General features: G+C 41.0%; 1 protein-coding gene across 2 annotated transcripts; it reads right to left on the bottom strand.

Moving 5' to 3' along the window:
• Positions 1–52,472: 52,472 nt before the first annotated feature.
• On the bottom strand, positions 52,473–65,602 carry LOC145989243 (uncharacterized). 2 transcript variants are annotated; one of them, XM_083124559.1, is made up of 3 exons: positions 65,408–65,602; positions 61,011–61,106; positions 52,473–52,704 (listed from the first exon to the last, which is right to left on the bottom strand). In XM_083124559.1, exons 1-3 carry the CDS (start codon positions 65,588–65,590, stop codon positions 52,618–52,620), a joined length of 366 nt encoding a protein of 121 aa, XP_082980685.1. In that variant the 5' UTR covers positions 65,591–65,602; the 3' UTR covers positions 52,473–52,617. The 2 variants fall into 2 exon arrangements, 1 of the variants encoding a protein (XP_082980685.1); XR_014441815.1 differs by lacking the exons at positions 61,011–61,106; positions 65,408–65,602 and adding an exon at positions 54,608–54,803 and having other exon boundaries at positions 52,587–52,704.
• Positions 65,603–72,089: the final 6,487 nt, after the last annotated feature.

Here is a 72,089-nt window from a genome sequence, read left to right as displayed (position 1 = left end):
GGAAGGATGAGAGAGAGAGAGAGAGAGAGAGAGAGAGAGAGTGAGAGTTACGGTGACTACGATAATGAAGAATTGAAAGTAGCAGAACGGCTAAGCTATTCTTTTGTCAATATTGGAATCGTTAATGAATGTTACAAGTATGAATGTCAGTTCAAATTGAAAAAAATAAACTACTTGTAAAACATTTCCAGAGTGCCGTTACAAATCGTTAATTTTTCTCTTTCCACACATTACTTTGCTACTATGTAGATATTTGCATGCTAAGATGTAGAAAGTGCTGCATTTTCAGTGTTTGGAATTGCGATTTATTTCTGAGAATGGAGTGAGTAGTGGGAAAAGGATCACCTCACATGTTTGGATTATACCTCCCCGCCAAAAAAAAAGACACAAAATATATATCGGCTGTTGTTCTTATAAGGAAATATAACATGTATGAATTGTCTCAAGAAATATTGGAGCCTATTCACATTCCTGCGAAACTTGGAAGAAAGCCCACGTAGAGATTGGGAAGTTTTGGGATGTATAGTAAATTAAAAAGCAAAGTCCTACCTTGTGCTTTGCACCAAGCCATGAAGGCGTATAGGGGGTGTGGAGTTAGTGGAGTTAGGGCCCCACGCTTTCTTCATCAGGCGGAAGGTGGGAATGATGTGATCAGCACCACGCCCCTGGCCGCCATACCCCCCCCTTCCCCAGAGTTTCCTCCAGGTACCGACTTTATACGACGCTGGGTGGGCACCGAAGCAGCTTGAACAGGTGGACAAAATCCCGATTATCCCCCGTCGAGGATCGAACCCAGATCTCTCGCATGGTAATAAAACGCCCTAACGACTGTGCTACTGCGGCACATACAGTAATTAAGGCAAGAATTGTTTTAGCGTTTCGTTCAACGTTTTTAGGGGAATCATTTTCGGAGATATAACGGGTAGCTCTTGTCGGTCCTGCGACCTGGGTTGAGAAAAGGCGATTTTCTGACGAACAACATTCCACCTGACAAGTCACGTGACTTTCCTACATTTCCTGTGCCTGTTGGCTTTTGCATGAAAGACGAGTTGATCTTGAGACAGACAGAATCACCCGATCACCTAATGGTGCAATGTGTGTTGCCTACCCTTCCGGCATTATTTACTGCCATTAAAGTCTTATGGGGAAGAACTTTTTTCCACCACTGTACATCCGGATTTTCTGTTTTTACATAAATACATTTTATTTCTTTATTTTTTAGAATTTATGGCTATTTTAAAAACAGATAATTCCGAAACATATAAAGCCCCTAGGCATCACTTTGGATTCATTTGGAATGTGATGGAACGGAAAATCAGAATCTTGTAATTTGAAAGTAGCAAACAAACATGCATCTATCTATTCATTTTAAAGCAGGGTGCGATAAGAAGGGGCGACAGGTGGGATTCTCATCCCCCTCCCTTTCCTGCTTTGAAACATCAAATCTCTGGTTATGAATGACACATCTCATCCGGGGATCATTATTTCGAGTCCGTGTCGCTTGGGCCGAGGGTTCTTATTGACATATGTCAAGACCTTCCTTGGTGGGTTTTCCCACAATCCAGAGTGTCATTACCGCCACGCGCACCTGTGTTTATGACGTTGCACAGCTGCAGCTGTGTTTATCTTCGATTGAAAAGGAAGTTGATTGGTAAATGAATGTAAGATGAAAGTATATATGAAGGATCTACATTGGGAAATTAATATTTATGTAAAACTGAGACTTGTAAGAGACGACAAGATGGCTGACAATATGAAAATATCAATACATCGAAATGAACAAATGTGTTGAGTGTGTTCTTTCGAAGTACAGAAGCTCAGGCGATCTTCGAGGATGCCTTCGAGCATTTGCATACCTACAAGAATTCAAATAACGCTTGTACTGTTCTTGTGCAAGTGTATCGAAATATTGTGTTTATATAGCTATACGTAGCTATTACTTATATAATGTTTGCAAAAATAACACTGTATTTACAATGTTTCTTTGACGATTAACGATACATGATTAATAGTTAATAGGCTGATGCTGATTTATGTATTTTGTATTGTGCAATAAAATTGATACAAGTAATCCTGTGTAACGTCTTTTGAAATAAGTAAAGAAAGTCATATTTGACTCTGTGGATAGGTTTAACATTTCAGTGTAAACACAGCTTTGCAACGTCATAAACACACGTTTGATTTTATGTTTTAAGTCCACTTTATGCACTATGCACCATGTGGGCATAAACACGTGCGCGCGGCGGTGATGACACTCTGGATTGTGGGAAAACCCACCAAGGAAGGTCTTGATATATGTCGCGGCGGAAATGAACCGATAAGAAGCCTCGGCGCAAACGACACGACACCCATTATTTCCAACCCACTTGTAAACTATATCGTACTTATTGTGTTCCAGTTGGATTCAATTAAGTTTACCGCACCATACCTTAATAATGATTTAAAAAAATCGTTTCGCAATTTATGTCGATCTTGTACAGTGGCGCCAATGTATATGGGTCCGTGGGACCCAAAGCCACTTATAATTTGTGATTTTTTGTGAACTAATAAATCAAGTGTTTGAGCCCACCAAATGTTTTTGAAAAATTGGTACCCCTGGCTGTCTCTCTTTCAGATGCCATGTATTCTGTATTTCTTCCTGGTGTTTCACAAGTAGGATACTTTTCTATGGAATACTAAAACTGGGCGGTGTTTCTGACGCATGTTGGGTCGCAAGAGGTAAAAAATAGCTTAAAAAGTGTTGCCAGAGCCTCTACTGTGCATTTCTTTTCTCCTTTTAGGTTAGCTTAGCGCGTAAAAGGTTGTAAAATCAAGAGTAGGTCAAAGTGTCTCCAGCTCCTACGGTTTCATACTACTCGCATAGTGTTTTTCCATTCTCTTCTCTTTATTGTTATTATTATTTTTATTATTTTACTAATTCTCACATTTTAGAGACTAACTTAATTAATATCCTTCAAGAAATAACACTCTTTCTACTCCGCCTGTCATAACACATTATGCCACTGTTCTATTACTAACATACTGACAAAAATATTAAAAAAATATTTTATTGCAACACTAGCACATAAATCTTGACTGTAAACCAAGCTTGTTTCTGTTACAGTCAACGGCAAAGCTAATGGTAGGCAAATTGTGCACAGCTATTTTCACTATTTTTTTTATTCTACATCCTGTGTTGTTTAAGGAATGAAACTATGTTGGTTCGAAGCAGGCATTATTATCTGCTTATTGACGTCTTTATTTTAATTCATTGTCATCACACTGTGTAATACAGACCGAATGAAAATGGTGGTGGACAATTCGCCTACTGTTTCTTTTGCCGTTGGGTGTACACCGAAACAATCTTGGTCCATAATATCCATGAGACATTAGCAGTTGTTATGAGTTTTGATTTGATTTGGTATATTTTATTTTACTTCGCGTTTTGTGCCTCTTGGCTAATTTGCGAAGATGGGGATGAGTGATGAAATGATTAAATTGATGAATGGACATTCACAAACAACCATGCCCGAGCGGGATTCGAATCCGTGACCCTTGGCGTCGGACAGTTGTTATGAGGATGAGTGATGAATGGACACTCGCAAAGAACGTCGAGGCGGAGATTCGAATCCGGGACCACTGCCTCGCAGCGCGCTGTGATAACCGCTCCTCACAAATGGCCGAGGTAGAGAATGTGAGAGTCCTTGCCACCACACTCTCTCACGGCATGTTGCAGTGTACCGAGGGTATCTTTGGTTCCTTAGCAATTGATGCCCAGTCAAGGATTGGAACCTGGAACACTCAGGCTGTGTCCGAAAGGTGCAAGACCTTACTTGAAGCGAGCATCCTCCGAGTATGGTCTTGCAGTACGGTCTTCAAGTCGTGTACTGGAAGTGAAAGTCTTTCGAATTACACTTCGACTGCAGCGCCAAATACGATCAGGAGATAAAACTGAGTACTCGTTGATTTCTACGCGTTTTAAACACTAGTTTTTCACCATAGAAATCACATAGAATTTTCAAATGTTCGTGCACATACATTTCCACACATTCGAAGAACTTTAACCAACAACTTGTTGGCCCATAACTTACATTTAACCTGTGTTCCTGTCTTTTTACCTCCGTGATTTTAAACAAATGAACGAGTGCGGAAATCACGTGACCCACTCAGCACCCATCTGTACTGCGAGCAGTGCACTTGCGTACTTCTGTTCTTGGCGCTTTCGAACTGTACTAGGTGACGTCACTTCCGTGAAGACCATACTTCAACTCTGTACTTAGTACCTTTCGGACAGAACCTCAATAGCGCGACCGTGAGAAATAGTATTCTGAAAGGAAGAAAAGTTTTGTAATTGTGAACTAGACTAATATATATAGGGGTGAGCATAATAAGCACTGTGCGAATTAAGCTTCTTGCTTTGGGGGGGGGGGTGCTACTCAGTGGCGTATTTGTAATTTCACTTCGTATGGTAGATTTGGGGGGGTATGCAAATTGGTATATGTTACCAGCCAGTAAAATAAAGTGAGGGGGATAAAGACATCCCTGGCAGAGATAAAAGTAAGTTTCTTATGCCGGGGATAATATTCGTTGTAGGGGGAAGTACCCGGCATCCCCCCGTTAATTCGCACACTGATAATAATAGGTGATGGTTTTAGAATAGCTGAAATAAAACGATCACGTTTCACTAGAGCATATTATGTAAATGGAAAAAAATGCAGGTTTCGGCGGCCGGTCCTCATGCTGGCAAGGAAAGTGGGGAGCGAGGAATACGTAGCCGACCAACCAGGCAACAGCAGTGGCGCCGAGTGTTACTACGCGGCGGGAAGGAGTACTACGTGCCCCTCGTTCTACAGGCTCTTGCCTTTCTTATCGCGCTGGATTGGTCGCTTCTCCGCTCCCCACGTCCCTTGCCAGCATGAAGATCTGCTGCCGTAAGAGTAGAAACTACCTATATATATCACAAAGACTGCACTTTAGAAACATTGACAGTGGTGCCACTTGTAACACGAAGAGTGCAAAATCACAATTTAGATTACAGAGCAAGTAGTGTATATTGATTGTTTCAAAGTAGCACTTTGTAGGTATGCATTTGTAGCCTCTTTTTTTTATCAATTGAATATCACTTTTTGACATATTTTGACAATTTTTTGTCGATGTTTTAGCGTTTAGCGATGTTTTAGTAAATTTTCCCTTTTTTCCCACTCGCGCACTTGGTAGGTATGCATTTGTAGCCTCTTTTTTTTATCAATTGAATATCAGGTTTTGACATATTTTGACAATTTTTTGTCGATGTTTTAGCGTTTAGCGATGTTTTAGTAAAATTTCCCTTTTTTCCCACCTCACACTTGTAGGTATACCACGATCTTACGTGATATAACTTAACCTATTTTTTTTTTCGTGCTAAACTACACGAGAGCTTCTACGTGCTTTGACCTACTTTAGAGTAGACCCAAATAGAGAGTTCTGCGCCATTAATTGGGGTTCATCAAAACCTCAAAAACTCACTTTCTCTCTACGTTCCGCCTCGAAGTGAGGCTCGGTGAGGCTCGCCTTAATGGTTTTACGTGATATAACTTAACCTATCTTACGATTTTTTACGATCTTCAGTGATATAACTTAACCTATTATTTTTTTTTTATTTGCACACCGAACTAACTTACATTATATTTTATATAACCTAAGAAATGTGTTGATTTTTTTTAGTATGTGGCAATTTTTTTTAGGAATATTTTTTAAAACTGCTCCGTGACCCTCTCGTTCTTCACGTCGTGGACGAAGGACTTCTCTGCGACCAGGATGACGCTGCATAGAGTATCGGCAGGCAGCGCGTCGTGGAACTCGCAGACGATCTTGATGTTGGTGCGATCGTTGACCACCACCTGCTTCCGCTTCGTGGTATTGATGACGAACATGGGTCTTTGTGCTTTGAATTCGCTGGGCGTGTAGTACACGTCGACGTTTCCCTCGGTCACGCGCTTGTAAGCCGTGTAAGCTTCGTAAAGTTTGAGGTAATCGTCTTTGGTCATGTCGAGGTTGTAATTCTCGCGCGGGAACACTTCGTTCCTACCATTCTTGAGATAAACGTTCTTGATCTTGCAGTCGTCGAACTTGCTGGAATCTTTTTCCTGATTGTTGTCCCTCCCGGTCTGAAAGAGCACTACGACGAAATCTGGCATGTCGAACTGTATGTTGTTGAACTGAGTCGTCACGTCGAATTCCATGTGACTTCCGGACGCTAATTTTTGCACGCACTGGTAACCGTGAAAGTGAATGGGCACCTGCGGACTTTTCAAGATCTCCGCTTTGTACTTGAGGGCGTAGTTCGTCTCGTATTCCACCACCGGCATTCTCAACTCCATGCTCCGGATGACGCATTTGGCTGCTTCGGGTAAAGTGTTGGCTATCGGCGTGCCGTCTGCGTTCAAGTTGGTGTATCGCATCAGTGCGTCGTTGTCGTTGGCCGCTCTTCGAAAAGTGACGCGCAATCCTCCCTTCCACATGATCTCCTTGTAGTCCGAGAAGAATCCCGGAAGCAGACGCATGGGAAAGAGCACCGTGTGACTTCTCGTCGATATTTTGGTCCCCGCTTCGAACCCTCCCGCCTGATAGTATGCTGCGTCCGTTTTGGACAATTTCAATGTTCCCACTGCCGTCGACGTGATGCCTGGATAATCGATTCTGTCGATGACGGTACCGTGTTTCCTCACCTCCACCTGCGAGAACAGGTGAGGCACGAAGTTGTCCACGAGTATCAAATTTGCTGCTGCGGGGAACGCGTCTCCGCTTTCTTTCTTCACCACGTCGAATTGAAGGTAGAGGTCCGCTCTGTGAGGATGAACGAACCCGTCGCCTACGTCCACGTCGTATTCGATCTCCCGGTTCGCTTCGTTGAGATTGGCGAACGTGCGACGGTTCGGAGGGAAAGATTGCAATTCGTAACTTTCGATTTGCTCCATTTTCACTATGTGTGTTATTTATTATACGTACATCTCCACTACTGCCGTCGTCGTGGCACCTGCGAAATCCACCACCTCGCCTTTCTCGTTCGTCACCACCAACTCTATGTTGTCTATGCGGTTGTGACATACTGGAAAATAGATCGGCGAAGAGGGTGTGTAAATGATCGGTTCCATGAATTCGGAACTGGGTTTGAACGTGGCTATGATTCCCGTCTGCTTGTGACTTCCCAACAACCCGTCCGAGGATTTCGTGATCATGCCTTCCGCTACGTTGCAGTGAAGTAGTAGTAAATACAATATTATAAACTCACAAAAGGAAGAGCCCCCCTCAAGCAGATTTGGCTATACTTAAAACTAGCTCAACATGCCCATATGAGCTTTTTGCTCTAGTGTGGAACCCTGCCTAATCCAAGATTTTTGTAAAAATGCCCTCTCGGAAAGGAAGAGCCTCCTCAGATTGCTTTGCCTATACTTATAAAAGGCACTTCTGTGAGATTGTTGTCCATAAACTTGTCAAAAATTGATATTTTTTTTGGCCACACTTAAAATTAGGCCACCCACACCCACCCACACCCACCCACACACACACATACACACAAAGCACATACACACATACATATTTACCTCCAGTTTAAGTTTAATTGGACCCCAGCTTCAATTTGTTTATCTAAAATTAAAATATCATATGCAGAGACCCTCTAGAATTGCTCCGTGACTTTCTCAAACAACAGGGCCATCTATGCGCAAATGTCTGAACTCGGTGAACACTTGGGAACAAGTCAATATTAAAACAGAGACCTTCTAGAATTGCTCTGTGACTCTCTCAAACAACAGGGCCATCTATGCACAAATGTCTGAACTCGGTGAACACTTGGGAACAAGTTTCAATACTACATCATTTTCAACTCTTTTTGCCAGTAATAGGGAATGGTAGTAAGCATTAGACAAAGTACTTTGGAGCCGAATATGCCTTTCTTAAGACGTCGTATATTGCTAAAATATCTTTATTTCACATATTTCTCATACCGCCGTATCTTGTTCTATTAGGCCTCTTCAAGAAAATTGCCAATTAGTGAGCACAACAGCAAAAGAGGTGCTAATAGGGCAAGCATACAATGATATGAGGATATGTGAATTGTTGGTTTCTTCGATTCAGATAAATGGATCGAATTGAAACTGGGATATTTTGCATTTTTTTTTATACAAAATCTAATATTTGTTACATCCAGCTTGTTTGTTGTAATCTATTCATATTTAGAGTCAGGCTTATATCTGTCCAAGTTGTTATATAAAATCAATACACATGGCATTAGGTCAGTGCCTTCTGGGACATGCGTGCTAGGTTAGTTCCACTGCACGGATCTATATTCGGGGTAGTTCTTCAGATTCCCGCACCAAGGCGCTGCGGTACGGCCAGTTCCCCGCCCGAGCAATTCTATTCTCGCGTCGCGGAGTTGTGATTAATATTCCCCGCCCGGGAATCAAAAACTAATTGACATAGAGCTATGCAGTTTTTTTGTCTGTACTGAACCCAACTGATATTTTCTATCCAGTATAGAGATTAGATTTAAAACCCAGGAAATTTTATATAAATACCAAAGCCAAAAATATTAAGTGTATACACACATACATACATACACACACAAAGCACAGTGCTGAACCCAACTGATATATTTTATCCAGCATAGAATTTTGATTCGGCCCCCAGGAAATTGTATATAATAAACAACAACAAAAATGCCGAATCAAAAATATTGTAATCAGTGCAATAAAAATATATTTAGCTCTAATTGGGCCAGACACCAAAAGATTTGTAACCCAGACAAATACAGAACTCCCACAAAAATATGCCCCAAATGCAATAGAAAATACAGCATGCAATACTTCACATATACACATAAAAATACTTGTTCTGCACAGTCATCAACATTGCCCCCACAACCATCTACATCTGGTCTGAAAAGAAAGCATGAAACACCTGTTAATGCTGGACCGGCAAAACAGCCACGCTATGAACCCATCCGTAGCAGTTTTAATGCCCAACTTAGGGATTACCGGTTTGTATCAGAGCCAAGATGTGGCATTGAGAATTTTTTGAACAGTATAAATTCTGATCTGCAGGCATTTCTAAATGCACAAAATGGCTCTTATAAGTTGTCCCTCAAATTGTATACTCAATATAAGAAAGCAAATGGCACAAAATTTACGCAGCCCCACATAACAAAAACTGTACCGGTATATTCAAATGCAAATTCAGACAGAATAATAAGCAGGTTGATGGATCAATTGAATATTAAACACTCTGAATTTGCGGCAAAAGAGTCTGGATGGAGCCTATGCGGCTCTCCACACAAGTTATATGTTAATATTTCTGAATTCTGCCCATTACAAGGATCTACATATCTGCCATTACCTGCCAATATTAAAAACAGAAGAGCCGTGGTTAATATTGAAAATACCGACCAGAAATGCTTTTTGTGGTGTATTTTAGCTGCTTTGTATCCAGTTTCAAGAAATCCTCAGAGAATAAATTATTACAAACAACATGAGCACGATTTTGACGATGCAATGGAGGGTTTAGAATATCCAATGTCTGTTCAGAATATTGAAAAATTTGAAAAAAAGGCCCGGGATATCAATGGCAAACAATTATCTATTAATGTATTTATTTGTTCCACTGGCAATTGCTCGATAGCACCTCTCAGAAACAGTCCATTTGATGATGATTCTGCTGTTCCGATTGATCTGCTCTTAATTGAAGGGGATGGCACATATCATTACACTCTGATACAAAATCTTGAAGCCTTAGTCAGAACACAAAAAGGCAAATCCAATACAATATTCAAGTTGTGCAGAAGATGTTTGACTGTATTTGATGGTCAAAAAATAGTGAATGGAGTCCGGGAAGTGAATGCAGAAATTGCCAAAAACAAGTTAATTGAGCATCTGAAATACTGTGGCAACCATAAACCTGTTCATATGGTGATGCCAATGCCACATGAAAATGCCAAATTCAAAAAGTTTGAAGCCTTGTTGGAACACCCAGCATATATTGTCTGTGATTTTGAATCGAACCTCAAACCTCTTGCATTCTGCAATCCAGATCCTGAAGAATCTTCATTTACACCATACCAGCTACATGAACCTTCCAGCTTTTGTTATACAGTTATACGGGATGGTGTAGCTAGTGAACCACACTTATACATGGGACCAAATGCCATCAAAGAATTTGCACATAGAATAGAAAATGAGTGCCGTGACATAGCATCTAACATCTTATTAAAATCAGAGCCTATGCTGCCTTTAACAGAGAAACAGATTGAGGATTTCAACAATGCAGAAAAATGCCCGGTATGTGATTCTGAATTTTCAGATACAAATATCAAGGTGAAACACCATTCTCATACAGATGGTCGATATCAACAGGCCCTGTGTAATAGCTGTAATATTAAGATCAAGAGACCAAGATTTGTCCCCATATTTTGCCATGGAGCATCCAATTATGATTTCCATCATCTGATCAGGTACGAGGGGTTTGACAAGCAGAATTTAAATATTTTAGCTGAAAATGATGAGAAATATATATCTATTAGCAAAATAATCAAAGTTAATGGTGTTTCTATTCATATAAGATTTCTTGATTCTTACAGAATTTTATCTGCTAGCCTGGCTACACTGGCCACTCAATTATCTGATGATCAATTCAAAATCACATGTGCAATGTTTCCAAATCAGGACCTGAAATTAATTAGGCGGAAGGGTGTATATCCATATGATTATGTTACAGATTTTTCTAAATTTGATGAGTGTTCCCTGCCACCACAAGAAGAGTTTTACAGCAAAATCAGAGGATCTGGAATCACTGATGATGATTATCAACATGCCAAGTTGATGTGGAACAATTTAAAATGCCAGACATTTGGTGATTATCACATGGCATATTTAAAACTTGATGTGACTCTCTTAGCTGATATAATGCAGGCATTCAGAAAATCTTCTATGCAAAATTATGGACTGGACCCAGTGTATTTTTACAGTGCCCCAGGCATAGCATGGTCTGCAATGTTTTTCAACACTAAAAAGCAATTGGATCTGATCCAAGATCAAGATATGTATCTGTTTATGGAGCAATGTATAAGAGGAGGCATGGTGCAATGTTCTCAGAGATATGCCAGAGCAAATAACAAATATATGCCTGATTATAATCCAGCACGGCCATCAAATTATATACTGTATGTGGATGCAAACAGCCTCTATGGTCACGCCATGATGGATAAACTGCCATATGCAGGGCTTGAATGGGTTGAAGATTTTAATATTGAAGATCTTCAGGATTTTGATGACAGTGACTATGGCCTATTCTTAGAGGTTGATCTGACAATTCCTGATGATTTGCACAACAAATTTTCTGATCTGCTCCCAATTCCTGAGGTTCAGTGCTCACCTGGCTCTAAACAGAAGAAGCTCATGATGACACTGGAGCCAAAACAAGGCTATGTCGTATATTACAAAAACCTCCAGTTCCTGATGCATCATGGTGTTCAAGTAACCAAACTTGGCAAAGTCTTGAGATTCAGGCACTCAAGATGGTTGAAACCATATATTAATACAAATATAGAGCTTCGAACATCTGCAAAGAGCCAATTTGATAAGGGCTTGTTTAAATTGATGGTGAATTCAGTGTATGGCAAAACAATTGAAAATGTCAGAAAACATACCGATGTTAAAATAATTACTGACCCCAGCCGGAGCAAAAAATTGGTTGCAAAGCCTAATTTCAATTACAGAAGAATTTATGATGAGCACATGGCACTTTTCAACATGAAAAAAACAAAGATCAAGTTTGATAAACCTATTATGTAGGGGCTGCGATATTGGAATTGGCCAAATTACATATGTCATTATTGTATTATGATGTGTTGAAACCTTTTTATGGTGATAATGTAAAATTGATGTACATGGATACGGATAGTTTTATTCTTGATATTAAAACAGAAGATGTTTATCAAGATATAGCACAGCCTGAATTGTTTAAATATTTTGATACCAGTGAACATACAAAGATTCAACACCACCACAACAAAAAGGTGCCTGGCAAGTTAAAAGATGAGACACTTGGTGATGTTATTGTGACATTTGCTGGGTTAAGTGCCAAGATGTACAGTTTTAAAACATGTAGTGGTGTTGCTGCCAAAAAGGCCATGGGCATTGGCAGAGTAACTGTGGAAAAAGAGCTTGAATTTGAAGATTATGAAAATTGCCTCAAATCATGTAGCACAACGAAAACATCAGAATCCAGAATCCAGAGTGTGGATCACTTGCTGACTAGCAATGTTGTAAGAAAAGTGGCTCTGGACCCATATGATGATAAGAGATGCATTTTATCATGTGGCATACATACTTTACCGTGGGGTCATTGTGATTTGAAAAATGGCAAACAATGCCCAATCACAGAGCATGATTTGAAATAAATAAACATGCCTATGAACTTATTTGGGTTCAAAAAACAGGCTATTATGGACCTGCCAACACCACAAGCCTCTCCTGATATGCTGTCTAAACTGAGTGGCTTGTTAATTATTCATCTGAATAGCATACTTACAGATGTTGATGATGAAACAGGTAAAACATTGTACATATTTAACAATAATTTAAATCACTACCAATTACCTGTAGGTGGGCAATTGCAATTTATTACAACCCCTGAGGGTGATGTTAAAATTTCAGTAGGGAGAAATATTTACAGAATTAAGCACTCAAACATGATTTCTGGCACTGTATATACTGTTTCTGCTGGTGACTGCTTATATATTGAGGTCCCTGGATCCTATGATAAGCTTATACCCTTTTTTATAGAATTAAGAATCAGATACTCTATAATAAATAACCAATAAATCAAAATGCCTAATGATATATTTAGCCATACAAGACATGAAGATCACAGTGATGAGATTCTGATGCTTGATGTCAGAGTCAAGAAATTAAGAAGTGATTTACAAGCTTCACAAACTACACTCAATGCCAGTCTTCAATTAGAAATTACAAATTTGCAATCACAATGCATGGACCCTCTTCTTAAAATTGATTCTGAACTCAAATTGCTGCTTCAGAAATATACTGACCTTGCCACATTGGATAATTTTCAAAGTTTAGAAGAAGCTGTAGCAGCTCTTCAAGCCAAATTTAAGACCCAGGCCACCAACTCTGAGCAATTGAAACAACAATTAGAAGAGCAAATAAATAATGTCCAGGCACAGCTCCAAACAATTGTCAAAAGCATAAAATCACAAGAAGATTTTGATCTAGTGATTTCCACTCTAAAGGAACAGATTCAGTCACTCCAGATACTTAATCTGGACCCTCTGAACAATGCCATAGCCGAGGTTAAAGAAAAAATTGAGACACTTGAAAATTTTATGAACAATTTGCCATCTTCTGATGCTTTGAATGCAATAACTCGGAGTGTTGCAAATATTAAGCTGCAACTTGAAACATATGAAGATTTTGGAAAAATTCAAAGTTCCATAACCCATCTTGAAGGTACAATAGCAGCAGTGCAAAGTGATTTGGCAAATGTACTAGAATCTCGCCTCCCCGGGATTGTAGATACCCTTGTTAGTGTCCAGCAACAAATCACAAAGCTTGAAAACCTCAACACTGAATCTGAACTATCTCATTTTCATCACTTGATTGATGATATCCAAACAAAACTTGAAATTTTACAACAATCAACACCCTCTCAGGCAGATATAGCTTTGCTCCAAAATGCTATGCAAAATGTGGCTGATGCATCTGAATTAAACACTGTGAAATTGGCACTTGAATCTTTGCAAAATACAGTGTCAAATCTTCCTACATCACAGGAACTTAAAAATATTAAGAGGGCAGTGAATCGCATATTGAAATCAGAAGATATCAAGAATATCCAAGCAGAGATCAAACATCTCACACAGACAGTGGCCACTCTTCCAACAAATCAACATATTAATGAATTGCATGCCCTGTTTGAGGATATCCGAAGGCAGGTCCATGATCTTACTGCTCAAAATTCAAAATTGGCAGTTGTTGAAAATTTACAACAAATTGTAGCTAATATCAAGCAACAGCAAGGGACCATGGAATCCAATCAAGCAAATGCTCTGTCTGTTTTTGCCACCCAGCTTCAAGAAATTGTGCAACAATACAAGAGACTTGCTGTGGACATAAAAATCAAGCCAGGCCATGATGATGTTGTTAGGACCATCAATGAGCACCTTGAATCTGTAACAAGCAGATTGCTCACAGCAGAAAAGGAAATAACAGGCATAATTGAAAATCCTAAACATACAGTAATTCTTGAATTGTACAGCATCCCCAACAGAGAATATGATTCTCCATTTACACCAGGTGGCAAAATATATATGCTCTCCCCTGCACAATTTTATTATCAATTTTTTGTTGGGGGCACATTGAGACCAATCAAGATCAAATATTGGCATCAGCCACAGGCACACCACTACCCTACCTTATCAATAACAAATGCTGACAACAAACCAAAAATCACCAGTGTAGAGTTAGAGGATTTTACAGATCCCAATACATTAGAAACATCTTATGCTGAAGATGATGGCTCTTTGGAATTTCATATTCAAATAGGAGACAAATTATATTTAGAAAATCCTGCAGTCTCAGCTGCTGAACACCCTATAGTTGCAATATTCTTGTTTACATATTATGTCTAGACAAATTATTGTTGATGAATTACACAGACAGGCCAGACATAATTTTAAGAGACTCCCAGTAGTCACAAAGGTCATAGATGATTTATGGCAAAGCGACTTGATTGAGATGGCAAGTGGACAGTTGAAAAACTTAGACAAAATCAACAAGGGCTACAAGTATCTACTCACTGTAATAGACACATTTTCAAAATTTGCCTGGGCTGTGCCACTCAAATCCAAAACTGGAAAATGTGTTACAGAAGCCCTCAGGACAATCATCAATCAGAGTGGAAGATCCCCGCGCTATTTGCAAACAGATAATGGCAAAGAATTTTATAATTCAGTGTTTCAACAATTTATTAAAAGCCAAGCAATACAACATTATTCGAGTTACAGTGATCTCAAGGCCTCAATTGTAGAGAGATTCAACAGAACCTTAAAAAATCTTATGTATAAACAATTTACACTTCAAGGTAATTATAAATGGATTAATATTCTTCCTGAACTTCTACATAAATATAATAACTCGGTCCATTCCACAATCAACATGAAACCCTCTGAAGTAACTTCATCTGATGAGAAAAAATTGATCAGCACTGTTTATTATCCTAAATATCAGCCAACAACAAGAAAAGCCAAATACAAGATTGGTGATCAAGTAAGAATCAGCAAATATAAGCACTTATTCAAGAGAGGCTTTACAAGAAACTGGAGCACAGAATTATTTACAGTGGTTCAAGTTAAACCCGGGACCCTTAACACATATATAATAAAAGACCACCGAGGAGAAATTCTCAAAGGCAGGTTCTATGAACAAGAGCTCAGCAAAACTAAACAGCCTGACACATATCTCATAGAAAAAAATATCCGCAGAAAAGGCAACAAGTTACTTGTCAAATGGCTGGGTCATCCGGAAAACAGCTGGATCGATGCAAACAAAATAATAATATGAGCACCTGGGATGTTATAAAAAGGCTGCCAGAACCTGAACAGCAGAATAAGAGAAATGGCAACTTGCTGCCTGATAATATTAGGTGTCTTATTGTTGGGCCATCTGCTTGTGGTAAAACTACACTAATGGTTGATAATTTTTTATTGGCACCCAACTGGTTAGACTGGAAAAACAGGCACTTGTATATCTTCTCTAAGAGCTTGGAACAATTAAAATATCAGCAACTGATGAAGTTATATGATGGACTGGATATAGCCACTTTTGAACCAGATGTTAAGCCACTTCATGAATGTCTCGATAATTCTGTTGTTGTGTTTGATGATATTATATTGGATAATCAAAACAAGGTTAGGAATTTCTTTACACAGGGCCGACACAAAAACATTGACTGCTTCTACCTGGCACAGACATTTTCAAAAATACCGAAGCAACTGATCCGAGACAACAGCAATTTTATATGTGTGTTTCATCAAGATCATAACACATACATGATGAATATGTAGGTGGGGACTTGAGCTACAATGATTTTTCCAAGTTTTGCAGTAGCTGCTGGAACCAGGACAGTTATGGCTTTGTCACAATTGATATGACAAGAACACCCAATAGTGGCAAATACAGAAATAAAATCATCAATTTTCTAGACGTTGAGACGTATATAAATAACCATGAAAAGGCCAATTATTGACGATCTTAAGTTAAGAGATTATCTTGTAAAACGATTTAAGGGATGGAAATCAGAGAACCGAGGAATTTATGAAAAACACAAACAAACAGAACAGCCTGTAATTGATGCTATTAATAATTTAGGTAAAAATATCAAAACTGTTACAGAGCAAAATCAAAATTTGATCACAGAGCTTGTACCTGTAGCTGCTAGGAACATATTAGATTATCCAATCACCCCACTTTCCAGTATTCATACACCTAGTCCTGTTGCTCCTAGAAGAATTGAAGCTACTCAGGATCCTATTGAATTGGGTCTTCTTGCTCAAAAATATTTAACCACACCTAAAGACAACAAAGATGAGGTGTTTGGCTTATATGCTGACACAGAGCTTGATGGGAGCATCATACATAGAATTGGCAATTTCAAAGTAACATTTATGGGGGATGATATAATTGTATATTCAGAATCTCGTCTCGGAGAAAAAGGTGCTTTTGTTAAGTACACCGGCACGCCTGGATTGTGGGAATTGATAACCAGGAAAAGGCCTGGCAGCTATACAGATCAGGATTATGAGGATTACAAAGAAATATTAATAAAATCAGATGCTCTATACCAGAACAATGATCCCACACAAAAAAGAGTCAAGTCGAGCAGTGGAGCAAAATACAACAATTTAATCAAGCCCATATGGTCACAGATCAAGACTGGCAGTGGGATCAAACAATACAACACCCTGCCCAAAGAATTTGTGTGGGTTGATGATGTCAGGAAACTTGTAGATAGGCTATTGGTAATAGCTGGGGAGGAAAATGCTGGGAACCACAATTTTTACAATGAAAAGGTTGGAATTATGGACATGATAAGCACCAAATTGTCTAATTTTATAGTGAATGACACTAAGGGGATTGGATATCTCATAAAAATTATTAATACTCTACCACCTAAATTTTGGAATATTTCTGAGGGTCGGGGCCTTGTTAATGACATTATAAACAAGCTGCCATTTGAATTACATATTCCAGGTTATCAGTATTGTGGTCCAGGCACAAAATTGGATCATAGATTAAACAGAGGGGATCCTGGTGTTAATCCTTTAGATGCTGCTTGTAGAGACCATGACATAGCATACAACACACATTCTGATCTTGACAAAAGACATGTTGCAGACAAGAAATTAGAAGAGGCTGCATTTGGCAGGTTTGTAAGCAAAGATGCATCTTTGGGTGAAAAAATAGCAGCATTGGGAACCACCATAGCTATGAGCACCAAACAAAAACTGGGGTGGGGGTTGTGAATATGTATATAATAAACCTACAATGAAGGCCAAGGGTGTTATGTATCAAGTACCTTATGCAGGTCTCAAATCTCTTGGGCCTATTGACAGTCTTTTAACCAAAAAGCAGCGCAAGAAAAAAAATTCTTGTCTTGCCAAGGGTCATGGGATGAAATTGTTACTTAGTACCCCCCAATTAAAAAAATTACAGCAATCAAGAAAAAAATCACATGTAGGGGGATTCATATTTACGATTCCTGCCATCTTAGCTGCTCTCGGGGCTGTGGGGAGCTTGGCTGGGGGATCAGCCGCCATAGCAAAAACAGTAATAGATGCCAAGAAAAATAGGGCAGAATTAGATGAGCAGAGGCGCCATAACCTGGCCATTGAGAAACAAGGCAAAGGTGTTAAGAGAGCCATGAATAAGTTTAAAAAAAACAAGAGCCACTTACGAACCAAGATATTGAAGCTTTAATCAAGCCATTGGGCATCAAACATTTTAGAGGTGCGTACATGTCTGATTCTTTACCGGAACAACCACTCAACAAAGAGTGTGGCATTGTTAATTTGGATAAGTACAAAAATCAGGGCACTCACTGGATCTGTTATCTTAAATATTTAAAAAATAAGGCATTTGTGTTCGATTCATTTGGAGGTGTTCCGCCTGAAAATTTAATAAAATATCTAAATTCAGCTAATCTTTATTACAATAATGCCCGTGTTCAAAACTTCAAAGATGTTAATTGTGGACATTTGTGTTTGTTTGTTCTTAGATATATGTCTCAAATAAATAAACCATCAATTGAAGATTTTCAAAAAGCCTTGTGGTATCTGAAACATCATGGGGGTATTCCATCTCACCAGCCAAAATTCAATATTGAAGCTCAAATTGCATGATGACATAGTGTATCCCAAAACAATAGCTCTCAGAGCATTTTACGGCATGTACCTGATCCCTAATATTACACATCACAACAACACAATTGCAGTTGGGGATCAAACAATTGTCATCACTCCAGGGCAGTATAATCTATCTACTCTAAATGCTCAATTACCCAGAGGTGTAGTGTTAAGTCAAAATTCTGTCACTCACAGAGTAGAAATTGTATCTGCTACAGAAACAGTGGATCTGGGTACTATAGGAGAGCTGTTAGGCTTTGAGAACAACACAAAGCTTGAACCAGGCATCAAACACACTGCTATGAATATACCTAAATTCTTAGCCATAGAGACTCTGAATATTCACTGTAATGTGGCTGAGGGTATGATCACCAAATCAAATGGCATAGGCACTCACAAACAAACCGGCATCATTGCAACATTCAAACCTAATTCAGAATTCATGGAGCCAATCATCTTCAACATTATATTTTCCTGTGTGTCATAACAGAATAGATTACATCGAATTGATGGTCACTAATGAGAAAGAAGAATTAGTTGATTTTGCTGGAGCCACAACAACTGCAATCATAGAGATTAACATTTAAATAAAAATACATACAAGAAGAAAATGGAAAATATTGAGAGTTATGAGCTACAATCATTCCCCCCAAACAGGAGGACCTTTGCAAATTTAAATCAACCCAACACAGAGGTTGAGGTTGATCTTGATGTAGGGGATGGATTTATACACCCCCACAGAGCAGATCTATACATCAAATTTGATGTTGTAAAGCTCGATGGAACAGATTATCCGGCAAATTCAAATATAAGATTGGTGGACAATTTTGTGCCACATCTATTCTCTGAAATTGAGATCCGAAAGCATGGTGTTGTTATAAACAGAGTGGATTATCCCGGCATTACCTCCACAGCTTTGGCTACACTAAAATTATCCAAAACCGAGGCTTCTTACTACAAAATAGGTGGATTTGAGGCTGGTGCTAAAATATTATCTAAAAGCCACACTGTGCTGTTCCCCATGCGCCTGTTGCCAGGATTCTTCTCAGATTACAAAGACATTATGTGGAAGGGTGGTTTAAGAATCACATTTAGAAGAGCTGCCAATGATAATAATGCTTTGATGAGGTACAGTGCATTAAACTCTACCGGGGAAGCTCTGCCTAATACCCTACCTGATGAGGGCAAATGCATTATTCAGACTATGGAGCTAAGAATCCCGGTTGTTGAATATGAAGCCAGTTATGCTCTTAAATACAAAGCAGATATAATAAAAAATCCACAGATTCCTTTACAATTTTATACATATCAATGTGTACAGAAGCCCGCATCTGGTACATATTATGAGTTTGATGCTACAAATTCATTCTCCAGCATTCAATACGACATGCCTGATTTTGTGGTGGTACTGTTTCAGACTGGAAGACACAACAATCAGGAAAAAAATTCAAGCAAATTTGATAACTGCAACATCAAGAACATATATCTTAAAAATGGCAGAAATGAGGTTTTTCCTAGAGAAAATTACAATTTAGACATGTCCAAGGATGATTTCCTCAAATTATATGAGGCCTTTTCGGCTTTCAAGAGAGTCACTACTGGCAATACTGACATGTATTACACACCAGATGAATTCAAAGCACAGAGACCCATGTTTGTAATTAACACTTCAAAAAGAAAACAAGTTGTGGTAAATGACAGGACAAATATTAAAATTATCTGTGAATTCCATGAGGCATTACCTGATGACACCACATGTAGTGTTATTCTCATAGGAGAAAAATCATATGTTTATGATGTAAGAAATGAGAGAGTCACGGAGCAATTCTAGAGGGTCTCTGCAGCAAACCGGAAGTGGACCGGAAGTAAATATGTATGGGTGTGGGTGGATGTGGGTGGGTGTGGGTGGCCTAATTTTAAGTGTGGCCAAAAAAAATATCAAGAGGGGCATATTTTTGACAAGTTTATGGACAACAATCTCACAGAAGTGCCTTTTATAAGTATAGGCAAAGCAATCTGAGGAGGCTCTTCCTTTCCGAGAGGGCATTTTTACAAAAATCTTGGATTAGGCAGGGTTCCACACTAGAGCAAAAAGCTCATATGGGCATGTTGAGCTAGTTTTAAGTATAGCCAAATCTGCTTGAGGGGGGCTCTTCCTTTTGTGAGTTTATAATATTGTATTTACTACTACTCAGTGAACGTTCAAAGTTTCGATGGCTAGAAATTTAGGAATGTTTGCTGCCGTGTGCTTGATGCCAGCTTCGAGTTTGGTGTCGTTCTCCTATGGTGCCCAGGTCCACGGTCTCCGTCGCCGACACGATTTCCACTCTATGCGTGACCGAATTTTGAGAAAGGTACGTGCCTTTGGGTAATTGAGCTTGCAAAGTAGAAAGATTGTATTGACCTGGCGTGACGACGATATGTTCGCTTCCGACGCTAATTTTGTTGTTGTGATGCGTGACGTTAGGTATGAGGTACATGCTGTAGAATGCACGCAGAGCTACGGATTTAGGATAGACGATGTCGTCGTGCAGCGTGAGTTTCAAGATCGACGATTCGCTCGTGAGATGGAACACGCCCATCGTGATGCTGTTTTAGGTTCCACAATGCTTTCAGGAAATCTTCCACCTGCGGCGGCTTATTTATTTGAGAGAGAAACGCGAGCACGGAGAGACAGAGATGACCGCAGTTTACGTCTTCGAAATTTTGAATGCGTTCGTCGTTGTAGTATATAGGATTGTTCGTTTTCAGATAATGAACTAAATTTGTAGGTGGAACACCTCCGAAAGAATCGAAAACGAATGCTTTGTCATTTTTGTGGTAACATATCCAATGCGTGCCTGGATTTTCTTGACTGTCCAAGTTGACTACTCCGCATTCTCTTCTTTTAACGGTTGATGGTAACGAGTCGGACATGAAAACTCCTCTGAAGTGTTTGATTCGTAACGGTTTGATCAGAGATTCAATGTCTCGGTTGGTGAGTGCTGTTTCTTTTTTTTGAACTTTTTCATCACGCCCTTCCCCCCTTTCTTCTCCATGGCCAGGTTGTGACGTTTCTGTTCTTCCAATTCCGCCTTGTTCTTCTTCGAGTCGATGACTGTTTTCGCGATGGCGGCGCTACCGCCGGCCAAACTTCCAACGGCCCCCAATGCTGCCAGGATGGCCGGGATGCTGAATATGAAACCTCCGATCTTTTGCTGTTTCCGCGAACGCTGCAAGCGTCTCAATTGAGGTGTGCTGAGCAGCAATTTCATTCCATGTCCTTTGGTCAAGCAAGAACGTTTCTTCTCGCGTTGTTTCTTGGTGAGTAACCCATCGAGGGCACCTAGATTTTTAAGATTCGAATATGGTATCTGGTACACGACACCCTTGGGCTTCATGTTGATGCTCTATATGTTATTTTTTCACGGTATGTTATTTATATATATAAATGTTCTGAGATTTTTTTTGTTTCCCTCTCGTGTAATTTTTTTTCAAGGTATGTTATTTATATATATATATATGTTCCGAGATTTTGTTTTTGTTTCGTGTAATTTTTTTTTTCAAGGGATGTTATTTTATATACTCCGCGCAGCCCCGTTACACAAATTCTATTACGTGCTTTGTTTTCTTACCAAGAAGTTCCTTTGTCCCCTTGTACACAATTTGAGTTTTGTTCTCGATTAAAATAGATAGCTTCTCGTCGGATAACATGTTAGCGTATCGATCTGGTAAAAATAGACTGTATTGTCCGTTGAGCAACAGACGCACCTTGGGACCATACTGGGTAGAAACAATTGAACCGGAAGTTATCGTGTAAGGTTTGTCGACTTCCAATTCCTGAATTTTTACATATTCGACTGACAAATTTAGCATTTGTTTTAATGCTTGGAGATCACTCATTTTTTCAGTCATATCGAAGGAGAAATTTCAGGGTGTTATAGAAATTTAATTTTTTTTTCACAATGTGTGTTATTTATATATACCGAAGATATTTTTTTTCACGATGTGTGTTATTTATATATCAAATTTTTTTTTTGACTTGTACATGTTTTTGACATGAGTAGTATAATCAGCCCGGTTCACGGACATCAAGTGGCGATCACACCTCGCCTTAATGGATTTCTCTCGTAAGGCGTAGCCTTTCACCTCGCCTTAATGGATTTCTCTCGTAAGGCGCGAGCCTCAAGCAGTGTTGCCAACTCGGGCGAGGCGTAGCCTTTCACCTCGCCTTAATGGATTTCTCTCGTAAGGCGCGAGCCTCAAGCAGTGTTGCCAACTCGGGCGAGGCGTAGCCTTTCACCTCGCCTTAATTGATTTCTCTCGTAAGGCGCGAGCCTCAAGCAGTGTTGCCAACTCGAAAAATGGAGCTCGCCTTAATGGATTTCTCTCGTAAGGCGCGAGCCTCAAGCAGTGTTGCCAACTCGGGCGAGGCGTAGCCTTTCACCTCGCCTTAATGGATTTCTCTCGTAAGGCGCGAGCCTCAATTTCTCGCAGTGTTGCCAACTCCTCACTCGAAAAAAATCACCAACTGATATTTTGAAGCCTTTCACGGTGTATGTTAACCTCACAAGCAGTGTTGCCAACTCGGGCGAGGCGTAGCCTTTCACCTCGCCTTAATGGATTTCTCTCGTAAGGCGCGAGCCTCAAGCAGTGTTGCCAACTCCTCACTCGAAAAAAATCACCAACTGATATTTTGAAGCCTTTCACGATGTATGTTAACCTCACAAGCAGTGTTGCCAACTCGGGCGAGGCGTAGCCTTTCACCTCGCCTTAATGGATTTCTCTCGTAAGGCGCGAGCCTCAAGCAGTGTTGCCAACTCCTCACTCGAAAAAAATCACCAACTGATATTTTGAAGCCTTTCACGATGTATGTTAACCTCACAAGCAGTGTTGCCAACTCGGGCGAGGCGTAGCCTTTCACCTCGCCTTAATGGATTTCTCTCGTAAGGCGCAGCCTTTCACCTCGCCTTAATGGATTTCTCTCGTAAGGCGTAGCCTTTCACCTCGCCTTAATGGATTTCTCTCGTAAGGCGCGAGCCTCAAGCAGTGTTGCCAACTCCTCACTTGAAAAAAATCAAGAAGGTTTTTTTGGGTCTAACCTAACCTAAAGCAAGGAGCTGGCAACACTGCTTGAGGCTTGCCTTAATTAATTGCATAAAGCAATTTGCCAACCTACTGGTACTTTTGCCATAGCTTTTTACAAAAAAAAAGAGAGGGAAGAGTTAAACAACCGACAATGCTGCTAATATTTACCTACAGCTTTTTTTTTACTTGGCAAGGGTTTAGCCAATTTATACACTGGTGCAACATACACACACTGCGCAATAGAGCCGGCAACAAATATATACTGCCGTAAAAGAGAGAGATGGATGGATGGCAACACAGTATGTGTGTGCGTGTGTGTGTATAATATGTAGCATTATTAACTAGAGTGTGTTGGCAACCCACCTGCAACTAAAAAAAATGATAGAGATACCAACATTGCCGTAAGATAAAGAGGGAGAGACCTATCGCGACCTTTGTAAACCTCTCTCGGGGGAAACACGATGTGCTATACACACGTGCGCGCTGGCGCCTCTTATTATTTTCGTATTGTGAGGCAAACAAATAAATAATTGTTGTGTTTTTTTTAGGATTCCTGGCCCCTATAACCTCGCCAGGGGTGCGTGGTGCCCAACCCAAAAAGGTTCTAACGGCTGCGGCTGCAGATAACCGCACCTCTGTAGAGTTTCACGTGTTTTTTTTTTCCCCCAAACTTCCATAAAACCCTACAGAGGACCTCCGTAATGCATGCAACGTGTACTAACGTCTCTAGTGTTATTTGATGTTGTAATATTTTGGATATAGAGTTTTATTGTGTGATAGATAAAAATAATTATGTTTATTATAATATTTGTGTGTGTGTGTTACAAAATAAAGTTGCATGCTTTTTTTTTAGTGTGTTTGTATGTGTATGTGTTTTTGATGTTCGACAGCATCTGAAACGATAAAAAAAAGAATTTTATTGTTAATTTTCTCGTGTAAAAACAACAACAAATTTTTTTGTGCAAATTTTCTGATTGTCTCGTGCTATAGTGGAAAAAAAAGATATTGTAACTGATAAGTGATGAAAATGATATTGTAACTAATCTTGAACTAGTGAAATTTTTCGTATTGTGCCATTGAAACTGATTGTGCTAGTACAAAAATTTCTTATTGTGCAAAAAAGATGTTAAAAAACTTGTTAAAACTGCTCTGTGACCCTCTCGTTCTTCACGTCGTGGACGAAGGACTTCTCGGCGACCAGGATGACACTGCATACGGTGTCCTCGGGCAACGGGCTGTTGAACTCGCAGACGATCTTGATGTTGGTGCGATCGTTGACCACCACCTGCTTCCTCTTCGTGGTATTGATAACGGACATGGGTCTGTGGGTTATGAATTCGCTGGGCGTGTAGTACATGTCCATGCTTCCCTCGGTCACGCGTTTGAAAGAGGTGTAAGCTTCGTAAAGTTTGAGGTAATCGTCTTTGGTCATGTCGAGGTTGTAATTCTCGCGCGGGAACACTTCGTTGCGTCCATTCTTGAGATAAACGTTCTTGATCTTGCAGTTGTCGAATTTGCTGGAATCTTTTTCCTGGTTGTTATCGCGACCGGTTTGAAAGAGCACCACGACGAAATCTGGCATGTCGAACTGTATGTTGTTAAACTGCGTTGTCACGTCGAATTCCATGTGACTTCCCGACGCCATCTTCTGCACGCACTGGTAACCGTGAAAGTGAATCGGCACCTGCGGACTCTTCAAGATCTCCGCTTTGTACTTGAGGGCGTAGTTTGTTTCGTATTCCACGATCGGCATTCTCAATTCCATGCTCCGTATGACGCACTTGGCCGCTTCGGGTAATGTGTTGGCTATCGGCGTGCCGTCGGCGTTCAGGTTGGTGTATCGCATCAGTGCGTCGTTGTCGTTGGCCGCTCTTCGAAACGTGACGCGCAATCCTCCCTTCCACATGATCTCCTTGTAGTCCGAGAAGAATCCCGGCAGCAGACGCATGGGAAAAAGCACCGTGTGACTTTTAGTCGATATTTTGGTCCACGCTTCGAATCCTCCCGCCTGGTAGTATGCTGCGTCCGTTTTGGATAATTTCAATGTTCCCACTGCCGTCGACGTGATGCCTGGATAGTCTATTCTGTCGATGACAGTGTTGTGTTTCCTCACCTCCACCTGTGAGAACAGGTGAGGCACGAAGTTGTCCACGAGTATCAAATTTGCATTGGGCGGAAACGCGTCTCCGCTTTCCTTCTTCACCACGTCGAATTGAAGGTAGAGGTCCGCTCTGTGAGGATGAACAAACCCATCGCCTACGTCCACGTCGTATTCGATCTCCCTGTTCGCTTCGTTGAGATTGGCGAACGTGCGACGGTTGGGAGGGAAAGATTGCAATTCGTAACTTTCGATTTGCTCCATTTTTACTATGCGTGTTATTTATTATATGTTGATCTCCACGATGGCCGTCGTAGTGGCACCTGCGAAGTCCACCACGTCTCCTTTCTCGTTTGTCACCACCAACTCTATGTTGTCTATGCGGTTGCGGCATACTGGAAAATAGATCGGCGAAGAGGGTGTGTAGATGATCGGTTCCATGAACTCGGAACTGGGTTTGAACGTAGCTATGATTCCCGTCTGCTTGTGACTTCCCAGCAATCCGTCCGAAGATTTAGTAATCATGCCTTCCGCCACGTTACAGTGAACGTTCAGAGTCTCTGTGGCCAGAAATTTAGGAATGTTGGTTGCCGTATGCTTGATGCCAGCTTCGAGTTTGGTGTTGTTTTCGAAACCTAAAAGTTCTCCCATGGTGCCCAGGTCCACGGTCTCCGTCGCCGACACAATTTCCACTCTGTGCGTGACCGAATTTTGAGAAAGGTACGTGCCTTTGGGTAACTGAGCTTGCAAAGTGGAAAGATTGTACTGTCCTGGCGTGACGACGATGTGTTCGCTTCCGACGCTAATTTTGTTGTTGTGCTGCGTGACGTTAGGTATGAGGTACATGCTGTAGAATGCACGCAGAGCTACGGATTTAGGATAGATGATGTCGTCGTGCAGCGTGAGTTTCAAGATCGAAGATTCGCTCGTGAGATGGAACACGCCCATCGTGTTTAAGATTCCACAATGCTTTCTGAAAATGTTCCACCGACGGGTTATTTATTTTAGACATGTATGCGAGAACAGAAAGGCAAAGGTGGCCGCAGTTAACATCGGTGAAACCCTGGATGCGTTTGTCATTGTAGTAGAGGTTGGCAACACTGAGATACTTCACCAACCTGGCAGGTGGTGTGCCACCGAACGAATCGAAAACAAATGCATTGTTATCGTCAATTTTGAGGTAGCATATCCAATGTGTACCAGGATTTTTGTAACTGTCCAGGTTGACCACGCCATACTCTTTTTTCTTCACAGCAGAGGGTAGAGAATCGGACATGAAAACACCCCTGAAGTTTTTTATTCCCAACAGTTCGATCAGAGATTCAATATCGAAGTTGGACAGGGCTTCTTCTTTTTTTTATATTTCTTCAAAGCATCGAGGTTGCTTTTTTGTTTTTTGGTTATACCTTTCCCCTTCTTCTCCATAGCCAGGTTGTGACGTTTCTGTTCTTCCAATTCTGCCTTGTTCTTCTTCGAGTCGATGACGGTTTTCGCGATGGCGGCGCTACCGCCGGCCAAACTTCCAACGGCCCCCAAAGCTGCCAGGATGGCTGGGATGCTGAATATGAAACCTCCGATCTTTTGCTGTTTCCGCGAACGCTGCAAGCGTCTCAATTGAGGTGTGCTGAGAAGTAATTTCATTCCGTGTCCTTTCGTCAAGCAAGAACGTTTCTTCTCGTGTTGTTTCTTGGTGAGTAAACCATCGAGGGCACCTAGATTTTTCAGATTGGAGTATGGTATCTGGTACACGACACCTTTGGGCTTCATGTTGATGCTCTATATGTTATCTTCACGGTATGTTATTTATATATATGTTCTGAGATTTTTTTTGTTTTGTGTAATTTTTTTCGGCATGTTATTTATATATAAATGTTCTGAGATTTTTTTCAAGGATATACTCCGCGCAGAACTGTTACACAAATTCTATTATGTGCTTTGTTTTCTTACCAAGAAGTTCCTTTGTACCCTTGTACACGATTTGAGTTTTGTTCTCAATTAAAATAGCTAGCTTTTCGTCGGATAACATGTTAGCGTATCGATCTGGTAAAAATAGACTGTATTGTGCGTTGAGCAACAAACGCGCCTTGGGACCATACTGGGTAGAAACAATTGAACCGGAAGTTATCGTGTAAGGTTTGTCCACTTCCAATTCCTGAATTTTTACATATTCGACTGATGAATTTAGCATTTGTTTTAATGCTTGGGCGGCTAGTGATTGTTCACTCATTTTTATAAGATGGCAAATACAACTGAAGTTTTTTTTTTACGTAGTGTTATTTATATACCGAAGAAATTTTTTTCACGGTTCGAGAAATTTTTTTATTTCTACACACCCCATCCAAATTTTTGTTTCGTGTTCATGGCGATGGTGGTGCCCAGTGCTGCAACTCTTTCTCCCAGCGAAGCGTCTCTGCTAACGAATCTTTCGAAAGCTGCGTGCTCTAACTTTCTGTCTGCCTCGTGACGTGCATCCAGATCGGTGCGAGTGGTGTTGTAGGCGATGTCGTGATCTTTGCATGCGGCGTCCAACGGATTCACACCCTTGTCTCCTCTCTTCAATCTTTTCTCGAGTTTGGTACCCGGTCCGCAGAACTGGTAGCCGGGTAAATGCATCTCGAAAGGTAACTTGTTGATGATGTCGTTCACGAGTCCCTTTCCTTCGGCCACGTTCCAGAATCTCGGAGGCAGCGTGTTGATAATTTTAATGAGGTAACCTATGCGCTTGTCGTCGTTCACGATGAAGTTGGAAAGTTTTGTGTTGATCATGTCCACGATGCCAACCTTCTCGTTGTAGAAATTATGATTGCCAGCATTCTCCTCTCCTGCAATAACCAACAATCGGTCTATGAGCTTGCGCACGTCGTCCACCCACACAAACTCTTTGGGCAGGGTGTTGTAGAGTTTGACGCCGCTGCCTGTTTTGACCTGGTTCCAAATCGGCTTGATGAGATTTCTGTACTTCTCGCCGCTGCTCGATTTCACCCTATTCTGCGAGGCGTCGTTGTTCTGGTACAAGGCATCCGTCATGATCAAAATTTCCTTGTAACTCTGGTAATCTTCGTCGGTGTAATCTTTCGGCTGCTTTTTGGCAACACGTTCCCACAGTCCCACCGTACCCGGATACCTGTTCCAACTATCCTTCTCGCCTAAATTAACTTTAATGTCGTTGCCTTCGAAGGTCACCTTCGATTTTCCAATCTTCCAAACCACACCGCCGCCTTCGTTGCTCTCCATGCTCGGATACAATCCGAACACTTCATCCTTGTCGAATTTCCCTGTGCTCAGGTAGTCTCGTGCCAAAGGTCCCAACTCGATTTTATCCAAAGACGACGGCGTGCTACCTATGGCTCGATGTCGTGCCGGTATGTCCTTCAGTTCGAACGGCGTCGAAGGAATGCTCGAAATGGGCGTGGGTACGGTGTAACTTTTAGCTGCAAGTGGTACGAGTTCGTTGATCAAATTTTTATTTTGTTCCGTGACGCCTTTAATTTCTTTACCTAGATCGCTGATGGCGTCGATCACAGGTTGATCTTGACGTTTCTTCTCTTCGTATAATCCGCGATTCTCGGATTTCCAACCTTTGAAGCGTTTCGCGAGGTAATCGCGAAGCTTGAGATTTTCGTCTTCGATTTTTCGTTTCGTCATAACGTTATTTATACACGTCGTTTCTCACAACGTTGCAACGTTTAGAAAGTCGTTGATTTTGTTTCTGTATTTTCCGTCGTTGGGTTTTCTCGTCATGTCGATCGTCGCGAATCCGAAATCGTCACTGTTCCAACAGTGGGAACAGCAGCGTTCCGAAAATTGATTGTAGTTCATGTCTCCGCCTACGTAGTCATCGTACGCGTGCTTGAGGTTGGTGTGATCTTGACGAAACAAACATATGAAATTAGCGTTGTCGCGTACTAACTGTTTTGGAATTTTGGAAAACGTTTGAGCTAGGAAGAAGCAATCTATTCCTTTGTGACGACCTTGCGTGAAAAAATTGCGAATTTCATTTTGATTTTCCAGAATAACATCGTCGAACACAACAACTGAATTTTTACGACAATCGTCGAGTGGCATTATTTCCGAAGCGAACGTTGCAATGTCCAGACCATCGTACAGTTTCATCAGTTGCTGGTATTTCGCTTGCTCCAAACTTTTCGAAAATACGTAGAGGTGCCTGTTCTTCCAATCTAACCAATTCGGTGCGAGGAGAAAATTGTCCACGAGCAGTGTCGTTTTCCCACACCCTGAAGGACCTACGATGAGACAGCGGATGCTGTCGGGAAGCAACTCGCCGTTCTTTTTTTTGTTTGACTTTCCGAATCCGGTAGACGCTTCACCACGTTCCACGTACTCACAAGATCACTTCGTTCGCGTCGATCCAACTCTTTTCTGGAAGCCCCAGCCATTTGACAAACAGTTTGTCTCCTCTCTTACGCAAAACTTTTTCGATGAGGTACGTGTTGGGATGTTTTGTTTTAGAGAGTTCCTCTTCGTAAAATCTTCCTTTCAAAATCTCGTCGCTACTATCTTTTATTATATACGTGTGTCGGTTTCCGGGTAGAACTCGAACCACCGTAAAAAGTTCCGTGCTCCAATTTTTTGTGAACCCCTTCTCGAAGGTGCGTTTGAATTTGCTGATTCTCACCTGGTCTCCAATTTTGAATTTTGATTTCTTGGTAGTCGTGTGAGTGTACTTTGGACAGTAAACTGTAGAAATTAAACGCTGCTCGTCAGATTTCGAAACGTCAGCTGGCTTCATGCCTATCGTTCTGTGTACCGTATCATTATAGGTGTCGACGAGTTCTGGCAGGATGTCGACCCATTTGTAATTTCCCCGAAGCGTGAATCGTTTCCACATGTGTGTTTTCAAGGTTCGATTAAATCTTTCCACGATGCTGGCTTTGATGTGACTGAAGGTCGAGTAATGTCGAATGTCGTGTTTCCGAATAAACTTTTGGAATACGGCGTTGTAAAATTCTTTACCCTTGTCCGTTTGCAAAAACCGAGGTCGTCTGTTGCTTTCGCGAAAAATTAATTTGAATGCTTCCGTGACGCATGTCCCCGTTTTGGCTTTCAACGGCAGAGCCCATGCAAATTTGGAAAACGTGTCTATGACGGTGAGGAGGTACTTGTTGCCCTTGTTCAATTTATGTACGTTTTTTAACTTGCCGCTACTCATCTCGACGAGGTCACTTTGCCAGAGGTCATCGATGCCCTTGGTTACCACAGCTAAACGTTTGTAGTTGCGGCGTGCAGGTTTATGCAATTCTTCGACGATGGCTTGCCTAGACATTTTTAGAGATTACGTTTGAAGAGAAGCACCAGCGTGATGGGATTCAAAGAAGGTGGCACTTCGCTCGTGTTTTGAATGATCAGCTTATCGCCAGCACTCACGTCAAAAACGGTGAGATCTTCGTCTTCGTGTATTTCATATATGTTGCGCGTTTCGTTCCAACGTGCCAGAGGAATGTTTCCTGCTTTCTGGACACCACGATTCGATATCAAGGTCATGGTGGGAACGCTAGCTTTTCTGCCGTGAGACCAGTACGAAAATTCATTTATCTGAATCGTGCCATCGAGGAGAAACTTGTAGTACGGATGATAAGGATGTAACATGTACAGTTTGTTACCTTCGACGAACGTGGAGATTCTCTGTTGATTGGGTACGCTGTTGATTTCGATGGCTTGCAGAGAATGCAGTTTAGCGAATTTAGTATCGACGCTAACGAGGTTGCTGTGAAGCTGTCCCAGTGTATTTTGTACGGGCAACAAATGTTCGATGATGGTATCCGCTACTGTAGAAAATGACGGTTTGATTTTCACTTCCACGTTCAACTGCTTGAAGTTTTCGTTGAGTTCTTGTAATTTGGCACCGAAAGAGGTCAGCGTCGATTCCTGCGTGGATTCCAGCACTCCAACTTGATCTCTGATGTTGACGACGATACTCTGAAGGTTCTCGACTTGATTCAATTTCGAACTTTTCTCGGTAAGATCGTTCACGATGCTTCGCATCTCGGTAAACTGCGTGTGAAGGTCGTCGACGCTCTGCGAAGTGGGCAGCGTCGACACCAGCGAAGCAAGTTCGTCTCGAATCTGTTCCACGTTCGCCGTTTCCGTTTCCAGTCGTTTCAGCATACGTGATATGCTCTTTTTCAAAGCGTGTAATTCTTTTGAGGTGGGGAGATTGGTCACCCTACTCTCGAGATCGCTCAATGAATTTTTGACGTCGCTCGAATCGGATAGTGCCGTCACCGCCGTTTTCAATTTTTCCAAATCTTCGCTCGAAGGTACGCTCGTCCGTAACGATTCCAAGTCACCCTGTATGTTGTCCAGTACGTGATGAAAATGAGCAAGATTCGTTTCGACGTTCAAATTTTCTAAATATTCGATCTTCTGCTGAACCGTGCTTAACGTGTCTTGTATGCTCGTCAACGCACTTGCTTCAGCGTGAATATTTTTAATTTCTTCGTTGATCAACTCCAGAGACGCCTGAAGCGTAGCGATGGTGGTTTGAATGTGTTCGAAATCTTGATAAGCCTCCAATTGAATTTTTATGTTCGCGACGCTTTTGCCGATAACCTGCAGTTCGTCCGAATATGGTAGGTTCGTCATGGTATCTTCCAAAGTCTGTAACTTGGATTTAATTTCTTCCAACGTGTCGGCAAATTCTTCTTGTAATTTGGAAACAACAACGTGCAAGCGTTCTACATCAATATCCTTCACGACGGTTTGAAGTTCAGAGAAATTCTTTTCGATTGCCGAAGTTCGTTCTTCGATTTCGAGTTTCAATTTTTCCAAATCTTCATTTTTCGATTGAAATTGTTGCAATTTGAGCAAATCATTTTGAAGCTTATCCACGCTCAACTGTATATTTTGAACGTTGTCGTAAGAAGGTACGTCGACATAATTTTTTATGAGCGTTTTCAGTTCGGAATCGATTTTCAGAATGGGGTCGAGACATTGCGTTTGGAGCGTAGCGATCTCCGACTCTAAACTTTTGTTTAAGGTCTCCTGCAAAGCGATCAAATCGCTCCTTAACTTTTTAATTCTGACGTCCAACATGAGAATCTCTTCTGCGTGGTCTACACGTTTGGTGTGGCCGAAAATATCGTTAGGCATTTTGGTTAACGGTTATTTATAATAGGATAGACGATTCGTAATTCTACGAAGAGAGGAATGAGTTTGTCGTAATCTCCTAGGAGTTCCACGTATAAACAATCTCCTGCGGAAACATCGTACGTAATGTTAGAAAGCATCTTGTCGTGCTTGATTCGAAAAATGTTCTTGCCGGTAGATATTTTGATTTCACCTACGTTTTCCGGATTCACGGTGATTTGAAGTTTTCCATCGATCGGAATTTTGTAAAAATGTAAATTGTTGTTGAAGACGTAAAACATCTTGCCCACATCGTCATCCAATTTCGTCCAAATGCTGTTAAGGTGAACAATCAGTAGACCATTGAGTGTAGTTAACATGGAAGGTAGAAATTCATGATTTGTCGTCGTGTGGTGTACAGTCTCCATGTTTGTTTGTTTTCGGAAACCAAAGAGATTCATAGGTATGCTGGTTATTTAAAATACGGTCAAAGTTTTTTGTAATGACAGTCTGTGTTTTTTTTTGTAATGACTAACAAAATGATTTTTTTTTTTTTTTTTTTGTTTTGTTTTATGAATCTTCTGTTGAAGATGGGCATATGTTGCAGGTATTGCTTTCTGCTAAGCGATAGTGCCCCCACGGCAGTGTGTGGATTCCACATTGGAGAACGCACCTCTTGTCGTCGTTGGGATCCAGGGCAATCTTCCTCACTTTGTTGGTGGTCAACACATGGTCGACGCTCTGGATGCGCTGTTCTGCTCTTAGAACCGACGACCTGGTCTTGAGGCAATCCACGAAGTCCTCGAATGTGAGATGCTCCCGAACCACCTGTCTGCCGACACCCTTGGCCTTCTTGGTAACGCTGCCCTCGGCTTTGATGGTATAGGCCTTGGCGCGAAGACCTGCAAACTCAAGAATCACGTCTCCGTCCTTCTCATCTTTGAGTTTGCCAGGCACCTTCTTGTTGCGGGCCAGGATACCGTATCGGTTGGGCTGGGGATAGCCCGAGGTGTCGAAGAGGTTAACCAAAGATGGAATTGTGTCTATATCCCCGTATGCGTCGACTGAGCGAACGTGGTACACCAAGCTGTCCGTGTCAGTGTAGAGAAGCGAGATGTTGTGACCGTAGTGTGGACGTAATATGTCGTTGTATGTCTCGAACATGTGGAGCTTGCTCAGATCCAGAACCGTGGCTCCGACGTAGATGGGTTTGGTGAGTTTCACCACACCTTGCTTCATGTGAATCAGAGCCAGCTGCTCGTTGTAGATTGTTCGAGACTTGAACAATGGACTCGCGACAAGCTGACGACATCGCTCTTTCCTCGTCACCAATTTTATGTCCACGCGATTCCGTACATTCTCCATGGTCTTGCCAAACACCGCATTATTCATGAGCTTGAAGAAATCCTTATCAAGCTCGGACGTGGCTGCGGTGCGGTGTTTGGTGTTGACTTCAATATATGGACGCAACCATGGAGAATGCTCGAACTTGAGGATGTGGTGAACTGCGTGGACTGTGACCCCTCGCTGCATCAACCACTGGAGATTCCGGTAGTGAAGGACGTAATTCTTCTTTGGTTCGAAATCCATGACGAGCTTCGTCTGGTTGGAATCAGGTGGACACTTGAACTCGGGTGCAGGGGGAAGATCGCAGAACGAATCCTGCAGCTTCTCGGAGAACTCAAGGTCCACCTCGGCGAAGAACCCATGTTCCGAATCATCGAAACCTTCAACGTCGAAGTTGGAAGGGTCAGCCCACTCGAAGCCTCTAAAGGGGAGTGGTTGCATCATGGAGTGCCCGTACAAGTTATTCACGTCCGTGTGCATGATGTAGCTCGACGGTTGGGTGGAGTCGTAGCCAGTAGCCATGTGATGGTTGTTGGCGCGCGCGTGCCGTTGCGACACCTGGACCATTCCACCCCGCACGGCACGTTCCACAAACAGCACCATGTCTACGTCCGAAAGAAGCTCCAGCTCGATTTTCGTCACCAAAAACATGGCTGACCACGCCAGTCCGGGGAGACTATAGAAGTAGGCGGGATCCAGGTGGTAGATGTTCATTGCGGTCGCCCGGAACGTCTGGAACACGTCGGCGAGGAGCGTCACATCAAGTCTGAGGTAGGCGTCGTGGTAGTCTCCGAGAGTTCGACAACCTAGCTCGCGCCACATGGACTGGGCGTGATGATATTCTTCGTCAGTGATGTTCGAGCCTCGTAGCTGACTATAGAACTTCGCCTGGGGAGGTAGCGACGTCTCCTCGAACTTGGCAGGGTCTGTGACGTATTCGTAGGGGTAGACCCCCTTACGCCTGAAGAGACCGGCGTCCAAGTTTGGAAAATTTGCGGAGGTAATAAGCATTTGTTCGTTGCTCAGCTTCCCTGCAAGAGCATCGAGGCTGGCCGGGAGGAACCTCAGGGAGTCGAGGAAGCGAAGCTCGATGCTCCTGCTTTTTGAGTTGGGGATCGGCACCCACTTGCTGACGCTAATATAACGCTCCTCGTTTTGTGCCAGGACATTGATTCTTGCATTGTCGTATCCAAGATGCTTGATCAGGTGGTGAAAATCGTACCCCGAGCCATTGTGAAAAAACACAGGGATGAAGCGCGGGTCCCGGGCCAAGCGGTTGCAGTCGTTGCACCAAGGACCAACATACCTACCGTTAAAGTGATCGTGGTGATGGACTTTACGGTTGTTGATGCTAAACTCACAGGTGCACACAGGACAGGTAGTAGCCTCCTCGTGTCTATGTTGATCGTCGGGGGACAGTGGGAGCATAGACATGGGAGCCAACAGTACCTTCCCCGTCTCGATGGCCTCGTCAACCATCCTCTCGAGAAAGTGTTTGGCTGCGTCGGGACCACGGTACACGTAGGGCTCGGGGGCGATGTGCTGGTCTCGTCGCACCACAACGTATGCGAAACTGGATGCCTCGTGGAGTTGGTAAGGGGTGGTGGAAGAAACTTCGGGATCGGGATCGCAAGTGGACAGGGGTTTGAGGAAGGCCTCGAAGTCTGCGATGATGATAGCAGGGTGTTTCACCGTGGCACCGTGCATGTGGAAACGCTCCACGGTGCCAGGTTCGGGCAAGTCTGCCACCCCCGGTTCGTTGGCATTGCAGTAGAGCTTGTGGTTAGCGAGCTTGTCGGCAGCGATGTTGGAACCTCGAACATGTTGGTAACCGCGTTGATCTCGTCCGTCGAACATTGACAAGCACCTGCGACACACCTCGACGTGGTGACTATCACTGCTCCGTTGGCTCGAAACAAGTCTAGAGAGGGAACGGATGAGGGTGTAGTGATGGTGAGTTTCATCCTTGATGAGCATAAGGTGAATTTCCTGCGCACCTTCGTCGTCTACGTCGCTCACCCGGATGGGGTACACCACATTTTCGTCGGTGAGGCCAAAAACGTTGATGGCCAACCGAGGGTTGCGTGTACGGGTCTCGAACTTGCGAATGTCCGGGACCTCCACTGGGTAGTCGATCCCAGCCATCGCATCTTCCAGCTCTGGCTCGTAGGGTAGGTAGTGGTTAACTCGTTTTGGTTGGTTTTTCCAGTGAACGGGGTGCAACGCTGCCAGCACCGACCAGAGAAAACACTTGGCGTCACTATTCTGAATGTTCAGAACAGCATTTTTTGCCACAATGTTACGTGGTAAGGGGACGTAGCTGGAGGCGGAGAGAGGCACAAACTTGCAAAGTTTGACGCACAGTTCGTGAGGCTCCCCGCACAGCGAACCCCCCGAACCCTTCGCTTGATGTTCCTCTTGTTTAGTCACCAGCTCCTCGGCAAACTTGTTGTAGATGACCTCGAGGTTGTCGACATCCGCCAGATGCAGCGTCTTCGCCTTGGTGTTGTGGCAGAAGCTGTAAATTTCATCAGACGGCTTCTTGTACTGGCAACGTAGCGATGCGTAGAATTTGGTGGAGTGCGTTGCAAGCGCATCGCCGAGGATGGAAATAATTTTGGCTTGCACGTTCTCCAAAAAGCTACGCACGTCGCAAGAGCCGTCCGAAGTGAGGACAAAGTCCTCTAACAAACGCTCGAAAGCAGACTGGCTCGCTTTCGCCACATGCTTGACACGTTTGGCGGATGGTGGCGAGTCGGCTTCGGCTTTCCTCTTGGTCGAGCTGGTCGACGGTTGTGGAACAGGTGCTCCGACGACGACTTTGCATGATGTTATATGCCTTTTCAAATTATTAATGGTAATATGTTTACCGCACCTGAGACATGGTTCTGTAGCGGTCACACGCTTACCAGGTACGCAGGTACGACAGTGCCTTTGGAAGTGATTAGTTGAAACTGGTGTTTCACACGTGGGACAAATTTGTGTCGATTGCATTTTGTTGAAAAAAATAATATTTGTGGGGTATGTTATTTTATATATATAAAGTAGAGTGTCACAAAATAAATGCTGTGCAATAAAAAAAAAAAACCTTGGAAGGCTAATTCGTTATAATGAAATATTTGTGGGGTATGTTATTTTATATATAAAGTAGAGTGCCACAAAATAAATGCTGTGCAATAAAAAAAAACCTTGGAAGGCTAATTCGCGATGGTGCTGGGTTTGGTGTGTGCTATTTATGTATATGCTACTTCTTGCTTCTTAATGAATCCTGTAAATAATTGGAAAAAAAAATAATTAAGCTTGTGTATAGAAAACACAAAAATATTATGTGTACATAATTCTACCAAACAAACTTTTTTTTTTCTAACCCTCGGCCCTCTTGGCGTATGAAGCATAAATCATAATTTCAGAAAACAGAGTTATTTTAAGGTCGCCATTTTTTAAAATTAAACCATAAGCTTTGTTTATGTTTATAGTATTCATCGGGCAATAGCAGATAAAGCAAGAATCGTTTTCCTCCAACCTATAGTTTATGAATTACAAATCATCTTAGAAATTACATCTTGAAATTTTAATCCAATATAACTCGAAAACAGCAGGCACTAGTCATCATTACTTTTTTTTGGTTGGACACCACGCACCCCTGGCGAGGTTATAGGGGCCAGGAATCCTAAAAAAAACACAACAATTATTTATTTGTTTGCCTCACAATACGAAAATAATAAGAGGCGCCAGCGCGCACGTGTGTATAGCACATCGTGTTTCCCCCGAGAGAGGTTTACAAAGGTCGCGATAGGTCTCTCCCTCTTTATCTTACGGCAATGTTGGTATCTCTATCTTTTTTTTTAGTTGCAGGTGGGTTGCCAACACACTCTAGTTAATAATGCTACATATTATACACACACACGCACACACATACTGTGTTGCCATCCATCCATCTCTCTCTTTTACGGCAGTATATATTTGTTGCCGGCTCTATTGCGCAGTGTGTGTATGTTGCACCAGTGTATAAATTGGCTAAACCCTTGCCAAGTAAAAAAAAAGCTGTAGGTAAATATTAGCAGCATTGTCGGTTGTTTAACTCTTCCCTCTCTTTTTTTTTGTAAAAAGCTATGGCAAAAGTACCAGTAGGTTGGCAAATTGCTTTATGCAATTAATTAAGGCAAGCCTCAAGCAGTGTTGCCAGCTCCTTGCTTTAGGTTAGGTTAGACCCAAAAAAACCTTGGTGATTTTTTCAAGTGAGGAGTTGGCAACACTGCTTGAGGCTCGCGCCTTACGAGAGAAATCCATTAAGGCGAGGTGAAAGGCTACGCCTTACGAGAGAAATCCATTAAGGCGAGGTGAAAGGCTGCGCCTTACGAGAGAAATCCATTAAGGCGAGGTGAAAGGCTACGCCTCGCCCGAGTTGGCAACACTGCTTGTGAGGTTAACATACATCGTGAAAGGCTTCAAAATATCAGTTGGTGATTTTTTTCGAGTGAGGAGTTGGCAACACTGCTTGAGGCTCGCGCCTTACGAGAGAAATCCATTAAGGCGAGGTGAAAGGCTACGCCTCGCCCGAGTTGGCAACACTGCTTGTGAGGTTAACATACATCGTGAAAGGCTTCAAAATATCAGTTGGTGATTTTTTTCGAGTGAGGAGTTGGCAACACTGCTTGAGGCTCGCGCCTTACGAGAGAAATCCATTAAGGCGAGGTGAAAGGCTACGCCTCGCCCGAGTTGGCAACACTGCTTGTGAGGTTAACATACACCGTGAAAGGCTTCAAAATATCAGTTGGTGATTTTTTTCGAGTGAGGAGTTGGCAACACTGCTTGAGGCTCGCGCCTTACGAGAGAAATCCATTAAGGCGAGGTGAAAGGCTACGCCTCGCCCGAGTTGGCAACACTGCTTGTGAGGTTAACATACATCGTGAAAGGCTTCAAAATATCAGTTGGTGATTTTTTTTCGAGTGAGGAGTTGGCAACACTGCTTGAGGCTCGCGCCTTACGAGAGAAATCCATTAAGGCGAGGTGAAAGGCTACGCCTCGCCCGAGTTGGCAACACTGCTTGTGAGGTTAACATACACCGTGAAAGGCTTCAAAATATCAGTTGGTGATTTTTTTCGAGTGAGGAGTTGGCAACACTGCGAGAAATTGAGGCTCGCGCCTTACGAGAGAAATCCATTAAGGCGAGGTGAAAGGCTACGCCTCGCCCGAGTTGGCAACACTGCTTGAGGCTCGCGCCTTACGAGAGAAATCCATTAAGGCGAGCTCCATTTTTCGAGTTGGCAACACTGCTTGAGGCTCGCGCCTTACGAGAGAAATCCATTAAGGCGAGGTGAAAGGCTACGCCTCGCCCGAGTTGGCAACACTGCTTGAGGCTCGCGCCTTACGAGAGAAATCCATTAAGGCGAGGTGAAAGGCTACGCCTCGCCCGAGTTGGCAACACTGCTTGAGGCTCGCGCCTTACGAGAGAAATCCATTAAGGCGAGGTGAAAGGCTACGCCTTACGAGAGAAATCCATTAAGGCGAGGTGAAAGGCTACGCCTTACGAGAGAAATCCATTAAGGCGAGGTGAAAGGCTACGCCTTACGAGAGAAATCCATTAAGGCGAGGTGTGATCGCCACTTGATGTCCGTGAACCGGGCTGATTATACTACTGACATGTATATTATTATTATTTTTTTCACGGAGGAAGAAAGTCCGTGCTTCCGACAACGCGATGATGTGCGTAATAATATCTTCAGTCTCCTGTTTAGACTTGCGCCAATCATCCGTGTATCGTCTTCTCCCCTGCCTCGCCTCGTGCAGTTCGTCCATTCTCTCGTTTAATTTTTTCCCTGCGGACGAAAGAAGAGTGTCGAGATCACCGCACCTCATTCCACTGATCTCCCGAAGATAATCCTTGTCAGCCATTTCACAAGGGATGCGAAATTCCGGCGTTGATCTCGCTATGATTAAAAGTTTATTAACATCTCCGTTTACTGCGTGTTTGAATATTTTACATAGCAGTTCGGGCGGTAAATCGGTTATACAAGACATGTTTTTTTTTTTACTGTATGTTATTTATTTATACACCCACCCAAATTTTTGTTTCGTGTTCATGGCGATGGTGGTGCCCAGTGCTGCAACTCTTTCACCCAGCGATGCGTCTCTGCTGACGAATCTTTCGAAAGCTGCATGCTCTAACTTTCTGTCTGCTTCGTGACGTGCATCCAGATCGGTGCGAGTGGTGTTGTAATCGATGTCGTGATCTTTGCATGCAGCATCCAACGGATTCACACCCTTGTCTCCTCTCTCCAATCTTTTCTCGAGTTTGGTACCCGGTCCGCAGTACTGGTAGCCAGGTAAATGCATCTCGAAAGGTAACTTGTTGATGATGTCGTTCACGAGCCCCTTTCCTTCGGCCACGTTCCAGAATCTCGGAGGCAGCGTGTTGATAATTTTGATGAGGTAACCTATGCCCTTGTCGTCGTTCACGATGAAGTTGGAAAGTTTCGTGCTGATCATGTCCACGATGCCAACCTTCTCGTTGTAGAAATTACGATTGCCTGCATTCTCTTCACCGGCTATCACCAACAATCGGTCCACGAGCTTCCTCACGTCGTCCACCCAAACGAATTCTTTGGGTAACGTGTTGTAGCGTTTGACGCCGCTTGCACTCTTCACCTCGTTCCAAATCGGGTTGATGAGATTTCTGTACTTCTCGCCACTGCTCGATTTCACCCTATTCTGCGAGGCATCGTTGTTCTGGTACATGGCATCCGTCATGATCAGAATTTCCCTGTAACTCTGGTAATCTTCGTCGGTGTAATCTTTCGGCTGCTTTTTGGCAACGAGTTCCCACAGTCCCACCGTACCCGGATACCTGGTCCAACTATTTTTATCGCCTAAATTAACTTTAATGTCGTTGCCTTCGAAGGTCACCTTCGATTTCCCAATCTTCCAAACCACACCGCCTTCGTTGGTTTCCATGCTCGGATACAATCCGAACACTTCATCCTTGTCGAACTTCCCCGTGCTCAGGCAGTCTCGTGCCAAAGGTCCCAACTCGATCTTATCCGAAGACGACGACGTGCTACCTATGGCTTGACGTCGTGGTACGTCCTTCAGTTCGAACAGCGTCGAAGGAATGCTCGAAATGGGCGTGGGTACAGCGTAACTTTTAGCTGCGAGTGGTACGAGTTCGTTGATCAAATTTTTATTTTGTTCCGTGACACTTTTAATTTCTTTACCTAGACCACTGATGGCATCGATCACAGGTTGATCTTGACGTTTCTTCTCTTCCTAGGATCCGCGATTCTCGGATTTCCAACCTTTGAAGCGTTTCACTAGGTATTCCCGCAACTTGAGATTGTCCTCTTCTTGAAATTGACGTTTTGACATTTTTCTATATACGTTGAAACGTTTCTGAAACGTCGAATTCTCAGCCTATACGTTCGGTTCTCGTAGTTTTCTTGCTGTCACCCGCTTGAGACTATCCACTTTTTCTAACACTCACTTTTTGTTGTAATGGTTATTTTATATATGCTTGTCAGACGTTTGAAAAAAAAAGAACGTTTTTTCAAATTTTATTTTTTAGATTCTCACGACCTTTGATTTTTTTTGGATTTTTTTCTTCTTGTTGCAAATCTGAAATTGTCCTCTTGTTAGCCTTTGAGACGTCTAGATAAACGTTTATTTTATTTCTATATTTTCCATGGTTTGCTTTTCGAGTCATGTCAATGGTCACGAATCCGAAATCACCACTGTTCCAACAGTGGGAGCAGAATTTAGAAAATATATTGTAATTCATGTCAGCCCCTACTTAATCATCGTGTGCGTGTTTTAAATTGGTGTGGTCCTGTCGAAACAAACATGAAATTAGTGTTGTCGCGTAGCAGTTGTTTCGGAACCTTGGAAAAAGTTTGTGCCAGGTAGAAACAATCCAATCCTTTGTGACGACCTCGAGTGAAAAAATTACGAATCTCGTTTTGATTTTCCAAGATCATGTCGTCGAACACCACAACGGAATTCTCGAGACAATCGTCCAGTGGAATGATTTCAGATGCGAAAGTTGCAATGCCCAGTCCCTCGTACAGTTTCATAAGTTGCTGGTATTTCGCTTGTTCGAGACTTTTCGAAAATACGTAGAGGTGTCTGTTTTCCCAGTCTAACCAATTGGGTGCGAGGATAAAATTATCAATGAGCAGTGTCGTCTTTCCGCACCCCGAAGGTCCTACGATCAGACATCGTATGCTATCGGGGAGCAATTCGCCGTTCCTTTTTTTCGTTTGACTCTCCGAATCAGGTAAACGTTTCACAACATTCCACGTACACATAGAATCACTTCGTTCGAATCGATCCAACTCGTTCCCGGAAGTCCCAGTCATTTCACCAAAAGTTTGTCACCTCTCTTACGCAAAACTTTTTCGATAAGGTACGTGTCGGGGTATTTAGTTTTAGAGAGTTCCTCCTCGTAGAAGCGCCCCAATAAAATTTCACCGCCACTGTCCTTTATTATATACGTGTGACGGTTCCCGGGTAAAACTCGAACCACGGTAAAAAGTTCCGTGCTCCAATTTCATGTGAAACCCCTGTCGAACGTTCGCTTCAATTTACTGACCCTCACCTGGTCTCCAATTTTGTATTTAGGTCTTTTTGTCGTGGGTGTACTTTGGACAGTAAATGCTAGAAATTAAACGTTGCTCGTCGGACTTGGTAACGTCAGCTGGCTTCATGCCTATCGTTCTGTGCACCGTGTGATTATAGTCGTTAACGAGTTCCGGAAGAATGGTGACCCACTTGTAGCTTCCCTGAAGCGTAAAGCGTGACCACATGCGCGATTTCAGAGTGCGATTAAATCTTTCCACGATGCTGGCCTTGACGTCACTGAAGGTCGAGCAATGTCGAACGTCGTGTTTCCGAATAAACTTTTGGAATACGGCATTGTAAAATTCCTTCCCCTTGTCCGTGTGCAGAAACCGAGGTCGTCTGCCGCCGCTTTCGTGAAAAATTGTGTTGAATGCTTCCGTGACGCACGTTCCTGTTTTCGCCTTCAAAGGTAGAGCCCATGCGAATTTCGAAAATGTGTCTATGACGGTGAGGAGGTACTTGTTGCCCTTGTTCAATTTATGTACGTTTTTCATACTGCCGCTACTCATCTCCACGAGGTCACTTTCCCAGAGGTCATCGATGCCCTTGGTTACCACCGCTAAACGTTCGTAGTTGCGGCGTGCAGGTTTATGCAATTCTTCGACGATGGCTTGCCTAGACATTTTTTTTTTTAGAGATTACGTTCGAAGAGAAGCACCAGCGTGATGGGATTCAAAGAGGGTGGCACCTAGGTCGTGTTTTGAATGATCAGCTTATCGCCGGCACTCACGTCGAAAACGGTAAGATCTTCGTCTTCGTGTATTTCATATATGTTGCGCGTTTCGTTCTAACGTGCCAGAGGAATGTTTCCCGCTTTCTGGACACCACGATTCGATATCAACGTCATGGTGGGGACGCTAGCTTTTCTGCCGTGAGACCAGTACGAAAATTCGTTTATCTGAATCGTGCCATCGAGGAGAAACTTGTAGTACGGATGATAAGGATGCAACATGTACAGTTTGTTACCTTCGACGAACGTGGAGATTCTCTGTTGATTGGGTACGCTGTTGATTTCGATGGCTTGCAAGGTGAACAATTTGGCGATTTTAGTGTCGACGCCGAGCAGATTACTGTGAACGTGTCCAAGTTTATTTTCGATGGGCAACAAATGCTCGACTATGGTATCCGTTACGGCAGAAAATGACGGTTTGATTTTCACTTCCACGTTCAACTGCTTGTAGTTTTCGTTCAGTTCTTGCAACTTGGCACCGAAAGAGGCCAGCGTCGATTCCTGCGTGGATTCCAGCACTCCAACTTGATCTCTGATGTTGACGACAATGTTCTGAAGGTTCTCAACTTGATTCAATTTCGAGCTTTTCTCGGTAAGATCGTTCACGATACTTCGCATCTCTGCAAACTGCGTGTGAAGATCCGTGACGCTCTGCGAAGTGGGCAGCGTCGACACCAGCGAACTAATTTCGTCTCGAATCTGTTCCACGTTTGCCGTTTCCGTATCTAGTCGTTTCAGCATTCGAGATATGTTCCTTTTCAAAGCGTGTAATTCTTTGGAGGTGGGGAGATTGGCCACCGTACTTTCGAGATCGCTCAATGAACTTTTGATGTCGCTCGATTCGGATAGTGCCGTCACCGCCGTTTTCAATTTTTCCAAATCTTCCTTCGAAGGTACGCTCGTCCGTAACGATTCCAAATCACCCTGTATGTTGTCGAGTACGTGATGAAAATGAGCAAGATTGGATTCGACGTTCAAATTTTCTAAATACTCGATCTTCTGCTGAACCGTGCATAACGTGTCTTGTATGCTCGTCAACGCGCTCGCTTGAACGTGAATATTTTTAATTTCTTCGTTGATCAACTCCAAAGACGCCTGAAGCGTAGCGATGGTGGTTTGAATGTGTTCGAAATCTTGATAAGCCTCCAATTGAATTTTTATGTTCGCGACGCTTTTACCGATGACCTGCAGTTCGTCTGACGATGGTAGGTTCGTCATGGTATCTTCCAAAGTCTGTAACTTGGATTTAATTTCTTCCAACGTGCTGGTGAATTCTTCTTGTAATTTGGAAACGACGACATGCAAGCGTTCTACATCGATATCGTTCACGACGGTTTGAAATTCAGAGAAATTATTTTCGATTGCGGAAGTTCGTTCTTCGATTTCGAGTTTCAATTTTTCCAAATCTTCATTTTTCGATTGAAATTGCTGTAATTTGGCCAAATCATTTTGAAGCGAATCCACGCTCAACTGTATATTTTGAACGTTGTCGTAAGAAGGTACGTCGACATAATTTTTTATGAGGGTTTTCAGTTCGGAATCGATTTTCAGAATAGGATCGAGACATTGCGTTTGGAGTGTAGGGATCTCCGACTCTAAACTTTTGTTTAAGGTCTCCTGCAAAGCGATCAAATCGCTCCTCAACTTTTTAACTCGAACGTCGAGCATGAGAATCTCTTCTGCGTGGTCTACACGCTTGGTGTGGCCGAAAATGTCGTTAGGCATTTTGTTAACGGTTATTTATTATAGGATAGACGATTCGTAATTCTACGAAGAGAGGAATGAGTTTGTCGTAATCTCCTAGGAGTTCCACGTAAAGACAATCTCCTGCTGAAACATCGTACGTAATGTTAGAAAGCATCTTGTCGTGCTTGATTCGAAAAATGTTCTTGCCGGTAGATATTTTGATTTCGCCTACGTTTTCCGGATTCACGGTGATTTGAAGTTTCCCACCGATCGGAATTTCGTAAAAATGTAAATTGTTGTTGAAGACGTAAAAAATCTTGCCCACGTCCTCATCCAATTTCGTCCAAATGCTGTTGAGGTGAATGATCAACAGACCGTTGAGTTTAGTTAACACGGAAGGTAGAAATTCATGATCTGTCGTGCGGTGTACAGTCTCCATTGTTTGCTTTCGGAAACCAAAGAGATTCATTGTCCTTGCTATTTATTTATTGTGTATGTGAGACAGTTAAAATTTATTTTTTTAATTTTAGTTATAGTTATTTAAGTTTATTTTTTTTTCATTTGCATTGCCTACAATTTTTACTAATTTCTAAACGATAGTGCCCCCAAGGCAACGTGTGGATTCCACAAGACAAAATACATCTTTTATCATCATGCGGATCCAGCGCAATTTTCTTAACTTTGTTTGTGGTAAGCACGTGGTCTACGCTTTGTATCCTTGTCTCCAAACGTAGAATCCTCGACTGTGAATAGAGGCAATTGATGTAATCCTCGAACACAAGCTTGTTTTTCACGGTATTTTTACCAACACCTTTGGCTTTTTTGGTGATGCTGGTTTCTGTTTTCACCACATACATTTTGGAACGTAAGCCGGCGAACTCCAGAATGATTTCTCCGTTGCATTCATCCTTCATTTTACCAAGTACTTTTTTATTGCGAGAAGGGAGATCAAATCTGTTTGGTTGAGGGAAGGAAGATGTGTCGAAATGATCAATCATTTTCGGTTGTTTCAAATTGTTGTACAGGTCAGATGTCTGTACGGAATAAATAAAACTGTCCGTGTCCGTGTACAAAAGTGTTATATTTTCATTATAGAAGGGTTTCATGACATTATAATGAAATTCAAACATATGCAGTTTAGATAAATCCAAAATCGTCGCCCCCACGTAGATTGGTTTGTTGAACTTGATTATTTTTTTATCCATCACAAACAGGGCCAGGTTTTCATCATATATATTTCGTGATTTGAATGTCGGCGATGCTATCAATTTGAATCGGGAACTAATCTCACGTCCACGTGCTTCCTGACATTCTCCATTGTTTTTCCGTAAACAGCATTATTCATGAGTTTAAAAAAATCTTTATCTAAATCTGACGTGGCGCGTGTTCTATGATACGTATTTTTTTCAATGTAAGGTTTTAACCACTCGGAATGTTTGAATTTCAGTATTCTTCTCACATTTATTACTTGAACTCCCTTCTCAATTAAGAATTGAAGATTTTTGTAATGGAGAACGTATCTCTCTTTAATATCCAATGTTAACAGAAGCTTACGTTGATTTGAATCAGGCAAACATTTTAGTTCGGGTGCAGGAGGTAGATCTTTGAAGTAATCGTGTAGATGGTCGGGGAATTCGAGGTCCACCTCTATAAACAAGCCAAATTCACAGTCGTTGAAATTATTAATGTTAATGGAAGTGGTATCCACCCATTCGAACCCGCCGTAAGGAAGTTTTTGTATCATAGCATGTCCGTATAAATTATTTGCATCCACATAAAATATGTATTTCGATTGTTCGTTAGGATCGTATTCTTCTGTCATGTGAACGTTATTTGCTTTTGCATGTCTCTGTACGCATTGCACCATTCCACCTCGTATCCCCCTCTCGATAAAATATAACATGTCCACGTCCGGTATCAATTCGAGTTTTATTTTTGTCTGTAATAACATGGCAGACCACGCTAAGCCCGAGAGACCGTAAAAATATGCAGGATCTAATTTGTAAATATTCGCCGACGTTTTCCTGAATGCTTGAAAAACATCCGCGACTATTGTCACGTCCAGTTTTAAGTAGGCATCGTGATAATCGCCGAGTGTCCTACATCCTAATTTGTCCCACATCCGTTGCGCGTGTTCGTATTCATCGTCCGTGATTCCTTTCTCTCTGAGTCGACTGTAAAATTCTTTTTGAGGTGGAAGAGTGTCGTCGTTAAATTTAGAATTATCACTAACATATTCGTAAGGATAAATACCTTTACGTCTAATCATTTCTATGTCTACGGTGGGAAAACTAGCTCTCGTTATTCTAAATTGTTCAGCCGAAAGTTTGCTTGCAAGAGCGTCCAAGCTCGCAGATAAAAATCTGTAAGAATCTAAAAATCTCATCTCCACAGTTTCGTTTGTTCCCGGAATCAATACTCGCTTGCTGACACTGATGTACCTTTCTTCATTCTCTGCTAGAATATTTATTTTTTGTCTATCATATCCAAGATTCCGAATTAAGAGATGGAAGTCGTAACCGGTGCCATTATGAAGGTATATGGGGTTAAACGTAGGTTTTTGGATCTTTAGATTACACGTGTTACAGATTCCACCGATGTAGTTTCCGGTGAAGTGATTATGGTGAAATACTTTCCGGTTCTCGTCGGTGAAACGTTGATCGCACACCGGACACGTTTCAATGTTATTGTGAGATTGAAGTTCATCGCTGGATAATGGAAGCATTGGTTTCGATTCGGGTAAGAGGCTGCCAATGGTCTCAACCTCTTCAAACATCTTTTCAAAAAAATGTTTGATTACGTCTGGTCCTCGGTAAACATATGGTTCATCTATCCTATCCTGTCGCACGACAACGTATCCGAAACTCGAGGCTTCGTGCAACTGATACGGTGTTGTGGAAGAAAGTTCGGGGTCTGGTTCGCAGTACGACAACGGTTTGAGAAAAGACTCAAAATCAGCAATGATGATTGCGGGATGCTCTAACAATGCCTTATGCATCCTAAATTCTTCGACCTCTTTTGATTTCGGCATCAACATGCGAGTCGGTCTGTTGTCACCGCAATAAATTTTATGTTCGGCAAGTTTCTCGATGGCAATCTGACGTCCGGTGTAATTTTGATAATCGACTCGTTTTCGATCGTCGAACGTGGTTAGGCATCTCGGGCAAACTTTGATGTTGTTTGCATGCTTGGTTGATTGACTTCTGACCAAGCGTGATAGTGAACGAATGAGACAGTAATGGTGAACACCCTCGTTTGAAATTAGAAGAAGATTAATCACACGAGCATCGTCATCGTCGACATCGCTTATCCTGACGGGATGCACGACATGTTTATCCAACGTATAGGAATACACGTTGATGATTAAGCGTTTTCCTTCTGCATCTCGTGCTCGTGTTTCGAATTTTGATATATCAGAAATGGTCATCGGGTATTCGATGCCAGCCATTGCATTTTCCAGTTCAGGTTCATGCTGCTTGTAATGATAAACCCGTTCTGGATTATTTGACCAATGAATCGGGTGAAGTTCCGCCAACACACACCAAAGAAAACACTTGTTATCGCTGTTCTGTATATTTAACACAGCCCTCTTGTGTTGAATGTTCGGTGGAAGAGGAACGTAGCTGGAAGCGCGAAGAGGCGAGAATCGGTTCACGTAAACGGTTAACGTGTGAGGACTTCCACACAGAGACCATCCCGACCCTTTAGCCTCGAAATCGTCATGTTTCTTAACCAGCTCATTGGTAACTTTATAATAGAAGTTGTCTAAATTTTCGACGTCCGCCAAATGAAGAGTCTGGTTTTTTGTACGATGATAAAAAATACTCGTTGTGCCATCAACTTTCTCGTATTCAGAAAACAGAACAACGTATACTTTTATAGAGTTGTTTTCAAGTTTATCTTTTAAAATATTTAGTACAGATGTTTTCGTTTCATCCAAGAAACTAAGGATGTCACGGCCTGGTTCTGACTTAATTGAAAAATCCTGGAGTTGGTCGTTGAATGCAGATCTAATTGGTTTCCGTTCATTAGATAATTTAATTTGCTTGGAAGTGGAAGCTTCCGTTTCTGAATCATCGATTTTCCTTTTCAATGTTCCTTGTTCGGTCGATGGTTTGCAAATTTTCAGGTGTTTACTTAAATTTGTAATGCTAATCATCTTTCCGCATCGAGCACAAGACTTAGAAGGTGACGAACGATTAATTCTCGAACCTGTTTCGCTACATCTTGCCCTGTGTACCGATAAATTGTTCCTTGAGATTAGCTTCCCACAAGTAACACATTCAGTTTTATCATTTTTACGATTGAAACTGGTGGTGGATGCCATTGCTTTCTCCAAAATCACAGAAATCAAAAAGTCTAGTATATAGCGATACAATTTTCAGGTATGTTATTTTATATAGAATTTCTTGGAGTGATTACAAAACTCAAAAATTCAATCTACTGTAAACAGAATTTCAGGTATGTTATTTATATAGAATTTCTTGTGTGCGAATACAAAAACTCAAGAATTCAATCTACTGTGAATACAATTTTCAGGTATGTTATTTTATATAGAATTTCTTGAGGTGATTACAAAACTCAAAAAAATTAATCTACTGTGAATATTATTTTCAGGTATGTTATTTTATATAGAATTTTCTCAGGGCGAATACAAAACTCAAAAATCCGAGACAGTTCAGTTTTAACGTGTTCATATTTGAAAAAAAAAAATGCAAAATACGCCTTGGAGATTTCAACCAATCCACTTTACTAGATTGGGGAAACTTTTTTGGTGACGTAGAGTACGCGTAGAGAGGTTGGGTTTAGTGTGTCGGTCGAGTCTCGGTGTCCTCTGTCTTCCCATACCAAAATAAACATAGGTCGTCATGGAACCATTTTTTTTTTTTCATCAATCGAAAATTTTTTTCCAAGTCCTGCGTTAAAAAAAATCTTAGGACAAAAAAAACCTACAAAGACAGAGACATGGACATAGACATTACACATAGACATAGACATTAGACAACTTAACCTAACTTAACCGGGAACACGAGTCCGGGGACAGGGATAAGACCCCGGGGACAGGGGTCCAGGGACAAGGGGAAAGGGACTCCCGGGAACACGAGCCCTGGGACAGGAATAGGACCCCGGGGACAGGGGGTGGTCACTCCACCGCAGCAGTGGTTGAACGCAGCTAATGATCGAATATTGTTTCCAATGTGCTTTGGATACATACATGAACACCATATATATATATATCAAGAACAACATATACATTAAACAACCCCGTTCAGAATCCGTAGACTCAACACAGAGAAGTAAATATACACACTGTTAAAGACTCCTAGACACGCTGAAAGACTTTCGACCACGACCGGGTTCGAACCTATAGGCCACACGTAGAACGAACAATGACAAGAACGAGTGAACGCCTTAACACGCACGGCTACGCAGGAGAACCGAGAGAGGTTGTGTATAATTGTTCTTATATACCCAACAAAACTCAGAAACTGTCATACGCGAGAGCTTATATTTTGCAACAACTATAATTACCCAACAAGAACAAAAAAAAAATATCAATTACTTGTATAATATTAATTAGTAACTTTAGATAATATTAATTATTAGTTTTCAGTTGTAATTAATTTTAAAAAAAACAATTAATAACATGTTAGGTGATGATAACCAAGTGCAAAAAGCATTGCATTTTTTTTTACACACAAACAAAGCACCACTTAGTTCACAAAACCTCTAACAGATGGCAGATAGTTACATGGTTCTAGTTAGGATGATGATTTTTGGGTTGTTGGATTGGGGTTGAAGAAGACTATTTGTTGTAGTGACCACAGTATTGTTTTTTTTTTTTTTGTGTGTTTTCTGTTCTCTTACGAGAATTAATATAGGTTGTCATAGAACCCTCCAATTCATGACTTAGGAAAAATCTGTTTGGTGATTCATCATGTACACCTATATGTGAGAAAAAGTATGAATAGAATCTATGATCGGAAATCCAAAATGGCGACCGGAAGTGGGGTTATCTTGGAAACGGTAAGACTTAGGAAAAATCTGTTTGGTGATTCGTCATGTACACCTATATGTGAGAAAAAGTATGAATAGAACATATGCACGGAAATCCAAAATGGCGACCGGAAGTGGGGTTATCTTGGAAACGGTAAGACTTAGGAAAAATCTGTTTGGTGATTCATCATGTACACCTATATGTAAGTAAAATATGAATAGAACATATGCTTGGAAATCCAAAATGGCGACCGGAAGTGGGGTTATCTTGGAAACGGTAAGACTTAGGAAAAATCTGTTTGCGAATTCGACGACTCCAAGATCAAAAATGTTTATCTCAAGAATGGGAGGAACGAAGTGTTCCCGCGCGAGAATTACAACCTCGACATGACCAAAGATGATTATCTAAAACTTTACGAAGCTTACACCGCTTACAAGCGCGTGACCGAGGGAAACGTCGACATGTACTACACGCCCAGCGAATTCAAAACCCACAGGCCGATGTTCGTCATCAATACCACGAAACGGAAGCAGGTGGTGGTCAACGATCGAACCAACATCAAGATCGTTTGCGAGTTCCACGACGCGCTGCCTGCCGATACTCTGTGCAGCGTCATCCTGGTCGCCGAGAAGTCCTTCATCCATGACGTGAAGAACGAGAGGGTCACGGAGCAGTTTTAAAAAAAAAAAATCCTAAAAAAATTGCCACATACTAAAAAAAAATCAATACATTTTTTTAGGTTATATAAAATATAATGTAAGTTAGTTCGGTGTGTAAATAAAAAAAAATAAATGATAGGTTAAGTTATATCACTGAAGATCGTAAAAAAAATCGTAAGATAGGTTAAGTTATATCACGTAAGATCGTGATCGAGTGAGGTGTTGGCAACACTGCGAGAAAATGAGGCTTATGCCTTACAAGAGAAAACCATTAAGTCGAGCCCCACTCCGAGCCCCATTTTCGGTTTCAGAACCGGGCTTCTACCACTACTAAAAGTAGGTCAAAGCACGTAGAGGCTCTCGTGTAGTTTAGCACGTAATAAAATAAATAGGTTAAGTTATATCACGTAAGATCGTGATATACCTACCAAGTGTGAGTGGGAAAAAAAGGGAAATTTTACTAAAACATCGCTAAACGCTAAAACATCGACAAAAAATTGTCAAAATATGTCAAAAACTGATATTCAATTGATAAAAAAAAGGCTACAAATGCATACCTACCAAGTACGAGTGCGAAAAAAGGGAAATTTTACTAAAACATCGCTAAACGCTAAAACATCGACAAAAAATTGTCAAAATATGTCAAAAACTGATATTCAATTGATAAAAAAAGAGGCTACAAATGCATACCTACTAAGTACGACTTAGAAACAACCAATTAGCACTACTAGAGCATTTTTATTCAATACGTTTCTCGAACATGTGTAACTATAAGAGATAGCCATTGGTGTATAGAATTGGTTGTAATATTAGGCCGAAACAGAGGGACGCAGCTCCTTCACCTTCCCGCCCCTGATGTCTCCCGTGGAGGCCCTGTTGGTGACGACGTGCCTCCTCCCAGGGTCACGTGGTTCCTCCTGCATAAAAGGCCTCACCAGGTAGAAGGCTGCCGTGCCTAGCTCCGACCTGTCCCAGTGTTGGCCGTTCAACCTGAAGCCAAGAACAAAGTTTTTTGTTATTAGAGACAGGAATAACAAAGTAAAGAATATTACAATTTAATGAAAAGTTCAACGTATAATTGCTTTATCGAAGAAGGCAAAAAGTGGAAGTAAAATATCATTACAAACTACTTTTAAATAAAATTTTAGCAAACTATAATGAGTGACATATATTAAATTTTCAGATTATACAATTGTATTTTCCCTATTAATTTACTCCATGATATAGTAAATAGCACGTAAGACTTGGTAGTTCGAAATGAGTAAACAATTTTTACAACCTATTTACGCTTTCACTATTACCATTCACTACCATTAGTGCAAAATATTTTATGTGGATACATGTATTTTATAATCTAGATTACAATTTTATATAGACGCGTGCTGTAAATAGGCCTGGTGGCTGCAGTCAGCATCAAACAAATATGCATAATACATTATGTACGAGGGTTGTCCAAGAAATAATTCTTTGTTTTAGTGACAATTTTCGGGTTTCTCTCGTGGAAGACTGCTTTTTTAACCATCACCACATGCACACGCACGCAATATTTGAGTCTTATGTGGTTGGTTGCACTTAAAACTACCAAAGGGAGACTACAGGTTCGATCCACGAGGTGAGTGATCTCAGGTGGGAATTTTTCCGACCTTGTCCCTGCATCAAGTGTCTCTGGAGTTTACCCAGCATCTAATGGATGAGTATCTGGGAGCAACACTGAATTTAAATGCGGGTCGGAGCGTGGAGCATCAACTCCACAAATGGCCGGGATTTTGGGTATGTTGAGCCCCAAACTTCACACCCAACCTCCACGGCATGTTCCAATGTGCAAGGGTAACTTTTCACACACGTCTTCCATCCCAATGCTAGGGACGGAAATGTCTACTTAGATGTGGTTTCATTGGTGAATTTTCACATGCCGTTTGTGGTGAAGTATCTCCTGCACTAAAGCTTAAAGTTTGTCTTAGGTTGTGTCTGAAAGGTACGAAGTACAGACTTGAGGTATGGTCTTTACTAAAGTGACGTCACCTATACCGCGTTTCTTACAACCTGTCCCAGTTCCCGCGCTAGCTGATCGCTGGCTTTTCTCGGTGCTGGGGAAAGTCAAAGCCAGGCAGCCAATTAAAATGCGCAACGTGGCAACAGCGTCTACGTAAGCGCCTCTCTTCTGGCTTTCATTCGCTCCTCGCTGCCCAGCAGACGATTTTTTCCTCGTTTCTCATTGGCACCGAAACTGTCGAGCGATCCCTAGCGCGGGAAACGGGACAGGTTCTAACAAACGCGGTATAGTGCGGTTCGAAAGCGCCAAGTACACAAGCAATCGAGACCATAGCTTGGAACATGTATGGTTGCACACTTGGTCACGTGATTTCCGTTCTCGTTGTTCATTTGTTTTCAAATCAAGGAGGTACAAAGCCAGCACAACAGGATTAAGCCAGAAAGTTGGTTGAAGTTCTTCTAATGTGTGTAAATGTATGTATAAGTGGACTTAACACCAACTCAATCAATCAATCAAAAAATGTTACGTGATTTCTATGGTGAAAAACACGTGTTTAAAACGCGGGGAAAGCAACGAGTTCTCAGTTTTATCTGCTGATCGTATTTGGCGCTGCAGTCGAAGTGCAATTCGAAAGACTTTCACTTCCAGCGCACGACTTGAAGACCACACTCCAAGAGCATACTCGGAGGATTCTCCCTTCAAGTACGGTCTTGCACCTTTCGGACATGGCCTTAGAACTAAGGACTTAATAAACCTTTTCGAGCAGACCTAGGTAGTCGTCAACTCAGGGCAAGCCCTGGTACCTACCGACCCGTTGGATGTGAAAGTGTCCAGGCTTCATAAACATTTTCCTGCTCCCATCAAAATAGCCAATAGAAAGGATGAACTATGGAAACTTACCAAAAGAGTGGTTGCCCGTGTCGTCGTCTGCGGGTCAGCTGGAGAATTAAAACCGGGACAAGCGCCAGGGCGAAGCACAGAGTGATTTTTATTGCTTGAGGGTGGAGAAGGACCCTTAGAGGCAGAGGGAGCTTCCTTCCCTTTGATGCACCCCTCGATCCAAAAATGGTGGCATTTTGCTTCGGGAATGGCCCGGAAAGCTGTAGAAAGAGAAGAAGCAGGTTGTAATCGTTCTTTCAACTTTCTTGGCGAGAATTAACAATAAGGCAACTGTTTCAAGCATTGCCATTTGCTGGTAGCTTTTTTCGCAGTGGCGTGCTCAGGATTTTTGAAAGGAAGGGGTTATGTACACTTTTTCCGGTAGTCATCGCTCATTTCGCCATCTTTTTCTATCTCTGACGTTCTTTCTTTTTTAGGAATACTGGGCCAAAAAGGGGGGTTATAACCCCCACAAACCTCCCTTGGGCACGCCACTGCTTTTGGGGGTAGTAAATCATCTGTGGTGCTTAGGTTAAAGCAGTGATATATATATAAGGTAGATAGCTGACTTCGCCTCTCCCCAACGGTCGCGAGTGAAGCAACTCATGCGCGCAGCCATGTACGGCAGGAAGAGCGGAACCCTCCATTACCAGCTATGCTTACGAATGTTAATTTCGAGGTTTTTTTTACAGGTTTTGTGTTGGTAAGAATGTTGTAACGATGGAAAATGAATTTGTAACACATTGTGAGTTACTTCTATGCAATAAAATTAATTCACTGCTATTAAATTAATGGAAAGTCAAGCAAAAATAATTGGCGTACCATGTAAAGTGTATTTTTTTTTTTTTTTTTTTTTGCAGATAGTAATCGAAAAGTTTATAATTAGTAGGCTAAACGAACCACTGCCTTAATGCAACATAAACAAGGACGTATTTAAGGTCGTCCAGGGAGTCCGGACCCACCCCCCGAAAGACTTAGCAAGTACTAAAAATAATGAAAATGTGCTTGTTTACCACTTGTTTATTTATTTCCACAGAACTTACTGGAAGGCAAGGATTATATTGCGATCATACGGCTTTGTATGGCAGTGCCAAAGAAGATTTATGCACACTACTATTTATAATAATGTGCATAAGATATTATTCACGAACTTTACTTTTCGTTAAGTTGATATGATCCACATTTTTATGTGACGTCACCAGTAGAAAATATGTCACTAATGTATTTATTTTTGTGAAGGAAAGCGTAATTTATTTTTTATTATATGTAATAATGCACCCTGTTTGTAATATATATCTTTTGTTTAATGTTTATTGTATTTTATGCTCTGTTATGAGTAGTTTAATGTATCTTCATGTTTGCAAGAGTGCACTATACGAATTTGTATTTCTAAAGATGTATAGATGTCAGTTTTGTTGATAGTATCCTTTTGTAGATAGTGAGTGATTCAACTGTACTTTAATCTGTGTTCTCGAAAATAGTATAAAAGCGAGGATATCGCGTAAGAATCATCGCACTTTTCGCCACGGATCGACGAAGCTTTTAAACTTAAAAAGAACTCCTCGGTGTTGTTCATACATCTTGGTATGGTAGTTCGGGGCGCAAGCTAGGCCTATGTGATCATAGGTACGCCGATAGCCATGCATTGATGATATGCACAATACTGCAACTATTCTACGTTAAATAATAAAGCTAGCCTAAGGATTAATTTGGAAATAAAAGGCTAAAGAGCAAATATTGGCTCAGTTATCATTGCATATCTCTTGGTGTGGTAGTTCGGGGCGCAAGCTAGGTCTATGTAATCATAGGCTTGCCGATAGCCACGCATTGAGTTTATGCGTTTTAGTTGAGTCAATTCATCGACAAAGCGAAATCCTCGCATTCGTCTCAAATACATTTGCATTATAATTGCAATAAATAAAGAATAAAACCTTTCAGTTTATACATACTGCAGTAATGTGGTTTTATTTCTCTGTGCTGTGAATATTGTCTTTGCCTAACACTATCCCTGTACCTGAGAGGAGTCTGTGTACTTCACCGAGTCTCATCGTTCACCGCTGAGTATTATTAATAGTAAAATAATACGACGCGTATAATTACAAGAACGTATCAAAGTGAATCTAATATAGTTTTGTTTTTGCTTTTCAATAAATATTCCATTCTGTATCCTTTCAAAAAAATATTCCATTCTTTATTTTTTTGTTCCTTGCCAGAAAAGTTGTTTTAACATAAATTTCGTCGATCTTAACTATGCGCAAGCTACAACCTGTTATATCTCTATTCTTAAATCTATTATTTTTATCTATTCATGTAATAGGAACAATACAATCTTAATTTATTTACACATAATTATGAATAAACTCGTCGGACCCTGTGGCCGAGTGGTTAGCACATCGCGCTCCGACGCCAAGGGTCCCGGGTTCGAATCCCGCTCAGGCTTGGTTGTTTGTGAATGTCCATTCATCAATTTCATCATTTCATCACTCATCCCATCTTCGCAAATTAGCCAAGAGGCACAAAACGCGAAGTAAAATAAACTAAAAATTAATCAATCAATTATGAATAAACCTATATATTATATTAACGTATAATTTTAAACATTATTGTTATTATTTGGTTCCTCAACTTATGAAATATATTTCTGGATACGTGCCTGAACATAAAATATTCCATTCAGTTCGCTTAATTTATTAGTATATAATTATAAAAACGTTTGTAATGTTAACAGGTTTTGTACATCTGAAATTCTTTGAAATCTCACAAAACTCATGTTAATTGGACATTTTCCAAATAAAATAACCTCCGTTGCCTCTTTTAAAGAAGTTTTAACGGACAATTACAGGGGTTTTTCAAACTGCGCAGAAGCTTTGAAAAATGTTGCCACATTTAATCCTATAAAAAATAAATAATTACCTAAGTTGCATTTTGTTTGACAAGTTAACCGACTAATCCAGGGGTTATTAAACAAAAAAAAAAATGCCGTCATGAGAAAAATGCCATGCCATGAATTAAAAAGAAATACTTGTCTTCCTTGGCTTTTTCATTCAGGAAACACACAAATAAAACTTCGATCTCAAGTGTAGGGTGTTGGGAAATATTAATACCTCCATAACATAAAGATATATTATTATTATTATATACGTGGTTTGTCCCCAGAAGACGTAACTTCATATAAATATTTAGTGGGGGGGGGAGGGCGGTCAAAATTTAAAATATTTTTACGCATAATGTATAGCCTGTACTTCTTGAGAAATTGAGGGGCAGAAAGTCAGCGCCTATTCTTGTTACACAATATAAACATAAAGTATACAAATATGCAGAGCGAAACACGAACTGGTTTCCTTTCACGCATTCTCCCATTTCTAGTAAGTAGTAACATATACGTAAAATAATTACGTATTTCACAGTAGAAATGTAGGTACACAATTGATAAATGCATATCTATGAAAGGAAACATCCGACCCTGGCTTTTCCAGGGTTATGCAGTGATATGAACTGCAAGAAATAACCATAATTACGGCTACCGCGCACACAGCCAACGGGTTCTTGCCGTATGTGGCTTCTTCACTCGTCCGCGGCGAGTCAGCTATCTACCCATATCAGAGCATTCCCTGACATTCGCTACGAGACTCGGCAGCAAGCGGCCCGGCATCAGCGCTTGTCTTTCCCGGTGAACGGGGTCCCGGTGAACGGTGAACAGTCGCACGCTACAGTCTGTTTCTTTCGCTCTCCCTACCTTCCCTCTCTTTCCCTTTCTCTTGACTTTGCAGACTGACGCTAGTATAATCCTCCCTCGGAAGTTGTGTTGTGTTGTGTCGTGTCAGTGTGTTGAAGATTGTGGCTTATTATGGCACCACAAAAGTTTACATTACAACAAAGGATTTATCTTGTCGAGTGTTACTTCGGAAAGAGGAATTGTGGAGAAGTGCGACGACGTTTTGCAACGAAATTTCCTGGTGTTCCCGTTCCACATAGGACCACTATATCAAATCTCGTAAAAAAAGTTTAGAGTAACAGGGTCAGTTCTGAATAAAAGTGGAAAGAAAAATGGGGAAATAAAGTATACAAAGACAATCCGTGAGTTAGAAAGTATTGTACAAGAAATCGGGAGAATTACAGTAGACGAACTTGCACGTGTAAATGCCAATTTCCTTCTGAGATGCCAGAAATGTGTTGCAGCAGAGGGACATCATTTTCAACACCTTCTGTAGTCAAGGTTAGTACACAATATGAAAACTGTAATTTTAATAGCCGACTCTAGCGACTGTCGCTGACCCGTTCACCGGGAAAGACAAGCGCTTATGCCGGGCCGCTTGCCGCCGAGTCTCGTAGCGAATGTCAGGGAATGCTCTGTATATCATTGGGTTAGGATAGTTGGGTTTGGTACATACACCGTGATTCATAAATCCGTAAAACATTTTGGAAATTCAGCACAGATAAACTATGCTGCGAATAGCCGTAACTCTGATACCGTTAGAACCAGTAGCGGCTGCTGTCTATTCGCACACTTGCACACTGTGGCGTAGCAAGGGGTGGGCGACCGGCCAGGGCCTCGCGCCTGAATGTGCCTCGCGTCTCATGGGGTTGATACAAAAAAAATAAAAGTAAGGGAGAAAAAGAGGGAAAAAGCTAATTTTTGTAGGCAATAAAATTAAAAGATTCTGTTTTTATCTTGCTTTAAATTCTAGTTAAACGTTATAATATCTCAAATCAGGGGCGTAACATACTGGCTGGCGAGCTCTAATCCTAAGGGGACCCGGAAAAAGTAAATATTATTGTCAAATTTCTCATGTGAAACATTTGCGCAAAAAATCACGATGACTTGAGTGGATATTTTCACCCATTTGTTATTTTCTTGAATAAAAATCAATTTGTCTTGTCTTCTTTCTCTCGACCGTGCACTCCCGATTTTAATATGTTAATAATAAAGCAGCTCCACCTGCCACGAAGCAAGTGCGGGGGGGGGGGGGGAGTGCTGGCATTCTAATCTCGCCCCAGGGCCTCGCGATATGTTGCTACGACACTGTGCACACCCAAATTAATGTGCAATGCAATTCATTTTTATTATATGTATACAATGAATGCCATTTCTTCAAGACATCAAATGTTCCGGGCCACATCACCTTCCATTTACTTCCTTACTTCAGCGTTTCTGAGTATCTCTCTCTCGTCGAATGAGGTTGCGTTCGCAACTTTTCAAAGTCAACCACCTCCTAGCGCTGTTTTCAGTAGCGAGTGGAGAAAACAGAAAGCCTCTTATGGCTTGGATGAGTGGGCTTTCGGACTAGCTTCGTTCTAACTTAGAACGAAAAACTCTCCCAAGTTTTGTAGGAAACGGCACGCGAAGGAGGAAGTAGTCTCAAATGTGGTGCCAAGTAAACGTGAGAAGGCGCTTTGTGTGTTGGAATGAGCAAGAACCCTGTCCTCTGTAAATTCCTCCTCCAGCTGGGGCATGCTTATGCAAATTTTCCTATGCTTGGAGCAGGGCTATCTGAGAAGCCTGAAGTCGAGATAATATAATACAGGGGGAAAATCGATCAGAAATTGTAAATAATAATATACCTGAGATGATGATGCTGATTCTGCAGTTGGCAACCTGATTTCTTACGAGTTGGCAACCTGATTTCCTACGAGTTGGCAACCTGATTTCTTACGAGTTGGCAACCTGATTTCTTACGCATAGCCTTGGACCGCGTGACTAGTGTGATAGCCCAGATATTGGACTCAGTATACGCCACTGTTCTAGGGGTATACTTTATCAAACAAATTCTTAACTAGGAGCATTCCTTATATCTAAAAGTAGTGAGTCACTCCCCCAGTGTTGCCACATGAAGGGAAATTTCCCTTTTGCAGGTAAATTCGGACAGAAATTTTAGCCCTAAGGGAAAAGGGAATTTCGATGAAAAATAACACAATTGCAGGGAAATTTTTACAGTTATTACAGGTTGTTAATTTCGGATTTCATATCCACATGTTATTTATTTATTTTACTATTCCTACTTGTTACTGCCCCTTTAAGTTTATTGTACGTTGCTTTTATGCATCTTTGGATAAATAGTAACGAGGAGGTCATGAGGATTAACCATTAAATGGATTCCTGACCAAACCTGGGACATCTGGTCAGAAAGTGATGAAACTGAAATGTATTTTTTTTTTAATATTTTTTATTCAAACGAATAACAGATTCAAAGGAATACTTAACTACGTATTACTACTGCTTCCAACACCACCACTAATAACGCTGCTGCTACTACTACGACTACTACTACTAATTATTATTATTATATAATTTACTTAGGTGAAGGGAAAAATTGGTGCAAAAAGGGAAATTTTACCCCTTGGCAAGGGAAATTGTGGCCTCATATTGTGGCAACACTGCACTCCCCCCCGCGAATAAAGTAGAAAAGAAACCCACAAAGAGCACCTCTTCCGTGTACATCTCGACGACTGCATCCACGACAGACACGCTCCACGTCCAGAACTTGAGGGCTTGGCTCAGGATCCACACGAACACCATCTCCTGCGGAAATAAAAGTGGTTTTCTCCGTATTAATTGCATTTTCTCAAGACTTTCCTTCGAGAAGGCTGCTTCTACTCCCACAGAGTCATTCTGTACCGTATCGTACCCAAGCGATACGGTACCTAGATATACTACCATTCGATTTCTCACAACTGTAATACTACAGGCTTAGTCAAACTCATGTTACCGATTTTAATATTTTTAAATTAGAATTTTATGTATATGTAGGAACAGTTGGTATTGATAAAAAGAAAAAACTCAGCAAATTTCTTTCACAAATGTTACAAAGTTATAGCACTCGTAAACAAAATTACAAATTCCTCCCATTGTGGCCTGTCAGAATCGGTTGCTGTAATGACTGATGTCATTGTAGTAACAGAAGACGGTGTTTGACGTTTTTTTTTTTGCCTTTTCCATCCATAAAAAAAAATATTGAAATCGGAACATAATTTTTTACCAACCAAGATGAAATTCTACAAAGTTCACATATTTTAACACCTTGATATCTGGAGAAGAAAATCAAGTTTCTTTCAGCACTGCCACAAAACGCAAATTTAACTAAAACTACACACAAAAGGTTTATAGTTGGACTTCAGTTGAAAGTACAAGAGATGGCGCAGGATTGTACGATCATATATTTTAACATGTCTGGATTATTACAAGCACAAATCAACCATTCTGTTTGACCATTTTTAGGCACTTTCACAAAAAAGTACAGAGTCTATTCTTCGATCAGGTAAATGAATGGTCGATATGTTTTTTCGTCTGTTGACACTTTTGGAAGAACATTAAAGACTGGCTCTTAAGACATGCGTGCTCTCAACGCCATGTAAGTGTGGTTACTTAGGTATGGAAGTACTCGCTACCTCTTCAATTACAAATATAAGTATACACATGAATGCTCACTTTTTGCTCAAACAAGCTAATCGGAACTGAACGTCCAATTTAAATTGAGATCCGAACCACTGTGTATAAGTTTAATGGCGTAGCAACATATCGCGAGGCCCTGGGCGAAATTAGAATGCGAGACCCATATCCATTCTTTAAATTTGAAATATCAATGTAAATCGATACAAAGTCTTCAGGAATACGTCAGCAGATTATAATTTTAAATAATAATAATAATAAATTACTGATGAAAATTACATTTAATAATATTCTACGGAGAAATTTATACTTGGCAGGGATGTATTCTTGTAACACACTGCTGGAACTCTTTTTAACCAAAGTAGTAATAGTAGAGGAGAAGGTCTAAATATGGGCGAAGGTTTAAATATGGGTTTTGGAGTTATCAGAGCTCCCGGGTGCTGCAGCCTGGCAGGTGCTATTGGAACTGGTTATCTGTCAAGGACAAAGGTTGCGCGCCAATTCGCAAGAGAAAGTGGTGGTTAGTTTCGGCCTTGGACGCTGTTATAGAATTGCGACCTCCGAAAACTTTCTGCAGGTATGTTTTAACTCAGCGTTTTCTAAATTCTCATCTGCTTTGTATAGGTTTAGCGGTGCATAAAACAAATGTGGGCTTTTATAATGCCATGATTTGTTTGTGAAATATGTTCCACAGAGAGCGAAAATAAATTGAAGAAAAACAGCGTGATGGTCTAAATATGGGCTATGACATGAGGTCCAATGTTGAGGTCACATTTTCAGCAAATATTTGGATGTTTTTCTTAATTTCGATTTTTTTCCGTTCCGCGTGATTTTCTAAACAGATTATTCATAAATATGAATTTTATAAAGTTTTTAGCGATAAATGACTATTTTTTAAATTTTAATTGCTTTTTGTGATATTTCCACTAGTAGCCCATATTTAGACCACAATTTTCAAATACATAATTTTACCATTTTTTGTAAATTGCTTTTTCTTTTAAAAAATGGAGACCTTCTACACTTTAGCATGCTATTACATTTAAGTATATATTTTGTAGATATGTATGTTAAAGGCACGTGCTTGATATATTATTTTTTTCCTCCGAAAATTGCAACATAAAAAGGGGGCCAATATTTAGACCTTTTCCTCTACGTTTTTAAATGTGTTTTTCAGGCAGTAAGGCATAACTGAAATATCCTTAAATATGCTATTAAGAAAATCAGAAATGTAGACTACAAATATTTAAATATAGCCTATATTATTTAATGAGTTTTCCTTTGATTCCTCATTTAAAACTTTGAAGGATGAGAATATAACAAACCATGGCATAAAAATAAAATATCGAAGGACGCACATAAGTTGTCGGTGATTTGGTAGAACGGGGGAAAAGGGAGGGGGGAGTTGGTACTAAACCCCAATCCTGCCTAGGCCGCCAAAATATCTAGCTAGGAGGCTGGCTCCTCCACACAAACGGTTTCAATATCAACAAATCTTAAAACGATAGTCATTTGTTCCATACGCGTGGAATCTTTGGTACAGCTTATTGGTACATTATTTTTTTAGATATAGCCATTTTCACTTTGTTAATTTTGAATTTCGGGACTTAGATGATAGTTGAAGACTAAAATTGGTAAACGCTGTATGTGCCAAAATAATTCAAACACCTTTTTCCACGTCAAACTGTGAAATGTGCCATGCTTTATAATGTGGTAAACGTGAAAAGTGGCTGGTAGCCCTCTAAGTAGTTCAAAGGGCATGTAAAGAGGTCACTAGTGTGAACGTTCTTACGGGCTGATGTGCGGAACGATGCGATTTTCCAACACTTTCGCTTTGGCACTAACGACGTTTACCACTTTGAGTCCTCAATTGTGAATCTTTTTTACTTTTTTTCCGGATCCCCTTAGGCTTAGTGCTCGCCTGCCTGTATGTTACGCCTCTGATTTGACATATTCATATAAATTATAGGGTATATAACGTTAAACTAAAATTTAAAGCCAGATAGAAACAGAATGTTTTAATTTTATTGACCTCCAAAATTAGCCCTTTCCATCTTTTTTCCCACTTCTATTTATTACATTTTTCGTATCAAGGCCATGGGACAGGAGGCCCCGGGCGGTCTCCCTCCCCTTGCTACATATGTTCATTATTTCACCTATATGAATATTAAAAAGTTAATAATAATTTTTATTAAATTAAAATTGACTTCATGCATTCTTAAATATAAAAATAAAGAGGTAATAAATGGAAAATTAACCTCCATTACCTATAATGAAGTTTAATGTTTTCAAGACGGGAAAAGTGGCAACGGATCTACTCGGAAAACTTTCGATTCTGACGACTTCGACGCAGGGGCGTTGACAGAAATTTTTGTAAGGGGGTCAAGCCGTAATAATTATTATTATATCCTTGGGGAGACTTTTCTATTCGATCCACCGCAGGCCTCCGTGGCGGAGTGGTTACCACATCAATTTCATCATTCATGCTCATCTTGGCAAATTAGCCAAAAGTGACACAAAAAGCTAAGTAAAATAAAGCACATCAATCTATTCGATCCGCCATAGGAGTGTTTTTCATTTTCGAACAGTTGGTTTACAGTAACTTTTACGTACCTCGTACACGATAAGTTTAAAAGGTTAGGAGGAAATTTTAGCTACTACATGTATGTTGTTTGATTGATTGAGTTTATTTTACTTCGCGTTTTGTGCCTCTTGGCTAATTTGCGAAGATGGGGATGAGTGATGAAAGGATGCAATTGATGAATGGACATTCACAAACAACAAGCCCTAGCGGGATTCGAACCCGGAACCCTTGGCGTCGCAGCGCGATGTGCTAACCACTTTTTTTTTCTAAAAAAAGGAATACCCCAACTCGGTGGTATCCCCCGTCATTCACACTTTTTCAACTTTTTACACTTTTCAATTTTTACAGTATTCTCAGTTTTTCACGTTTTTTTGGATGCACAAATACCCATGCCTTATCCGGGACTCGAACCCGGAACCCCTGGCGTTGCAGCGCGCTCTGCTAACCACTCCGCCACGGAGGTCGACACACCATTCGGCCACAGAGTCCGGCGTGTGTTGTTTGACCTCTCACTTATAACTCTTATTTTTTTGACAATTTGAAAACTGTGGAACCATTTATTTTTGGTTTAAATGGTAGAATATGAAAAAATAACCTGAGGTTGCTGCATTTTACACTTTTTTTTTAATCTAACGCAGCTTTAACTTTGGTTATTCTGTTCGGATACTAAATGGAGTTTATTTCTGTTATCAACAATAACAATAAGAAGCTTTCTGCTTTACTTTTTTTTTGTAGCCTGAAATAAACGATATCAATTTCCAGGGCGATGCGAAAGGACGTAACGTAACGGTAAGGTCTGTAGTCACTTGAAGTGAAAACGGCAATATCCCCCCCCCCCCCTCGGATAGAATACCTGTGCCATGATCTCCCTGGCGATGGCCGGAATGATGGGTCTCCCGCAGCTGACCACCTGCCAGAGAAAGATGGCGACCGACACCAGGTAGATGGCGAAAGGAATTATGGTCAGCGGGGAGTCCCCGCACAGCAGGGGCCTGAGGAGGCTTCCCAGGAGATCGAACACCGACCACCAGCTCATCTTTCTCACGGACACTCCTAAATTTCGTTACTCAGTCAACCTTTCATTGTTGTCAACAATGGAATTGGAGGGTTGTTCTATTTGATGTCGCTTTTGTGCTTCTAGGTTAATCATGAATAAGGGAATGGTTAACCCAAAAAGTATACACGGAAAGAGCGCCGAGTCCGCCTAAAAATGGAAATTACGCCGCGCATGCGCACTTCATCCCCCGAGGTCTGCGACACTAGCGACGTCGCACCTTAGGTACAGTGAACTAACATGCGCTCTACTGTTATAGTGGAACCACAAGCAAAAAAACCTGCGCAGAAGCACATCGCGCCGGCGGGTGCGGGAAAGGGCAGGGGGGAAGGAACATTCAGCCGGCTCACGTCAGCGTTGCCAGGCCTATTGATTTCTCGGGAGAATTCCTTAATACACTATTGCTATGGAACCTCCAACGGCCAGCTCAAAAACACGTTTCCTGCTCATCTTTACTTGAACATGGAGGGGAGATGTGGAGTGGAACTCCACTCAGCCGTGAAAAGTGCTGTTTGAACTGTGAAATTATGTCAAACGCTACTCAATTGTGCTAGGAAATTATTTTATTACTTTTACTACATTACTATTTTTAGATGGCTGTATTTTATCCCACCCTAAACTCTATTTCTATTTTAGTTATTTTACGTCGCTTTTGTGCCTCTACGGGCAAGTACCACAATATGGATGAAAGAAAAACTGATGAAATGACGCAGACACTGTGAAAAACGTCCTTGCCTTACTAGGTAGAAACACTGACTTCGTAGCGTGGGCAAATTATGTTATACATGTATTGTTTGTGGGTGTGTGCGTGTATTTCTACCAGATGGGGAGGATGGGTGGCACCCTAGCATAAGCGTTGCTATCTTGAATTATCGAGGAAGACATGCTGTCTAATTCACCAAATATATTTCACATACGTAATGCATTTTTTCATTATGGTGCAGGACGCGTGCCCACCCCTATCGATAGCTGTACACCGAACACCAGCAGAAGGCAAATTGATTTGTTATTGTTAGCATTCGACTTGAAAGATTGTGGAAAATCGCCGACAACGAAAGGCGGCATGTTAGCTTCATCTGTGAACACAACTTTCTACCGTTTCCTGTCATAAAAATTCCTCGCGATAATAGAGGCATCGCAAACCCCTTGTGTCGGTGCTGAGAAAGGGCAAATTTGAGGGTGTTTTCCACTCACCCTCTAACCGGAAAATGCGGAAGAGATGAAAGATGTTGGTCGGTTCCTTCGGGCGGTTTACTTTCTTTTGTTTGAAACATGTCCACTCCTGAAATGGAGATCTTCGGTATATTTTCGCCAAACACAGGGTGCTGGGTTTAGCACCATTGTTACGAAAGTATCTGTGACGTTTACACCGTAAACAATGCGCGCCACTCCCCTTGCCCCACCCCAGTGCCCACAACTATGCCGCCCCTCCCCCTAGCCCCCAAGAACGTCGTTCATCCGCTACTATTAGTTCATCTGATTTTGTAGCAGAACTTCTGGTTTTCAAGGAACAATCTCCCGAATTTTTCAAATCTGACCTGGCAACACTGCGCCGAACACCGATAACGGCAGGGAAGTTGCGCGAACGCTTTGGACGGAAGGTTTTTTTCCTTGTGGTCGAGCTATAGCAAATGAATGCAGCATCGCGTGAGTGTATTCGAATTTGAAATAACGATTGTCCGTTTGGTCCGGCCTGGTTTCGTTGAGTGTAGGCTGACTGCTACCGTTGACGTCGAACTAGAGTATAATAGTTCGTTCGAGTTCGGGTTAATGTTGTCAAAAATTGAAACTATGAAGATAGATAATTATTTGAAGCAGTTTGTAATGATGTTTCACCGAATATGCTGGAAAAAAGCGATGGATATACATACTATATAAGAGAGAGGTACGTATTTGTGTGTGTAGTTCCTTACTTCACGTGTATTTTAGTTCCTATGTAACAACAAATTAAGCAAATATATGAAATGGGGATATATATATACTTTCATGGGTGGAAAATAAAATGATGCTATGCTTTGGTGTGTGCACAGACAAGTGAGACCAAATTTATCATTGAAAGAAATGGGAAACCAAATAAACATTACAGCGCACACATGGTATTTAGATAAATTGACCACATATTTATACTAAAATTAAAAGTGCTGGTATTATTTTGAATCTTTCTATATCTTTAATTTTTGTTTTGCCTTTATAGCCCAAATTCTTATTTTTTAAAAGTTCAAGCTTGTGAAAGAGTGGTTTGATGGTCATTCACTAAATACATAGAGATATAAAATGTTATTTAATTTATATTATAGTATAGACTGTGATTGTAAATGTATTTTTCTTTTTATAAAAATACTAAAATTTCTTTATTTTTTATTACAGATATTCACAGGTGTCGAATGGAATGGAAAGTCTGGACTGCAAGGACACATTTCGCTTTATATGTGAAAAGAATACCCTGCCTGTTTTCTGCAACAATAATACTGAAAAAATGTTTCAGTGTGGTCGATTTTTGTTACCTTGTTAGTGAATCTCCATAGAGGTGAAAGGGGTCAATTCTGTTTCTATGTACCGTACAGTTTTAGTGAATGAAGAATTTTTTATATAAAGATGATATATGATTTCATTGAAGATTGTGTTTCCAGACAGTGTATAGTGTTAGTAGTAATAGTATGTACATCAAAAGGGAGTGAAGACAATAGCATACTTTTTATGGTGGTTATGTGAATCTACACAAATGCAGGGAGCATGGTGATGATCTGTTTTGATTAGTGTTTATTTGTGGCTGCTTTGTGGTTTCATGTAGTGTGCTAAGATACGTGGTTCTAGTGTATAAATGGGTGGAATAATGAATTCTAAGAGAGTAATTCTATTTGGTTTGTTCTTTTTCCTTACTAAGGTGTAGGCATGAAACAGGAGAATATATTGAGGTGGAAATAACACAGGAAATATATTTAAAAGCACAACCATATATTATAATGGAGGGACTTGCTTCATCACTGTGAAGCTAGCTTTCAGGCTATTTTCACCAGGTTTTAAAACTCTGCATGTGTATGATCTATGACCTGGCTTGGTCTTTTACATGGATATAATTGTTGATGTGAATCAAACTTACGTTAGTGTGCATTTATATTCATGGAGTTTGAAAAAATACCACCAGGTATTCTTATATGGACTGCTGCTGCTATGTCAGTGAATGCTAATGTTGTTAGGTTAGGCAGCTCAGGGTCTCACTGCAGAACATGGGCTGCTTTTTGCCTCTAAATAGACTAACCAAATTACGTACCTTCTACTTCCATTTTCCGGTGTTACTTTTCCGTTTACTATTATATTATTGCATGTAAAAAATGTTTTTCCTGCTGCTAAAAGCAATGCATTTCTCCATTCGTTCGCGTCCATATTGTTTACGCACAGTTGCTGTCATTTGTTTTGTTTTTCCTGCTACTAAAATATTGCATTTCTCTTATTCGTTCGCGTCCATATTGTTTACGCAGTTACTTTATTTCGACGAGGAATGCCTACAAGGTTAGGTCTGTTAGGTTAGGTTCCAATAGCATAAACACAATGAAAAATGTTTTTCCTGCTACTAAAATAATGCATTTCTCTATTCGTTCGTGTCCATATTGTTTACGCAGTTACTTTATTTCGACGAGGAATGCCTACAAGGTTAGGTCTGTTAGGTTAGGTTCCAATAGCATAAACACAATGAAAAATGTTTTTGCTGCTACTAAAATAATGCATTTCTCTATTCGTTCGTGTCCATATTGTTTACGCAGTTACTTTATTTCGACGAGGAATGCCTACAAGGTTAGGTCTGTTAGGTTAGGTTCCAATAGCATAAACACAATGACAAATGTTTTTCCTGCTACTAAAATAATGCATTTCTCTATTCGTTCGCGTCCGTATTGTTTACGCACAGCTACTTTAATTATTTCGACAAGGAATGCCTACAAGGTTAGGTTAGCCCTGTTAGGTTCGGTTCCAATAGCATAAACACAATGACAAATGTTTTTCCTGCTACTAAAATAATGCATTTCTCTATTCGTTCGCATCCATATTGTTTACAAACAGCTACTTTAATTATTTCGACGAGGAATGCCTACAAGGTTAGGTTAGGCCTGTTAGGTTCAGTTCCAATAGCATAAACACAATGAAAAATGTTTTTCCTGCTACTAAAATAATGCATTTCTCTATTCGTTCGCGTCCATATTGTTTACAAACAGCTACTTTAATTATTTCGACGAGGAATGCCTACAAGGTTAGGTTAGGCCTGTTAGGTTCGGTTCCAATAGCATAAACACAATGAAAAATGTTTTTCCTGCTACTAAAAGAATGCATTTCTCTATTCGTTCGCGTCCATATTGTTTACGCACAGCTACTTTAATTATTTTGACGAGGAATGCCTACAAGGTTAGGTTCGGTTCCAATAGCATAAACACAATGAAAAATGTTTTTCCTGCTACTAAAATAATGCATTTCTCTATTCGTTCGCGTCCATATTGTTTACGAACAGCTACTTTAATTATTTCGACGAGGAATACCTACAAGGTTAGGTTAGGCCTGTTAGGTTCGGTTCCAATAGCATAAACACAATGAAAAATGTTTTTCCTGCTACTAAAATAATGCATTTCTCTATTAGTTTGCGTCCATATTACGCACAGCTACTTTAATTATTTCGATGAGGAATGCCTACAAGGTTAGGTTTTATTAGCATAAATGCAATGACAAATTATTATTCAGGCTAAGAGAACTAAACCTAGCTACCTAACAACGTAGGAATTTTTTGCTTTCACACCACCATGTCACTTTTTCCTTCCAAGAGCACCCAACCTGCATGGGTATTTCTAGTTTTTTCAAAGAAATAAAATTTTCCGTACCTTCAAACTTACTTTTCCCAATTACTAACTACAAAACATTACCAAAAAATTACGAACCACGTTCCTCCTAAGCAGCCCATATTCTGCAGTCTTACCCAGCTCAGGTTTATGGCTGTTAGCATTAAAATTTCTTCCATAAATACTTTCAATACCTGATTGTGTAATTTCTGATCTTCAACACCTGGTGAAAATAGCCCTACATGCTCGCCTTGGTGGTGGAAATAATTCTCCATATTGAATATTGAAGACTTTCTTTTTAGCAGTATAGTTCACATGTTGTGGTGAAGACACTTCTGACTTTACCAAGATATTCCATAGAAAACTTATATTTGGGGGTGGGGGTGAAAACTAACTAAAACAGCTTCAGGGTAAGTACCTCCATGTGTTTCAGCAAGTTTTAACATGAGTGGCACATAATGCAAAGTGCACATCCAAGAGCTACTGTGAAAAGTGCGTTCCAGTGTCTACTTATATTTATTTGGATTTTTCCATATTCTTAACCACCAATTTGCTACAACAGGTAGTTGCATGTAAGATTTTTTTCTTAAAAAAATAGGAGCCAACGATTAAGTATTTCCGAGAGGTCTTCCTTCTCACAGATGGCGATACCAACCTTGTGTTATGACGTCAGACGTGATATGCCTACGTTGTTAAGTTTGGTTCTCTTAGCATAAATACACTGCAAATGTATTATTTATGCTCAGAGAGCTAATACTAATAAGCCTAACCTAACAACTTATGCATTTAGCCTAACAATGAAACCATCCCGCAGTGACTTCAGAACGCAAGGTTGGTATCATTAAAAACTTACTGAAATGTAAGTAAAAGAAATAGAACCATTACAGAATGTCCTGGAAATAATTGTTAAAATGTGGAAATGTGAAAATAAGTTTTAATAAAGTGAGCAGGGTACCTTCCGTGAGTTGGCATTTTGATGGTGGTGTCATCAGATTTGAACCTACATGTACTTCACATGTGGCCTCTTTTTTATTCTGAATTTACATGATTTTTAGTGAATTACACTTGTTTCACTTAATGAAAGGAGAGGAAGGAATGATTGCTTTTATTTAGGTATTATATAGACACTCATTACCATGGTATAATCTAAAAAAAAAACATTTTTGCTTTCAAAAAATCTAGTGATTTTTTTTTTGTTACACAAAAGAATTGTTACACCTTTCACTTGTTTAATGAATATACAAAGTAACACAATATGGGGACATAATACAGTAAGTACACTGTTCACATAATGCAAATAAGATAACAAAATCATTATTTGTGTAGTCTCTGCAATGATTATGTTCAAGTAGAATACGTGCATACATTTAGTAAGAATTAGCAGAATCTTACTGAGGAATATGTAACATTCGATACGTTTTCATAGCTATTTATTTAATTTCATATGTTCATTTATGTAATGAAGGGGCCACCAAAGTAAACTTTTTTAAAAACAAAGGGAGCCTCCTCCTTGTGGGCAAATATAGGTTAGCCTGTAAATGAAAATGGCCAGTCTATGTATTTGGACTGCTTCACATCTTTATTGTTGCATGATAGTGGTGAAGTCAGTTTCTGCATTAATTTATTCTTGGGCACATACTCCTTTGATGATTTTTTTTTTC

The sequence above is a fragment of the Lepisma saccharinum genome, chromosome 6 (genome assembly GCF_977018435.1).
Source record: "Lepisma saccharinum chromosome 6, izLepSacc3.1, whole genome shotgun sequence".
Taxonomy (NCBI): domain Eukaryota; kingdom Metazoa; phylum Arthropoda; class Insecta; order Zygentoma; family Lepismatidae; genus Lepisma; species Lepisma saccharinum.
The sequence above is the reverse complement of the archived record's forward strand: the minus strand, read 5'-3'. Positions and strand labels throughout refer to the sequence as shown.

Coding starts and splice junctions, on each gene's coding strand:
- LOC145989243 (XM_083124559.1), bottom strand. CDS start 65,590: ATGAGCTGGTGGTCGGTGTTCGATCTCCTGGGAAGCCTCCTCAGGCCC. Junction 61,107..65,407: donor CCAGGGAGATCATGGCACAG/GTATTCTATCCG, acceptor TTATTTCCGCAG/GAGATGGTGTTCGTGTGGAT. Junction 52,705..61,010: donor TCGAGATGTACACGGAAGAG/GTGCTCTTTGTG, acceptor TCTTGGCTTCAG/GTTGAACGGCCAACACTGGG.